The sequence below is a fragment of the Benincasa hispida genome, chromosome 1 (genome assembly GCF_027475165.1).
Source record: "Benincasa hispida cultivar pf3 chromosome 1, pf3_genome.v1.1, whole genome shotgun sequence".
Classification (NCBI taxonomy): Eukaryota; Viridiplantae; Streptophyta; class Magnoliopsida; order Cucurbitales; family Cucurbitaceae; genus Benincasa; species Benincasa hispida.
The window spans coordinates 25,847,696-25,919,784 of record NC_143478.1 but is presented as its reverse complement, the minus strand read 5'-3'; the positions used below and the strand labels follow the sequence as shown (position 1 = coordinate 25,919,784).

Genomic DNA, 72,089 nt, shown 5'->3' with positions numbered 1-72,089 from the left:
CCTATCTTGTGATTTTCGTCGCACGCATACACTTAAGCTCTCTGTATTTGTTCTCTTTCTCTATCTCCATGAACAATGAAAGGCCAATACACACTCATGAATTTCTGTTTGGTTCTCTTTCTCTATCTTGATGATTGGTGAAAAGTTGAATCTTTGAGGCATTGATTTCAGGAATTGGTGCAAGGGTTTGATCAAGAGGCTGCTGCAGTTGTTGTGGCGAGATTAACTTCCTTGAAAATGGAGATGGAGGTATTTTAGAATTTATGTTCCAGTATTTAGTTGAACATCTCATGAAACAAAATTTTTTCCTTTCCGAAAACGTCCCCATCCTGCTTAATTAGTTAAATCTATGGCCGCGTCCCAAAGAAAATGATAGTCAATTTAACTGTGTTGAGGGAGTATGAGAGAGATTGAACTCGAGAAGATTGCATTTGTCATTTCAGAACTTGTGATCCTTGCATGGATTCAGGTGCTAGTTTTGAATGGAACTAAAAATTTGTTGGCCCAGAAATTACTTTTTGTTTGAATTTGCATGCATATAAGGTCTAAGTTAATAGGTTCTTAAGCTGTTCTTTTTCTTCTTTTTGTTTTTGGGTGTGTAAGAATTATTCACTTCAATGAAATAGGTTAGAAGGATAAACCTAGTCCCTTGGGCTTTTACTTGCTAATTCCTTTTTAAGAAAGTTACTACCGCCCATCCTCTCCCTAAAGAGATGGCCAAGGTTTTTTTAAGGTGAAAGTCTTCTTATGGACTACTCTACTCTGATCTTTGAGTGCAAATTTATTTATTATTTTCTTTGGTAAGCATGCAAACTTTCATTGAGAAGAAAATGGAAGTATTACAAGGGCTACAAAAGCTAGATAAAAAGAGGGAGCCCAAGAACAAACTATTGAAAAGGGTTCCAATCCATCAAACCAAGAAGCAATTTTTTTTTTTTAATTGGAATTCTGCACCCGCTCCCAGGGATGTTTGTTCCTTTCAGAGATAGTTGTCCTGATCTTTTTAGGCCTTTTCAGCATTAGTTGGATTGTGCTATGTATAGATGGCTTTGAACACTTTACTTTGTGCCCATTTTAAAAGGACAGCTGGAGTGATCCAACTTAATGGCCGCAGTTTTCTTTGCTATTTTGTGTGGATTATTTTGCTGAGGAGGAAATATAGAATTTTTTGTAAGGTTAAGAAGTCGGGTGAGGAGGTTTGGGAGGCAGTGAGGTTTGTTGCCTCTTTGTTGGCATTAGTAACTATTTTTTTGGTAATTATGGTCTTGGTCTTGTTCTGTTGGATTGCAGTCCATTTTTGTATCTAGGGTTGTACATTTTTCTTTTTCTTTCTCGAATGTGATTGTATTCTTTCATTTTTCTCAATTAGGCTCGGTTTCTTATTAAAAAATAATGAAAGCCACGAGTGGTATTTTGTTAGACTTGGAGGTTTGGTCAGAGAGGAATAGAAAATAATTTCCAAGAAGAATTCAAGGAGCCGTATAATCTTCGCGAAAATACTTCTTCTGTATCCTGGCCTCTCTGGAGCTTGTTCAAAACATATTTTAGTTAATGTTAACTCAAATTGGAATGATATCTTTTGTGAACTTATTTTTCCGTTTAGTAAATGAAATTTCTTTCTTATAGAAAGAGATGAAAGATAAAATATTACAAGAGAAGTGGACCAACCGTAGTCAGGAATTACTATCAATTTCAAAACAACCCTGGAAACTTTGTTACATCTGCCTGGGTTGTATAATTTTCTTTTCTTTTTTTGTTTTTATTTATTTATTATTATAATCTATATAAGCAGGAACTTCATATCAATAAGAAAAGTGTTCAGTCGAGAGGATGAGGCTTGGTCATAAACAAGAAACTGAAAGAAATACAGAGATGAGTCTTACTAGATAAAATATCCGAGCATGGTAGACAAATTTAAATAATTTTATGTATCATAGCCTGAATAACTGCCAATTTGCTAATTTTGAGTTTCTTCTAAATTTCCAAGTGTTTAAGTGCCTCTTCTGATTGCACTCAGTCCATGAGTTCTTAAAGAAGGACGAAATTGCATTCTGCTAACTAGGTTTTGTTGCTTGCTGGCTTAATTGGTCATCTACTCGTATCTCCAAAGTTATAAGTTACCTCATGTTAAATTTTACTCTTATCAGGAGGGGTTCGATGCTATTCGGTGGTTGGATCGATCCTTGATTCGCCTCTGTTCTAAGTTTGGTGATTATCGGAAAGACGATCCATCTTCCTTTACTTTAAATCCTTGCTTTTCTTTGTATCCTCAGTTCATGTTTAATTTGCGGCGTTCACAATTTGTACAGGTATTTGCATCTATTAGGATCTCATGCTTGAAGTTATTCATATCAATATGATCCAATGAAAAGATGATTTACATTCTTTTGGTTGGATCCTTGCGATCCTATGTGCAGGTCTTTAACAACAGTCCAGATGAAACTGCATATTTTAGGATGTTGTTAAACAGGGAGAACATCACGAATGCTGCAGTGATGATTCAGCCATCACTAATATCGTACTCGTTCAATTCACTCCCTGCACCAGCGTTGTTAGATGTTGCTTCCATTGCAGCTGATCGCATTCTCCTGCTAGATTCTTATTTCAGTGTTGTCATATTTCATGGAATGACAATAGCACAGTGGCGTAATATGGGATACCAAAATCAGCCAGAACACCAAGTTTGTGCTTTCTTGAATTCAGTCCCTCTACTACTACTGTTGAAAGTCAGAAATTTTGATTTTTGTTTTTGGAAGTCTGATTTTATATTCACCCATTTTAGGAACTTCCACCGTTTATGGCAATATCCATTTGCATTTTTTCTTTTTGGAGAATAAATTTGAAAATGAGATTGCATTTCCTATACTTGTCATTTGATAGTTCGTAATGGGAATATCAACCATATCTTCCATTAATCAATCTAACAATCTTTCCACAGGCATTTGCACAGTTATTGCAAGCTCCACATGATGATGCCCAAATTATTATTAATGAGCGTTTTCCAGTACCTCGTTTGGTTGTCTGCGATCAACATGGTTCCCAGGTCATTTTTTTCCCCTTCATCTGCAGCTTTCATTCACAGAAAAAATATTGTTTTGCAATAATACTTGAATGCTATAGAATTTATTTTGTGCTTTTGCTGTCATTATTATTTTAGGCTTCTCGCTCAATTTGCTAGTAATATCACATATCTGATTGTATGTTTTGTCTCTTAATAGCCTTTGCGTCCTCAGTCCTCACTCAAAATGATCTTGCGCAACGCATGGCTACTTAATTTTAGATGCTTGGCTCGATTTGTTTCCTACAGTTGTATTATTAAGATGCTTGGGAGTTTCATACTAGGAAAGTTCAAGGCCTGTTTTTTGTTTGTTTGATTGCTCTTTGTTTATTTGTTTGTTTGTTTTAATATTTTTAATATTATCATCGCCTTTTTTATGCTTTTACATTTATTATATGTATATATTTGTTTGAAATCATAACCAAAACTTACAGTGTGAGAGTTCTTATAATTTTTTTAATTATATAAACTGGCTATAGATACTTATGGCGTGTGAAGCATAAGGAAAGAAATTCATCGGTATAAGTACTTATTTCTAGTGTCTGCAATTTGTTTTCCATCTGTTCTTAAATGATTGCTGGTAGATGTTTGGTTTATTTAATTAATGCATGTGATTGTAAAAGTGAATGAACGAAACTATTCTTACCTATCACCCATCTGAAGGTCCATATTAACATTGTCGTTTTATAATCTTGATTTTCTGAGCAGGCTAGATTCTTATTGGCAAAGTTGAATCCATCAGCAACATATAACAATGCTCAAGAAATAGCAGCCGGATCAGATATCATATTTACGGATGATGTTAGCCTTCAAGTGTTCTTTGAGCATCTTCAGAGGTTGGCTGTGCAATCTTGAGAATAGATGGCTTTCTTGAGGCTTATAGGAAAAATCTGATCGTTCTTGCTGTGGGAAAAATTCACTGAGGGTTATGTATATCTGGTGTGTTATTGACTTCTTTTCTGGTCTTTCCATTATTTTCCAAGTTGAGAAGCCAATATTCCCACATTCTCTCATTTGAAGAATATATTGAGGAACACTGATAAAAAAAAAATTCTTTTTTTGGGGGGATATTCTCTTTCGGCATTGCTGCTTAATAAAGGGTCACAAAGGTTATTTGAGCTTCAAGTTAGTTTATATGAGGGAAGGGGCAAAAGAAAGGAGAGGCTTGTTGGGAATGTAATTTAGAGGAATCCTTCAACAGCTTAGACATTTGTGAAAGTCAATTCTGTTAGGAGTTTTGGTTCTTCAATTTGTTATTTTGTATTGAGGTTAGACCACAAGTATTTTTGATGATTCTCCAAGTAAATTATAAGGAAGGGAGCTTAGTCAAATTGTGTTTGTGTTTTCAAAGTCAGGCTTGCAATTGCAATTTTATTTAAAAGACTCATACCTGTTGATTATTCAATTCAATTAATAGGATTATGAACTTTCTATTTCTATTTTATCAGGTCTTGGAAGATTTCTCCACCCTTATTATGGGTGGTTTTAAACCCCCTCTCCCCCTTCCCCCCCTTCCCCCCCTTGACTTTATAATTTTTTTAGTGAAATGTTTCTACCACCAACCCTCCCAACCCCCCAACAATTCGAGGATTCTAAAGATGATTTGTTTTCTTTTTTGGGTATTTTGCAGTTTGGATGAAGTGATGTTTTGGATTCTACTTAGTTTTTCCTTATTGCAGATGTGTAATATATCCTTTAGTTCATGGATCAATTTGATTATGTTCATTGAGTAGGGTTGTTTGGGATCAGATCGAACTTTCAATCGTATGATTCATATTAGTTGAGTTCTCGTGTTAGTATCACCCATTTATTTTAGGTCCTCAACTAGTACACCGTTCTCTTATCTCATGTTAGTGTCACTCATTTATTTTTGGTCTTCAACTAATACACTGTTCTCTTATTTTCCCAGGTAAGGTTCCAAGTTTTCCTCTCATGTCTAAAAGGTTTTCGATGAAATCCTGATTTATACCCCTAAACTAGAGCGGTTATATAATTAAAGCTTGAATTTAAACCATTATTAATAAATAGATTTAGACAAATAGTGATTTAAAACTATTATCGCATGATTTTACTTTAATTTTAAAATATAATTAATTAGAATGAGATTTGTTGAAGTAACCCAATTCCATGAGTTTCGAACAGATAGAGATTTAAAATTATTATCACATGATTTCACCTTAATTTTAAAAACTAAATATGTATATAATTAATTAGAATGAAATTTGTCAAAGTAACCCAACTCCATGAGTTTCGAACTCTAAATCATTATTAATGAATCAATTAGATAGAGATGTTGATTTAAAACTATTATCACATGATTTCACTTTAATTTTAAAAATAAATGTATATAATTAATTAGAATGAGATTTGTCGAAGTAACCCAACTCCATCGAATTCGAACTCTAAACCATTATTAATGAATCAATTTAGACAGTGATTTAAAACTATTATCACATGATTTCACTTTAATTTTAAAAACTAAATATGTATATAATTAATTAGAATGAGATTTGTTGAAGTAACCCAACTCCACGAGTTTCAAACCAAAGAGTCAACTTTTCTGGTTCGAATCAACTTTTCTTTATGAGCTCAGTACATGTATGTATTAGAATGTAGAAGAGTGAACGGGTCACATGATCTTCCAGTTCATTGTCATGCTTCCACACTAAGCTATCCTTCTCAAAGAAGCTTAATTTTAACATCCTCATCAATCATTCACCACCTTATAAAAATATTAAAAATCATTTATAATTACAGGCTTTTCTTTTTAATATATATAAATCTTATTAACAAAAGAAGATGTGATGAAGTTACTCAATGATTAGGACAAATTAATGCTTCTGATATTCCAAAGAGACCCTACCATTTGAACTTCTAAAAAATCAGGCTACTTACAAGAGCCATTTATTATAACATCACTAAGGAATGTCCAGATATAAACCAAACAGATATTAAGATAAAATATGATTCTAGAAAGAAGAGGAAAAGGCCAACATTTGCCACAAAAAGCAAAGCATCCTGAAATTTTAGCAGACAAAAAAGGGCAGGGGCAGTCCAAGTAATGTATGGAGTATTCTATAGAAGTAGATCATACAGCTAGATAACAACAATCTACTCTACTAATGCACTGAAGAACAGCATACAAATTGAGCCCAATATGGCCTCCCTTTTCTCCTTTCTCTTCTGATGTCTGACGGGTATCTTGCAGGAGAGTTCCACTCATTTGCAATCTCCCTGTTTCCCAAGTGTGAGGTAGGCGATTTCGGCCGTGTAATGGAGTCGACTTGTTTCCCAATGGAGTCATTTTTCATCGGTTTTTCATCTTTCTGAATCATAGAAGCCAGATTATTTATTTGGGTTGGCGATTTCTGCTTGTTTTCAAGTGCAGCATCATCCAAAAGGTTCTTGAGAGCAGTGTGTGGCTTTCCTGCACTCCAGTTCGTCACCTTGGCGATAATTGCCTCGTTCTTCTTTCTTCCTGGTGAGTTGTTTGCAACATGAGCATTAGACGGAAACCAGGCAGCTTGTAGAGATGCAGAATTTGGCTGCTCTCGGTTTCGTGCAGTCTGGATTTCAGTAGTGGCTGAATTTTGGATTCCTCCACCATTTGGTTCAACCAATGTCATAAACGATGGTGGCTCAAACAGATCAGATCTGTTGGAATGTTGTCGCTCAGTTGCAGCATCCACCTTTTTCAAATTGGTTTCCTCTGCTCCGGTTCGCGCTTGTAGTGTTACTTCACTGTCGAGAATGGCTGGCAAATCGGACTGAGTTGAGAGCACTGTCCCTCATGATCAAGAAAATACATTAATTATCACGAAAGTTTTTGTTCTAGAAAAGCATTATCAGTTATCATTAAGACAATATGGGACACATTATGCACAAACAGAAATTCTACAGCTAAACACCAATTGGAAAAACATCTATCAATGAAAACCTCAAGTGCAGTTTACACAAAATATAAGAATACCTGAGACAGAACCCCAGTTGCCTTCAAGACTGTCAGTTTGACTAATCGCATCGACTGAAGCATCAAGAAGGGATGACGTAAGCTGTGGTTTTACGTCGGTTTTCACACCATCATCTTTCCAAGTTTCAGAAGCAACTCTAACTCCATCTCCAGCAAGCTGGCTCACACTGCCATCCTGAAAAGCATCTGATCTTCCAGTGACAGTTTCATTACTGACATAAACCAAATTTGCGTCGTTGTTGGCATGAATGTTGGAAGAGTTCCGAACTGAGTTAAAATCTCCAATATGACATGACTGATCATCAGAATTTACTTCACTAACCATATGTACAGAACTACTACTATCATCTTTTTTTACACTTTCCTGAGTATGTGAAGTTAAAGTAATGTCAATTTTTCTTGAGTCTGTGCTTTCAGTCAGATATATTTTCCTCGGAGATTCATTTGCTCTCTCTTCTGAAACCGCAATGCATTCATTCTCCTTGCTGTTAGTGGTAGGTTCAGGTGTGGAACCGATCCCAATTGAAAACTTTTCCTCTGAAAGGTCTTTTTTGTCTTCAACTACAGCTGTATTCAAATTGTCAGATTTATCCTTTTCATTAATATTATCTTTTCTTTCATGAGTATCAACTGGAAGATGAATTTGTACTGTGTCCCTGTTCACATCATCAGGTAGAAGAACCTGTCCTCTCCCAGCTTCACTGAGCAAGACTTCTGTTACATTTTCAGAAAGATTAAGAGAACTATTGGGGGTTGCCACTGATTCAACTCCTGAAGAAAGGGAGGCTGAGGGAATACTATCCATCCCGGAATTTGCAGCATCACTTAAGATTTGACTCTTACCGCCGTGCTTTTCATTTTCACTGAGTACACCTTTAGTCTGAGCTGCATTTACTTCTTGAATGGGAATTTCTTCTGCTTCCTGGCCGCAATTACTAGAACAATCAGCTTTCACATCAACTGACACATTATTGACTCCACTTTCTTGTTTTTGCCTACTTTCCACAGTTTTTGTGTCGAAAGAAGCTACTTCAGAGGTTTGATAAAATGGCTCTGCTCGCAAAGTGAAAGAATTCTCTTTGAGAATGGGTTCCTTAAAATTGTCTTCCAAACCACCGACTCTTTCACGAGGGTCCTGTACATCACTATTGGTTAATTTAACTTCCTTATGGTCCTTTGAATTTTCAATCAGAGCCTCAGGGCGGTCTATGATATTTAAGTCGCTTGACACAGAAGGCAGATGCACATTGTCATTCTCTCCTTTTATTATATCAGTATCTAGTAAGTTGTTAGAACTGCAAGACTCTAGTTCTTTTCGAGCATCGGATATCATTCGAGTCAAGTCAATGGGTTCAACGTCTGAAACAACCACACTTTGGGGTTTACGTTCTACTTCTGAAAGAATAACACTTTGGGGCATTTCAGAATGGATGGACACGTCATTGTCAGCCACTGATTGAAGAGGTTCATTATGTGCAAAAGGCTCTGTAGGTATCTCGATGGTTTTTTCCATCTTCGGTAATGGCTTAGATTTATAATTATCAATTTTTCCAGATGGTGCTGTGAATTCTGTGTTCTTACACAAGTCAAAGTCCTCATCATCACATCTTCTATCAGTAGATGGCAAGAAACAATGAGACACATTTTCAACACCATCAATGTTCAGCTCTTGTTGCAGAGCAGGCATTATAGTTTCGGGTTCATTCAGGTACAAGTCACCTGTAGTAGTAGTAGCAGCATTCATATGATCAATGGATGGAATCACTGAGTTCCCATTTCTAAAGTTGGTCTCAAGATTCCCATATTCTAGATTAATTTTGGTTTCCTGCTCTGTTTCTGCACCAACTGAATTTTCCACTTTCTGGTTTTCAGTTGAAGAGCTTGATGTCTCAAGATCCACAAGTTCTTGATTAATTTTGGTTTCCTGCTCATCTCCCAACTGGTCGATATCAGTTTCTGCAACAGCTAAACTTCCATTTTTTCGATTTTCAGCTGAAGAACTTGATAACAGAGTTCCAGATTCAGTCTCAAGATTCACAAGTTCTTGCTTAATTCTGTTTTCCAGCTCACATCCTGACTGATTGATAGTAGTTTCTGCAATAACTGAATTATCCACTATTTGGATGTCAGTTGAAGAGGTTGAACATAGAACAAAATCTAAGTATTACACAAACATAGATTGTAAAAAATTCAAAGAACATGAAGTACGACTGTATTTCCCAAACAGTAAAATGACATTACATTTTACGTCAAAAAAGCGAAACCCATCTCAATAGCTCTGATAACAGTATAAGAAACTAGCATAGCATATGACATGAAGGATGAGCTTATCTACTTATTAGTGCTTCCCTTCAGCGATTCAAAACTTTCTTTTTTCAATTATTTCTTTCTAATTAATGTTGTAGCCCACTTTGATTATTTCACAATTTTCAATCACATAATGGCAATGGCCGTCCAAGAATACACCATTTGTGGAAGAAAAACCTTGTTAAACTTTTTCCATAATTGAGGTAACACATCTAAAAGATTAACAAGAAATCAAAATAATGATTGAAACTAACTGACTATAAATAGCTAATAATATGTCCCAAACATTAAACGTACCAAGAACTTCTTTGTCTTTCAAAATTTTGGAGCTACTCGTTTCACCCTCCACCACCATCTTTTCCGCACTTACTGAATCCAAAGCATCTACCATGGATTTGTTTGGTCCTACACCCTCTGAAAACTCTGCAACAGCATCTGAAAACACTTCATCTTCAGATTCCTTTGATTTTGTTTTCATGCTATCAACACCCTCGTCTCTGCAACTCCCTCCCAAGACTTTTGGACCTATGCAGCATTTACTGACATAATTAAAAACACCTTAAGGCACAGAAGTTTTCATTATCACAGGCCCCCTCCTTTCCAACAGAAAAAGAAAGAAGAGATAAAAGCAAGAAAAGAAAGAGAGAAAAAGAGAGATAGATGTAACTTTTCAGCTTGGCATCCTAATTTGGTCCATCAACTTTCTTACTTTAATCCCTAAACTTCCAATTTTCATCCATTCTCTTTTGTACCCTCAACTTTTAAATATTCTGTTTTCCCCCTAAATTTTCCAAGATATTTGAGTCTTCTCATTAATACTCATTAATCATTTAAAGAACATAAATTCACTTAGAAATCAAACACCTAACCAATAAGTACTAATCGTCCAAGTTGACGCATAATAATCAAATAAATAAACAAAAGATATACTGATGCCAGGTTTCCATTAAATAATTCATTAGAAAAAAAGTTAATAGCAAGGACTAGAATTGCTTTTCATCCAAAGTTCAAGACTACAAAAGAAGAAAGTTCAGAGAAGAAGATTTAAACCCAACTTTTACAAAACCTACAAAGAACAGAGTGTAAAGAGACTTCTCACTGGAGATTTTGTGATCAACATCATCATCTGAAACGACAGTCAAGAGAGTATTAGCCTCAGACTCAACCAACTTGGAACCTTCAATTGTTCCACAAACCCTCTTGTGTGCACGCCTGTGTTTAGCACTCGGATGAGGATTTGGAAAGAGCCAACCACATTTGTTGCAAACATGAACTCCATGGCTCTCTTGCCCTACAAAACCCAACAAAACCATTTATCACAAACATACTTAACAAACAAACAACTAATTTCCAAAACCCACAAAAACCCAAATCCCAAATCCTCAATAAACCCCAATAAGCCAAGATTCCACCACCAATTTCAACAAACAAGAACCAAGACAAAGAAACAAAAGAAAAAACAGAACAAAACCCAAAAGTCTAAAGGGGGACTTACTCTGATCTCGATGCTCCATTTCTGAAAAAGGGAGAGAAAAGCCAAGAAAAATGAAAATGGAAATGTAAAAACAGGGAGTTAGTTAACTAAACAAGAAGAAGGAAATGAAGAATCATCATTCTTTAGGATAAAAGGGGAAATGGGAATTTCAATTCATTCATTGATTCATTCATTTGATTCAAAAGAGAGGAAAAAAGGAAAGGAAAAAAAAAAAGGGAGAATGGAGAAAAGTCTAATGGTGGGGTTATGAGAAAAAAGGGGTTGCGGTCAGTGTAAAACAGTGAGAGAGACTAGCGCCTGCAACGGCTTACGCTGTAGCTTTTCATGTGCTAAACCTTCTTCATTTCATACAATTACAAAGCTTACCGTACTGACCCTTTGCTGTTGGAGGAGTAATTGTGTGCACCCGATCCTACATAAGGCCTTGTGGGATCGTCTTCTCGAAAGGGCCTAGTTTGTCTGAACAGTTTCAGCCGTACGTGTGCGTGTTTTTTTCTCCGTACGACGACACATACAACCCAACCACCGCCACTGGAAAAAATATATATTTTTCTTTTACTAAAAAAGGTTTAATTACAGGGTATTTTCTTGTTTTGAGAATGTGGAGATTTAAATCATAGACCCTTCTAAAGTCTCAACACATCTCAATTACGAGGAAATTGATTAAAATACACATTCTCGAGGTCCAAAATGATTTTTTTTCTATTTTTAAATTTTAAAAATTTTGACCATTTCCTTATCTTATCATCAAGCAATTTTATAAAACCATCCTTATTTCTTCTTCTTTCAATGCTTCTTCTCCACTGCATCTAATTTCAACGAGATCACGCACTAGCTTTGACGAGTCCGCACGAACAACTCTAACCATTTTCTTCTTCTTCTCCCCCTCTGTCCAGTTTGTCTTGTAGAGTCGAGGTCGAGCGAGAGAGCGAGCATGGGAGTGCAAAAGTGAGAATAAAAGAGTGAGACTGTGAGGGAAAGGGAGAGAGGAGAGTAATTTGTGAGAGGAAATGGAGTAAGACGAGAAAGTCTATTCTGCATATGCGAAGTTCCTTTTTGGTAATTTCACCCAAATTTAATTGTGGCAAAAGGCAAAAGGCAAAAAAAAAAACTCATTTTTAGAAAGTATGTCAAATCTCATTTTCTTCCCAAATTTCGGACATCCATCTAGTAAAACTCTCAATTATACTCACTTTGACCATTGATAGGTTTTTGATCTGTTTGATATTTTTTTATAAATCAAAATGAGTTTAGTTCAGTAGTGGTTGTTTTGTACTCTTTCAAGTTGGAGTTTAATCTCCCTCCTCACGATTGCATACTAAACAATACGTTTTTTTATAATTAAAAATCATGAATTTATTGAACATAAAATTATAATTTTGAAGGTTTCAAAAAAATTAGCTTTGATATTAAGTAAAAATAATGTGTAATAAATTTTAATTTTAAACTTTTAAACTATGCAGAGGTATATGATAAAATTAATATGAAATTGTTGCGATTTAGCTATAATAACTAAATTCGATATATTATTTCGATTATATATTGATATTTTATATCAAACTAACTGTAGGATAATTATTTTAAAATTTTATATGCTGTAAATTTAAAATAAACTTTATTGACTGATGTTTAACTTTGAACTTTTCAATTTTAGACCAGATCAATTAAAATTGACCAATGAAACTAAGAATTTCCATTGAATTTTGATACACTTGGTAAGTTTATGAGTAAATTTTAGTTTCCTCCCAGTATCTTTTTAATGGGTTTAGGCTTATTTTTAGTTTTCAAATTTTCAAGTTTATTCTGTTCTTGATCTTAAAACTTTCTAAATGTGTATATTTCAACCTTTAAACTTTCTAAATTAATCCTTTTCCAGCTTTGAAATTTTATCAAGATCCATGTTAGTCTAGGAGACTTTTTAAAACATACTCATTTTCATCAGTGTTAATAGTAATGTTGTTATTATTATTTTGCAAAGACGTTATATTGCTAAAAAGAAAGAGAGACCTCACAACCCGAGGTCAAGACACAAACATAACAAAACAAGACAATGATGCTACCAAACAACCAAACACATAAAAAAAGAAAAAACCCACACACAACTCAGGAAAAAGGTCTCAAGGAGAAAATGTTGAGATTTATGTTCTTAAACCTCATAGTTAATTAGTTATTTGATATAATAATTGATTATTCTAAACATGCAATAAGGAGTTATCCATTACGGAAAAAATCCAAGGTCATTTCACGAGACTTGAATAGTATGTAATAGACATGCAGGTGGATCGTGTTCAAGTAATAACCTAAAGTGTCTATAGTATATGGATGAGGATGGGTGCCTTATCCTGGTAACACTATAGATGTGGCCTACTTTGTAAGTGTTACAAACGATGTGATCCAAATCGTTTATGTGGAGACATGTGAGTGTGGTATATACAATAAGATTGTATAATATTGGACCACGAAATACTTCATCTCTCTTTGTAATACCATTGACTGAAGAGATTAATATTTCATATGATGACTATATGTAATTTGATCGTAATCTTGAGTGAGTTATGGGTTCCCATCTATGAGGGTTGTCTTTTGATTTGTGTTATGGGTGATTTTGAACCAAAGGGTATTGCATTTAGAAATAACAAAGTAAAAAAGAAGCATGATACAAACAGAAAGTGACAACTAAAGATCAAAATAAGCCTAGGAAAAGAGGGCTGGCTTGGTCCCAAGCCCTACCTGGGCTTCGACTAAGGTTAAGGCCGACCCCTTGCCAAATGCCCAATGAGGCATGTTTTGCGCGTGCCCCTACCAAATTGACATTCTAGGCCTAAGATATGGCCTAATAGAGATGCTCAACCTCAATCCAGAGTCAAGGCCAACCCTATCCAAATACAAAATCAAGCACATTCCTTGGCTCATTAGGTTTTCTCCTTATCTTAAGGCAACTTGGAAATCCTAGGGAACAATCTAGGCCAACTTTCTTTATAAGTACACCATTATGACTTCATATGAGATATCTAAAAACTTCTGGCTTCTTCTTTATCATTTGGTCATTTTACTGACTTAGGCGTTAGAGCTATTTTTTTTTGTTTTGCAGGTCTTTTTTTTCCCAAATTGTAAATTTTTCGTTGTTGCCACGTGGAGGTTAGGTGCATTTTTCCTTGGCCAAAATTTGGCATTAATAGTTGGAGCCATATGTGGGGAAGAAAGTGTTCTACTAATAATTTGTATACCTTGCAAAACATGAGTAAAAGGGAGGAGAACAAGAACATGGATGGAGGTGACCCGGATCAAGACCGCCATCCGCAAAGGTCAAGAAATCTAACATCGCCTCAACTCGAGGAAAGATTGAAGGCATTGAAAAAACAAGTAATCAAAATTGCTCAAGATCTGACTCGACTACTTGAAATTCTAGATAAGCAGAACCCTTCGACAATGGTTCAGGTGAAACCATTAGTATGTGATCCTGCCAAAGGAAAAGCCACTTTGGTTGAAGATGTGGGAGAAACAGAGTCTCATGTTCGAAAACCAAAAGAGAGACTAATCTTATGTGAAAATAATTCAGGAAGACGGGTTGAGGTTGTCAGACCACCGAAACAACATGAAGCTATGCATAGTCGGACCAGTAGGACTAATAGACTAAAATCCATGGTGCAATTTGTGCCAAGGAGTCTGAGTCGAAGTCAAGCTAACCTTAGCCAAGGAGACCAAGTAGAAACAAAGACCGAGGCGATCAATGCCAAGGCCAGGGAGACCAAGTTGAAGCAAAGAGTAAAGGCCAAGGCTACTAAGGCCGAGGCCAAAGAGACTAAGTTGAAGCATAGACCAAAAGCTAAGATGACTGATATTAGGGCTGAGAAAACCAAGTTAAAGCAAAGAGCAAAGGTGGAGACTACCGAGGCCGAGGGCGAGGTGATCAATGCTGAGGCCAGGGAGACCAAATTAAAGCAAAGTACAAAGGCCGAGGAAAAGAAGACTAAGTTCAAGAAAAGATGAATATCTAGGTGACCAATGCTGGGGCTGAGAAGACCAAGTTAGAGCAAGGAACAAAGCAACTGAGGTAGAGGCTGAGGAGACCAAGTTGTAGCAAAGAGCCAAGGTCGATGCTAAAGCGCAAAATTATTTATAGAACATGAATTTATGATAAGAATTTCACAAGGGCTGGCTATGCTAACTCTAAGCGCATAAAGGTAAAATATTTTTACCACTCATACATGTCCAAGTACACCATGCACACTATGGACAATTGTTGTGGCCGATGCCGACCTTAAGCACATAAGGGCTTGAGCTCTATGTCTAAAGGAATGAAATTCCTTTGCGGAAGCGCGTGAATACCATGCATTCATAATTCAATTTTGAAACACTCGGAGAAACAAACATTCAAAGATGCATTTAGGATAAACATTATAAATTCTATAGGCATGATTTTCTAAAGGGAGAGGGAAGAAGTACACTACTCTTGAAGAAAACCTTTTCTTGTTTTCCTCTCCAAAGTTCACGAACATTGAAATTGCCTGAACATTAAAAAAATCTTCAATACAGGACACCACCACTTGGAGCCTCTGTTATTCTCCAACAAGGGATGACAGTATAGTCTCCTCTAGTATTTTTGGGAGAAGATAGAGTTTGTGAGTGAGCAAGAGATCTTGAGAGAATTTTTCCCATAAGTTTTTCACGTATCTTCTTATGTGTTCTCTGTATTCCCAATACCAAGATGAAGAAGATTGAGGGAGTTACATAACTCCCTCACATGGAAAACAAAATAATTCTGAGCTGGGGAATTATTAATATTATATTTAATTAATATAATATTATATATATAATTAATCAATTAACTTATAATTAATTAACTATATATCTTAATCACATTAAAATGCAATTCTTTCTTATAACCTATAGTTTTAATATGAATCTTATTCATGTTAAATTTTAACCTATAGTATTTATATGAATCTCATCCAAATAAATATTATTTGAATCTTATTCAAATACTTATCTCTCACATATTATATAGTTTTAGTTACAAATATATTTATAATTAACTATATACTGTAATGTATCAATATACATTATACGTTATATTAATCATATTAATATAATTAAAACCTTTAATTTCTTTAAATAATTTGAACAATTCAAATTATACTAAAAACAATTATTCTTTCTTTTCTCCTTAGTGAGCTAGCAATGGGGCCTTATGGACATACAGATTATAAGCTCTAATGATATGAGATTAACTAATTAAACTATTTAATTAAATTAATCAACATTCATTAACTGTCGATCACTTCACTAAAGACCGATAATTGAACTCTTCGCATTGTAGATATATTTCTATGTCTACGGATATAACCAATCAACAGTAAGTCGATCCTTCATGAATTGCTCATAACTACAACTGGGTTAAATTATCGTTTTACCCCTTGTAGTTACATCTAACGCCTTAAGTACCACTGATTTCTTTAATGAATAATTAGTTATAGTCCAACTATAAACTAGATCCCTCTCTGAACAGTGAGAGGGTGAGGATCCTCATTGTTCAAGATTTGGAATTAGCCCTTAAGGGAGATATCATCTACTTACTCTAGAACCGAGGAGCGAATTCCATCTTGTGTAGCTATGTTCTCAGCTTCCTACTCGGTCAAATCCCCAAAAAAGTAGGCATATTAAGTCAAGGAATTTGGCCACTCTCATCCATACAGATCAAAAGATAGCCCTCATAGACAGAATTCACAACTCAATCAAGATTAAGGTCGAGTCACCTATGGTCATCCTATTGAAATATTAATCTCAAGTAACGGTGTTATAAAGTAAGACTAATCATTTCGCGGTCTGATCTTATACAACTCTTTGTATAGGATATATCCACTCACATATCTCCACATGAACGATTAAGATCAAATCGTTTGTAACACTTTGCAACAATTGTAACAATTACGAAGTGAGTCGTATCCGTGGTGTCACCAAGATAAGGCACTTAACCTTATCCATATGCTACAAACCATTTAAGTTATTACTTAAATATGATTTACCTATATGTCAACCATATACATGTTTAAGTTACATAAAATAACCTTGGATCTTAGTTTATTGGATTGAGTTAATGCATCAAAATAACTTTTATTTTATTAGTAACAATTTGTTTATGCAAGTTTACAAACTACGAGAACAAAGAGATTTAGGACACCAATTTCAACACTGTCGACCTCACCCTAACGTCAAGATGGTTATATGAACCCAAAGCGACCTCAACTCAATCCAATCAGTGAAAAGCTAAGTTGTTTATTTAGAGGCAAACACAAGTTTTAACTACATATTCACTTCAAAGTGCTCAAGAAGTTAAAAGTAATGAAGCTCTATCATTTGAAAACAGAGATCGAGGAGCATCACTAAAGACCAAAAATAAATTAAAACCTCAGAAGATGAGGATACAACCGAAGACAAACATGTGAAGGTTGATCGAAGAAAAGCCACAACTCGAGGTTAATGAGTCTGGGCTAAGGTCGAGGCGGACCTTCCTCAAGCTCGACCGAGCCGACCAACCAAGTTTCAAGCCAATCTTATCTTAAGGCTCTTTGCTTATTATGAGGGTTATATAGAAGGTATGCTTTCTGATACAAGAGCAAACGCACGCGCCGAGTAATAATATAATTAAAATGACCTTGGCCGAGTATTGTTCTTAGGGAATCAGATTGATTAATTTTTTAGTTATTCAGAGATCCTTCCAATTTTATTTAGGGGACCGACTTTGATGGAAAATAAATTAAACTAATCTAAGAAAGCGATAAAAGTGATCGAATATGAAGGTTATCAAACTAAAGATGTTTTAGGGAATGGATTTCATCAAAAGCTCCATTAAACACACTTGCTTTTACTCTTGAAGTAATTAACACAATACCTAGATCTAGAAGTCTTTAATCCATATTGAATCTTTTGGAAGTGTTTGGAGCTAAGTAGGTGTCTTCAGTTCTACCTAACTTGAAATAAACAATATTTGTAAAGCTCGAACAACAACCTAAACTAACTCGTAGTTAAAGTGGAAGTAAGAGATCGTTCCACAGGGAAATGTTGTTTAATCTTTTCTTTAACCAAGCTTAACTATAAAAGCTATAAAATGGGTTTTTTTTTTTTTTTTTTGAGATAAGAAACATGCTAAAAATCAAATGATAAAGGATAGTTGTAACCAAATTTAGAACAATCTTGATTCTAATCCAAATTAGACGTTCAATGCAATTCCTATCATTGAATTTTACAAATTTAATTCACAATCGGATTAAGCTCGTAACTACTCACTTAACTAAGTTAAACTAGTCTCTACAAAGGTGGACAACTAACAATAACTAGTCAATAAAGTGTCCTAATCAACAATTAAGGTAGGATAGCACTAACTCAAATCAATCTACATGTTTCTACCTCTATTGGGTTCGATAGTGGCCATATAGAAGAGAAGACACGTGCATTAAGTTCTATGATTCAATTGCGCCGATTAATTGTTAAGATAGCTTACTCAATTAATCGAATTTTCTTCAAATCTAGTAATTATTTCATCCTAGGATAGTCATTTAACACACAATTACCTTTGCCTCTTGGAGATCTTGGCTAGACATTCTATCGAAAACATTAAAAGCAACACATTCAATCATGAGTGAATGTGACAAAACCAAGCATCTAGGTTAAATATGTTCAAGATATAGATCATTCAACATGCTTCAAGAATTAAAAATGGATTTAAGAATGCTCAAATCAGATTGTTAATGATAAAGACAAGTAGAAAACTCAAAAGAATTTGCAAGAACTCTTGAAATAGAAACAAGATTCAATTACTTCACAAATCCATAGACAAATTCATGAAGAATTACAAGTTATTGATTATAATTAAAAAATAAATCAAAATCTAACCTAGGTAGAAAATAAAATTACCATAGAGACTAATTGATACAGAGAGAAATTCCAGTCTCCATTGAAGTCGTGCTTCATCCCCTTGCAAAAATGAAAAAAAAAAAATACTTGCAGGGTAGCGTCGCGACGCGGGTTAGCATTGCAATGCTAAATCGCAAAAAGCCAAGAAGCGTTGCACTTGAGAAGTGATGTTGGAGGTCGACGTTGCGTTGTGTGAGGCGCGTGCGGGATGAATCACGTTAAAATTCGAAGCGTTGCAACGCTGCCTTGTTTTGCAGCAGAAGTGAGCGTTCTGTTTTTAAGCATTCCTCGATGCTTCTCCTAGGGCCGTGACGCTGAAACTCGATGGTGAAACTCGATGGTGAAACTCGATAGTTGATGGCATTTTGGTAATTTTTCTGATTCTCTTCAATTTAGTTGATTTTCTTGGTCATTTTTTATCCTTTTGGCCCAATTTTCTCAGAATGACTCCTTATTGCCTCGGGGACTGTTTTACCTACAAAATTAGCATTAAAAGCAAATTTTGGGGAATTAACATGGAAAATATAAATATTTTGATAACCTAATAGTAAGTAATCTTTTCTCATACAAACATGATTGGTAACTAATTTCTTGAAACCAAATTAAGAAGCATGACATTAAGACTCTTCGTCAATAATCTCTACGTTATTGACTACTTCCTGTGTTTTCAACGATAGTCTAACATACATGATCTAATTTAAAGACTACTCGCCAAAGTAAGATTTAAATCATGGAATCATTAAAACATTAATCAAATATTCAAAAACATTAAGAACAATCATGCTTGAAAGTGTAAATGCAAACTATCATTCAAGAAGCAAGGTGTTCAACAATTTAACTTAAGAATTCATCTACCCCTAAAACTATGAAAAATTTAGCCTAACATGACTTCCATAGACAGAAGCATATCTATGATACAAAAATACAGAAATAAATCCAAGAAAACAAAAGGGAAGAAGAGTTATCCGACTTCTGATCGCATTCCTGTGACGAATTTGGCCTTCGAACGATCTTCGATCTCTTCGGCATAAAAAACACTCCATATTCTGCTATAAACCCTCCCTTTAGGCCTCAAAAATTCCAAAATTGGATGTGGAGGCCAGCTAAAAACCATAGGTTAAATAGGTAGAGTTTTCCTAAAATGCAGATTTTCCCCCCTAAAAGTAACCTAGCATCGTTACGTTGCACTATTTTGTCAAAGCATAGGGTTGCACTCTAAAGAGTACATCGCAGTATTGCTATTTGGTATGGAGCGTATTGGGCATTGTAGTTACGCTACGTGATGTGTTGCCTTGTCTTTTTACACTTAATGGTTTCTTCCTTTTTTCTTCCCTCATTTTAATGTATGGCTTGGGATTGACTTCTTTGGGCATATTTAGGCTCATTTTGACATTGAATTGATATCTCGAACATAACCCTGAAATCATTAATAAACACATCAAATCTAACAAAATTATTTTAAAACCATCATAAATCAAGAGTAATAAACTCACATTTTAGGTGTGTTTCACTTTCCTAACAAACAAAAAGAAAAATTACAAGGGATCTGCTTCCCTATTAAGCAAAAAGCAAAAATCTCCAAAGCTGAATTTCAAATAAAAGGAAAGTTACCTAAAGAACTTCCAACAAAACTTAATTATTCACAAAGAAGAATATTATTATTGAGACCCAATCAATTCTTTTAGTTGAATAATTACTTGGTAGAAACTGAGGGCTGGCCACCCACAGTTGAAACCAAGGATAGCTAAATAGAAGTCACATCACCTATCAGAAATCGATCTTCATCTTTCTCGAGGCGGTGCACAAATCTTAAGGAAATCAATTTTTATCTTTTCGACAAGATTGTCTCTTCACCTCTTAGAAATCGTTTTTCTTCTTTCTCGAGACGGTGCAAAAATCTTAAAGAAATCGATTTTCATCTTTCTGACAAGAATGTCTCTTCACCTCTCAAAAATTGATTTTCATCATTCTGGAGATGGTGTACAAATCTTAAAGAAATCCATTTTCATCTTTCTGACAAGATTACCTTATCACCTCTCAAGAAATCGATTTTCATCTTTCTTGAGACAGTGTATAAATCTTAAGAAAATTGATTTTCATCTTTCTTGAGATAGTGTGTAAATCTTAAGGAAATCGATTTTCATCTTTCTTGGTATGATGCACAAATCTTAAAGAAATCGATTTTCATCTTTCTAACAAGATTGCCTCATCACTTCTCAAGAAATCGATTTGCATCTTTCTCGAGATAGTGCACAAATCTTAAAGAAATCAATTTTCATCTTTCTGACAAGATTGCATCCTCAACTCTTAGGAAATTATTTTCATATTTCTCAAGACGGTGTCCAATTCTTAAGGAAACAACCGATAGGAATAATAAAACATTGCAAGTTAGAAGAAGTTATACTCTCAAGTCGGGTCAAACTTCACGACCCGACATGATAGTGGAGGCTAATGTCATAGGTGATTTTAGACCAAGGTTACTGACATTTAGAAACGACAAAGTGAAGAAGAAGCATGATACAAGCTAAAAGTGGAAATTAAATACTAAAATTGGCATGTTTCACGCATGCCCCAACCCAAAGTGACATTTTTTAGGCCCAAGATATGGCCTAATGAAGACACCCGACCTCGCTCAGGGTCGAGGCTAACCCTATCCAAATACGAAACCAAGCACGCTCCTTAGTCCATTAGGTCATCTCCTCATTTTAAGGCAACTTGGAAACTCTAGGGAACAACCTTAGTCAACTTTCTCTATAAATACACCATTATGACTTCATATGAGGTATCTAAAAACTTCTAAATTCTTCTCTATTATTTAATTCTTTTACTAACTTAGTCATTAAAGTCAGTTTTTTTTTTTTTGTTTTGCAGGTCCTCTTTCCCCAAATTACAAGTTTACTGTTGTTGTCACATGGAGGTCAGATACATTATCCCTTGGCCAAAATTTGGCATCAATAATTTGTATGGGTGAGAGTGGCCCAAGTCATCAACTTAAAAAGCCTACCATTTTGAAGACTTGTTCAAGTAGGAAGCTGGGAACATAACTACACAAGATAAAATTTAATCCTTCTCGCCTTTAGGGTAAGTAGATGAGTAATTCCCTTAAGTGTTGATTCCAAGTCTTGAACAAAGGGTACTTACCCTTTCACTAGCTCGAGGGAGAATTGGTTTGTGGTAGGAATATAAACAAAATGTTCATTAAAGGGATCAATGGTACTTAAGGAGTTAGAGGCAATTATAGAGGTAAAATGGTAATTTATCTTAGTTGTAATTACGAACCATTCATGAAGAACTGACTTACTTGTAATGATTAAATCCATGGATGCAAAATATTGTACGGTGCAAGGAGTACAACTGTGGCTCTTTAATGGAGTGACTCACAGTTAATGAATGTTGATTAACATAATTAAAGAGTTTAAATAGTTAATCTCGGATAATTTATAGGTCTATTAGATCCCCTTACTAGCTCATAACAGATAAACAAGAACCAGTTAGTTTTGAAAGAATTTGAATTGATCAAATTAACTAAGGGAATTTACATTAAATGTATATGGTACAATTAATATAATGTATATTAATATATTATAATATAAAGTTAATTTTAAATAAGATTCAAAATTAAACATTATAATAAAAGGATATTTATTTGAATTTGCATCAAATAATAATTAATATGAATTAGATTCATATTAAAACTATAGGTTATGAGAAAAACATATATTTGAATAAGATCCAAATATTTAAATTAAATATTTAATATTTAATTTATAAATAAATTAATTTAAGTTAGTTATTAATTGTTTGAATTAATAATTAATCAAATTAAATTACTTTAGTTTAGTTTAATTTAAATGGAGAAAATGTGAAGTGTGTGGTTTCTAGGGAGGGGAAGTTTTTTCTTGTAGAGTTGGTTATTATAGAAAAATATCCTCCCATCTCCTCTTCTTCTCCCTAAATGATTTTCACAGAGAAATGAGTTCTATGTGAATGCTCTCCAAAAAATTCAATTCCCTTTGATCTATTTGAAGGTGGTTCCCACATTTCAGTCCTTGCTAAGAGAATAGTAGGGAATTTGGTGGCATCTTCTTACTGCTCGTGGGAGATCGATTGCTGAAGAACTAGAGAAGATTTGAAGAAGTGTTCTTCAAATGTGAGTTTGTCTTCTCTGGACACGCCTATTACGCTTGCGCCAAACATGGGAATTAAAGAATAGAGCATCGAGCAACTCTCCAAACCTTACACCTCAATTGATTCCATTTGCTAAAATGGAAAATCCAAGTAAACTGTAATGCTTGAACCTTCACAGGATTCTTTAGGCAAAAAGAGGAACTCAAAATTCAAGTCTTGGAAGGAGAAGATACCTAAGTACCTAAAACTATGACTTGGAAGAAGTAAAAGTACTTAAGAAAATTTCTAAGAATTGGAGGCACAGTAGTTTGAAGTAGGATTATAGCTAAGTATATAAACTATGCTACAAACTCATAGCATAGTAGGAAATTTAGCTAAGTGTTCAAACTATGTTGTAAACCTAGCTATGTGGTGAACTTGGAGGAACTCCAAGTTGGTCTAGGGAAGTGAAAATTTGACTAAGTACCAAGGATATAAGGAGTAGGGGCTTAACCTTGGATAAGACATTTCAAGTGAAACATATTTTAGGAGAAGAAGGAAGTCTTACACACATACTAGGGTAGGATTGGACATGATGGGCACATACCAAGAGGGTTTTGGACGCATGGAAAGTATTATTAGGAGATGTTTAAGAAGTGGAAACATGAGGAAAGAATTAATTTAGTATTGGAAGACCCTGTGTTGAACTATGCACTTCCAAGGGAGGAAGTTAGGGTTAAACGCATAAGGGAAGATTGGTGGGTGCATAGGGGATCTAAGGGAGAGAAGTCGGTTAAGCATGAGACAACTTAGGACACTACAAGAGGATAAAACCCTAAAATATGTAATGTTGGATGTATAGATGTAATGGGGATACATTGAGGGCAATGTGGGCGCAAGCTTGAAAGAAAGTAAGGCAAAAAGGACACATGGCTATGCCTTTGAGTGTGAAAGGAAGCTATGCTTCGAGAAGAAGATAAAAACCAAGGAAGAAGGAAGAAAAGGAAAGTTAGATTCATGAGGTTAGGGTTAGAGCATAGGGGGCCTTGTGGATTCCATTTTTGGGTCTACGAGGAGCAAGATGAAAGCACAAGATAAACCCTTAGGAAAGAGTTACACCAAGAAAGCTCAAGAATCCTAGTTGAGCACATATCTAGGAGGAGAAATGTAGGTTGAGCGCATACCCTAGTTATGGGCCAAAGGAAAAGGCTATGCTATGAGATGAGAGGCAATTTGGGAGTATAGCTAGGGAACCATGCGTTGATCACATCATGAACGCATAGGAGGAGCTTGTTGGACACATATAGGGTGGTTGGTGAAGTAACCATGCACCTAATATAGCTAGCATGCGTTGATTTGAGTAAACTTGGGGAGCAAGGTTGATTTGACAGTAAAGTGGGGTACATGGCTCAACCAAGTGAAGTCTTGGTCGAGCCAAGTATGACGTGGGTGCATAGTAGGACATGCAAAAGGTCGGAATGACACCTCTGAGGTAGCTATGCAGTATATGCATAATAAAGACACTTAAGCTCTGCATGCAAGGAGAAGATGTCAAGGGGGATGCGTTCGACCTTGCATGGTGTTGACACATAGACTTGTCATGCGATTAAGGTGTCATGCATTGGGAGCATTTGAAGGATGACAACGACCCCCTCCGAATGCCAATATATACTCGAGGAGACTCCAGTTCATTTCACAACTCAAATTTCCTCAAGAAGACTTAAAAAAGGAGAAAGTTGGAGAGAATTGAGGAAGTCCAGGGAGGGACCTATGCATTTATATGGGGCTACTATGCGTTGATCAAGCTTGCCTTGCATTGAAGGAGACTTCCATGCGCCAACCAATCTGCAGAAAAGTGACCCTTGCACCCACAACTGTTTTGGTTTGTTCTAAAGTGTAGATTAATGTCTGTTGGAGTTGGTAAGTAAGGCTAAGGCCAAATGGTATTCTAAAATTATTTTAGCCCTAGAATATAGAATTCTAAGTTGATTCTGGGATTAACATAGGTTCAGAATCAAGGAAGAACTAGGGAAGCAGGAAAAACTCTAAAAAGAGAAACTCCTGTGGGTGAACTGTGAGTGGTTTTATTTTCAAATGTTTTGGTTGTACCTATATACATATATATTATGATATATATACATATATGTTATGTATGTATGTATGTACGTATGTATGTATGTATGTATGTATGTAAGTATGTATGTATGTATGGTTTGGTAAGGTTGACATGCTCAGAAAATGTGTCTTCTCGGATTTAAGTTACTGATTTTCCGTTGTTTTACGTGAATAACTGTGTAACTTTGCTTTTGCTTGATAGCATGTTTATAAAGATTTGTCTAGAAATTGGAATTATACCCTGGGCAACTGTTAACGTGCCTTGAGCACGTCTAATGGGATTTTGTCGACATGTGTACATTCGGCAGGCTATATTGAGTAATGGGATTGTTTCCTCGTATTTTCATCTTTGGTTGGATTGGATTATCTGGAAAACACATGATCATGTCGGTATTATCACAGCTATCAGGTTGGGGTGGCTATGACTTATTTCTTGACATTGTTTATGATTGTGCTTGTGAAATTATTTCAAAATGAAATACTAAAAGAAAAACTTAGTTTCTTTAAAGCCTTACCACTCACGGAGCTTCTAGCTTACGTTTTACAATGTTTTCCCCCCAGGTAGTGGAAAAGGACGTTCTAGAAGTGCCACTCGAGGTTAGGATCTACTACTCTAGTGGAGCGAAACCCTATATCCTTCTACAATAGAAAGTTATTAGGCTTATGAAAGAATCACAAATATATTTGTAAACCTACTTAGTATAGATAGTTGTAATTAATCAAATTAACTTGAAACTAGACACATCTATGTTATAAAAATCTACAAGGGTGAGCGGACAGTAGATATCATAAAAGGGTGGTGTCTACCGTCTTCACGCTTCCTTCGAGCTTAAGGAGTAAGAACGAGAAAGGGTGCCACATAAGCTATATATCCCAATATGATATCTTATGGAAACACATTCCTCACAAAAGCAGGTCGCCTCTAGATAGCCTAAAGGACACTCAAAGAATAAATGATCCTTAGACTCAACTCCACCATACATAGAACACAATCACTAAGGATATTAGAACATTGCCGTCTAACATGATCACTTGTTTGCAACTAATTCTAAATGGTGAGCCAAGAAATGAAAGCATGTTAGGGTATGTTGATGTGTTATTTTATGATGTGGAAATGTGAATGAAATGCGATGGTAACAAATGCATTGAGCACTCAAGTTTTCTCAGCGGAATCCAAGTGTAAACTCCACCGAGTTTTCTAGTAAGTCCAGGGTCGAACTCAGGGACTTTGGAAAATAGGTTGCGGTGGTAATTTTTAGGAAAATTTTGCAGTAACCAAATAAATAAAAAGTTGTTGAGGTTGTTGTTTGCGGTAATGAAAAATAAACAAATGCGGCGGAGTTTGAAAAGAGTTGAATAAACAGAAGATGTGATGAGTATGCGGTGAACGGGTTGAGAAAAGTTTCGGCTAATACTTCCTAGGATGCGTTCATGCTATGCGATCATGCAACATGCATACAACAGTAAACCACCTCTCGGTGCGAATGTCACGGCTTCTAAGGCTAGAATGCATGCGATATATACGATAAGTCTATAGAACCTACACATAAGCTTCTATTCTTATTTATGCAATGAAAAATGACACACACACAAATAAGGTGACCACATAATATCATTCCCATTTCTAGGATGCATGCGATGCAAGTTGACAAACAAAGCTTATTTCTAAGTCCCTATCTCTTGTTTATGCGGTTCTAATCTTGCTCTCTCGAGTCTAGATTCTAACCTAGCTCCCTCGAGTCATTAGGTTCTTTCTTTAGACTCTCTCTCGGGTAGCTTTAAAGGGGTGTTGGGCACAACATAAAACAAGACAATCGCAAACAATGAACTTCCTAGGTCATATTAGCTTAGTTCTTCTCAACCCATTCGACTAGTTTAGCTACTCATGCGTGCTAAGAGATTGAACAGATGTAAAATAAGAACTTCCATTGTATAAATATAAAGATGAAGTACAAAATAAAAATGCAAGGATAGAATAAAGAGCATGGTAGCAATCTCTTGCTGCCGAGGCTTTGACACTGTTTTTCTACTCGTGTTCAAAAGATACTTTCGCTCTCGCGAGAGTCGGCCCACTCTCTGCTTTTATGCCTCAAGGTTATTTCTCGAGTTGCCCTGAGCGATCTCCGACGTCTTTTCTCTTCTCTTGCTCCGCCTTAAAATAAAAAGGAAAAACTATGGACAAAGACGTGCTAAACTAACTGATGAATTTTCTAACTGGTGAGCCCCTTTTTTGAAGGATGCCTTTGGTATTTATAGAGCTTTAGGGTGAAGGCGGCTTCTCTCTTATGATTGCACAGATGGGATGGGTTTAATTCCCTGACTGATGCGCCGAATATTTGTCACCGAAAAGTTGAATGTACTTGTTATCGTTAGTGGCTATCAGTTTAATTCGGATTCGACCTTCATTAGCTTTCTGTCTCATCGTGATTAATTATGCCTTTCACCCAGATGCGCCCACCAAGTTGTGGCAATCCTTCTTGAGCAAATGTTTACGAACACAATCACCGCAAAGTCTTGTGATAATGCTGCGCTCGACCAATGATTTCCTATGATCGCAATTTTCGCCTTGCGTCAACGCATATTCTGCATAAAAAATCAAAAAACAATTGTTCCTATGCGATGAATGCATGCAGCCGCAATATAATAAACTTAATGATTTTTGGACGCAATCTCACACAATTTATCAATGCAAGCAAGCATTGTTTAAGAATTTAGCACTATGATAACGTGCATTTCTGCCCGTTATCATATGGTCCCCTCAAACCAAAGGAGACTAGCCAAAAGCACCACAGGATGTCTAGGACGTAATAACTCCTAAGCACTAGCAACCGAAAACACACTTGAACGATAAGGGAGCTAGGTTATTTTATCCTTGCACCCAGTCTCAAGACTCATCAAATGTACTTGCACATAAAGATCAACCACCCTCACAATAGTTTTCCACTTGATGATATTCACTTACTTAATACTTGTCTCAACTATCTTATATGACTCTATTATACATGCTAACATTTGCATGCTATAACATGTTAAAATATAGGATGAAATTTGTTATTTTTCTTTTGTTAGGAAGCATTGCACAACTGACCAAAAGTTGTTAATGACCAAAAGGTATGTTGTTCAAATCTCTCTACCCCTGTTGTACTAAAAAAAGTTGTTAATTTTTTTTTAATTGTTTGTTAAGGACCTCATATTGAAAAGATGAGAACTCATAACCTTTAAAAATATATATGGCCTACCCTTTTTGTCAATTAGTTTTGAGATAAAACCTCATGTTTCTTTAATATTAGATTTGACCCATGAATTGTAAACCAGGTAATTGACACATTTTTTTAATTCAAAATTTTAAGTAACATGCATATTAGATTTGATAAATTTCTTTTACCAAAAAAATGGTTTCAAATAATGCAATCAATAAATAACAAGTCGGATATATAATTGCTTGAATATATACATGAATATTTAAGAAATTGTAATAAATAGATTTGGACCAACCTTATAGGGTGAGGCTCCAAGAACCAAGATTCCTTGTATGAGGATTAATCAGGAAACACTAAGGTGTCTCGCTTTAGTGCCTTTTCTGTCAATATCTTCGTGCATGGAAACAAAAGAACTAATGAACGATCAAAGAAAACTTAGGCTAACAGATGATAAAGAAGCATCAAATGAAGATTTTGTCCATGACCTACCACAAAAAATCAATAACCAACTGAATTCTTGCCTAGTGGGAAAGGCGTTTTCTGAGAAATTATTAGCAGTAAACATGATAAAGAACGCTATGACAAATGCCTGGAGGACAAAAATGGGTTTTCTATTGAATCACTAAACCAAAACCATTTTCTTTTCAAATTCAATTCAATTAAAAATAAAGATTGGGTGTCCAACTCTGGTCCTTAGATCTTCGATAAACATCTTCTTATTCTTGAAACTTCGAAGGCTGAATTATGTATATTAAATTATGAATTCAAAGACATTGCCTTTTGGATAAGATTGATTGATCTCCCTCTAGGCTATCAGAATAGCTACATGGTTGAAAAATTCGGAAACATGATCGAAAAAATCATTGAAGTAGACACAGACCAAGACAACTTTTGTTAGGGAGAAAACATGAGAATTCAAGTAGCAATAGACATTTCAAAACCCTTCTGGCTTGGAATTAAAATCAAAACAGCTTCTCATCCAGATGGTCATTGGTTTAATATATGCTATGAAAGACTTCTTGACATGTGCTTCATGTGCGGTTGCATTGGCTATACCATCAAGACCTGTCATGCCTACTAAGAACGATCAAGAAGGAATGATGTGGGATTACTCCAATATGGTCACTAGTTGAAATATCAAGGACCCACCCAAATTAAAAAGAAACCTCTATCTCCAACTCAAAAAAGTGAGGGACGACATGCAGAGACCACTCTAAAAAATATTTCTAATCCTAAGCCAAATGAGGTTATTCTCCAGAAGGCATTTAATCTTGGAAAGAGAACAAATACTCATACTTCAACATATTTACATACCAATTCGATATAGAGATGCCTAAAGATAATCCACCTATTTTAATCATTTCTTCAACATCCACAGAAAAGAAGGGGTTGAAAACCAGCATGGAGGATGGATCTTATATTGACTTAAATCTTTCTTCTAACTCAATTTGGGGAGACAACCTTCCATACTCTCTAATTACTGATGTATCTAGCCCGTTATCTGTTAAGAAATTGAAAAGTTGGAAAAGAAGAACAAAAGAAGCAGTTTTGAATAACCCCTAAAATATCATCAAAGCCAAAATAAAAAGGAGAACAAAGCTTGGTGGAGAGACTTCAGATGGAAAAAAAAAACAGAAAATCAATTATGAAAGTCAACAAGATGCTCAAAACCTTCCTTTTATATTGGCAGGGGCTGATTTTTAGCCTTGCTATACAACATGAAGTTGCTATGTTAGAATGCTCAAGGATTGGGCAATCCAAGAGCATTTAGAAGGTTGTGAGAGTTCACTCGCATTAATGACCCATATATTCTTTTTTTGTTTGAAATCAAAGGTGGTATCGATGTTACCAACAGGATCAAAGCTCATAATTAGTTTGAAGGTTGTCTGACAGTTAACTATGAAGGTGCCACTACTACAAAATCTACATTACTTGACACTTGAAGTTTTTAATTACTTGACGTTTCTTTGAAAAAAAAAAGGTCAAGTAATGACCTTTTAAAAAAGAAAATATCAAGTAAAAGGGTTAAAAAAGTGGAGATTGACGGAATGTTTCAGATATGATGTGTCAAGGGAGGACTTTTTTTACTATGGAAAAATGATGTGTCAATCAACATTCGATCATAATCACCCTACCGCATTGATGCTAGCCTAAGTTGGAATGGAAAAAGATGGAGATTTATAAGATTCTACGGATTTTTTGAAACAAACAAGAAGCATCTATCATGAGAATTATGAAGAAGATTACACAATTATAATGATTCTCCTTGGCTAATAGGCGGCGATTTTAATGAGATCCTTTGGGATCATGAGAAACATGGTGGCCCATGAAAAAATTATTCATCATTAGAGAATTTTAGAGATTGTATTGATGACTGTAATTGTGATAACCCAAGTTTTTGTTTAATTTAAATTCAATTATTTTGTAATATTTGATATGAATATTTGAATTAAAATTAGGCGTTTTGAAATATTTGGATTTTAGAGAAGATAATTAGAATTAATTAGTTCAAATTGAAATGTTTGATTTGGATTTAGTTCCCAAAACGATTTGGGACTTTTAAATCCAAAAATATTTTGGATTTTAAGTAGGAAAAGGAAAAGGAAAGGGTTTTAAGGTATTATTTAAGTTATTTGAGAAAAAATTAAAAAAAAGGAAGTTAGAAAAGAAAAAAAAAAGGAAATCAAATCTTTCTCCCTCCCTCTCGAACACGCGTGCATTGTTGGGGTTGATGCCCTATATCTCGTAGGATCCTATAGTTTGTAATTGTAATGTACAAACATTTTATTTATGTAATAAAATATTTAATGTTTTATTTCAAAATTAGTTGCATTAACCACAAACCAATAAACTAACATCCAAGGTTATCTTGTAGCTTAAACATGTATATAGAGACATACAGGTGGATCATGTTTAAGTGATAACCTAAATGGTCTGTAGTAGATGGATAAGGCTAGATACCTTATCCTGGTGATACTACGAGTATGACCCGTTTTGTAGATATTACAATTGTTGTAAAGTGCTACAAACGATCTGATCCTGATCATTCATGTGGATAAATGTGAGCGAGGATATTCTATATCAAAGAGTTTGTATAAGACCGAACCATAGAATGTTTCAGAAACGCTTTTCGAGGGAATCGTATTCAAAATATACACTGCAGTATCAACTGCATGTCCCCAAAAAGAATTTGGTAACTGAGCATAACTCATCATGGAACGAACCATGTCCAACAAGGTTCTATTTCTCCTCTCTGCCACACCGTTTTGCTGAGGTGTGTCAGGGACTGTGAGTTGAGACTGAATTCCATGTTCTATCAAATAGTTCTAGAATTCTATGTCCAAATATTCATCACCTCAATCTGATTGAAGTGTTTTAATCTTTTTACCTAATTGGTTTTCAACCTCAGCCTTATACTCTTTGAACTTTTCAAAAATTTCAGACTTTTGGTGCATTAGGTAAACACGCCCATACCTGGAATAATCATCTATAAAACTGATGAAATATTCATACCCTTCTCTTGCTCTAACATTTAGAGGTCCACAAAGATCTGAATGAATCAGCTCTAGGGTTTCTTTGGCTCTAAGTCCTTTTCCAGAAAAAGATCTTTTTGTCATTGTACCCTCAAGACAAGATTCACATAGTAGTAATGAACTGTCTTCCAACTTGTTTAAAAGACCGTTCTTAAACAATCTCTCAATCCCGTTGAGATTTATGTGACATAATCTCAAGTGCCAAAGATAGGTATTTGGAGAAATCTTCCTTTTCTTATGAGTCTCAGCTGTTTTAAACATCTCTATGTTCAACACATCTTTGACCTCAGTTGGTTTTAACATGTATAAGTTATTTTGGTTTTAACATGTACAAGTTATTTTCTAATTTTGCAGAGCAAATATGTTTATTTCTCATATTGATGAACACTTCACCATTTTCAAAATAAACTTTATAATTTTGTTATAGCAAACAGGAGACAGATATTAGATTCCTTTTCATAGAAGAAATATAATATACATTTTTCAAATAAATGTACTTATTTCCTATAAATAACTTCATATCTCCCACTGCTTTTGCCGAAATAATCTCCCCGGTCCCTACCTTAAAGATTGTTTCACCTTTTATCAACTGTCTCAAGGAACTTGTTTCCTGTGAGATAGTACATACATGATTAGTAGCACCTGAATCAATTATCCAGATTTTTTCGTTTTCCACTAAACATGCTTCGATAACAAGTAAATCATATTTATCTTGTTATTCGAATTCAGCATCCTCATCTACATAATTCATAATTTTATATGAGTTGGGAGATAAAGGACAATCCTCTATTGATACTCTGTTGGTATAATCAACCGCTAGAAATTTGTTTGTTGATTTGATTTTACTGTTATGTATATCGAAAGTGAGTATTACAGAAGAATTCGACATGCTCATAAAATTCAAACAAATTCTAATTAGCAAATTGTAACTATATCCAAAGTCAAGTATTAACAAAAAGTAATAATGTACCCATAACCATTATTTATTTGAAACAATATTTTAGTGAGTCAGAATATGTGCTACCGAGGGGCAGTTAGATACTCCTTCACTAAAACAAACAATTTTGACCAAACACTATCCTCGGAATAACTCTTATTCCTATTGTCTCCGGAATAACTCTTATTTTCATAGTCGTTTGGTTATCGTTTTCGGTCAAGATCTTTACTAACAACTTAGTAATTCTTGTAAGTGTGACCCGCCATTTTCAGATCCTATAGGACGGTATGAATTTGCCTCCGAAATAGAAGATAACATCCAAGACAGAACTATATGACCCTATTCATTTTACTGAAGCCTGGGTTGTTCTGAATTCTATGTTACAACCCTCTGAGGGGATAGCCATTGGTAAATGACTAGCAAAAGGCCGCCTAAAGCAAACCAGCAGGCGCAACATAGGAATCTCACGGTTCAGACTAATGGAGGAGACCGTACTATATATTGACACATATCCTTCACCCATTTACTATAAACTACTTCCTCCGTTTACCTTGATATTGACTCATACAAAACACTCTCCGAAGGGAGGTTACTCCCAGGGTGATACGAAGCGTCATATAAATCTCACGTTGTAATATATGTGGAGACGTGGTAGTTGAAATCTATTTATCGTATAATAGGCTTATATTTGAATAACTTCCTCTTATTCACCGAAATCTAGATTTAAGCTAAAAAATACTTTCCAAAGGGAGGTCACTCCCAGGGTGACACGAAGTACCGCTTAAATCTGGATTGTGAACTCTTAGAGACGTGAGATCTAAAAATAATGTATCGTATATGTTATAAATCTCCCACTGAAGTTTTCTAATAACTCTATCATATAGAAGTTATTAAATTGCCAATGAAGTGTTCTATTTGGGTATTTATACTTAGGTTCTTTTTGGCTAATAAAACAACTCTAAGTATATATGGTTTATCCAAGTATAACTCTTGTAATTGGATTTTAACCTACGATGTCTAGGTGATAAACCATTTTATTACCTCACATCACTCACGTATGCTCATAAAACCGGATACCAACACTCAATTATTCTGCCATAATCCCTAGGTAGGAGGTGTTTCGTAAACCGGCAACTTAAATACCCCCAGCCTTAGACAGAATTATATACCGGTTGAGTTTGTAACCTAGATTTTATGAGTTTTAATAATTAAAACAGGTGGTCAACCTATGTGAGCATGCAACTGTTGTTTATGGATTTTAAATGTCTAACCTAATTTTATAACAACTTATAAAACTTTAGATATTCTAATCATCCATAACATACATGAGGCATTCAACATTTAATATAACATTTATATTAAATAAAGAAACCCTAACATGCATACTATATATTATAACAATTATAACATACTTTCAATGCATGTTACATGCTTCCTATAGTGGGATTTTAAATCTAAATGGCATACTATATGTACATACAATATTTATTTAATTATAACATACATCAAATATATAAATAATTAAACACATACTGATATGGTTTTAATTTTGACAAAAAACAAGCAAACAAAACCTAAATATTACAAAACAGCTTCTAAATCGCTCCCGCTCGGACCGCTCCAAAACGAACTCAAGTAGCTTGAATCGGACCCGAACTGTCTGAACTAGACCAGACAAGAACCATTCAAAGCTGAACCGGATCAGACCACAAGAGAACCGGTCAAATCGGCATCCCTTGAACATGTTCAACATTTCGCTAAGTCTTATCGTTTAGCAATGACGACCATCGTCTTGCATTTTGCCTGATTGTTTAGCGTGCGCAAAAGGTAAACAGTCGTTTAATGCCATCACATAGCATTCAACGCATCGCCCAGCTGTCGTAAAAAGGTATGCGATCGCGTAGTGCTATAGCATAGAAACTCGATGCATTGCTTAGCTCCTAATCAAAGATAAACGATCGTAGTAAGCGATCGCTCAGGGCTATCGTATAGCTCTTCATCACATCGCTTAGTTATCATATAGATATCGCTTAGTTTTATCGCATAGAACCAAACGATTGCTTAAGACCATCGTCTACGCTTCATGTCATCGTTTAGTATCTGTTGTAGCTAAATGATCGCTTAGCTCCATCGTATAGAACATCATCGCGTCATTCAGCATTACAGGTAAGCGATTTGTTTAGTTCCATCGCATAGAAACTTCAACGCATCGCTTAGCACTTCGTGTATACGATCGCTTAATTCCACTTCTAAATGGTCGCTCAGCGCTATCGCGTAGCATTCCATCGCATCATTTAGCATGCATCTTTGCTAAACAATCGCATAGTACTATCGTATAGTAAATTCAACGTATTGTTTAGTTCCAATGCCAAAGCTAAACGATCGCTTAATGTTATCGTATAGCAAATTGAACACATCGTTTAACTCCCGCAGGTACACGATCATCTAGCGCAAGATACCTCAACGATCAATGCCTAAAGCTAGCTTTTCTTCACATCGTCTAACGCATGAAGCTAAATGATCATTTAGCTACTGAAGCTCAACGACGATAAGAACAAAGGTTGATTTTTTGGAACTGCAACTCGACCCCATTCGCTTGTTTCTTCGATTTACAGCTTAATTTCAACTCTAATTACTCCAAATAAATTACAGACTCTTGGGAACACATTAAAACTCATCAAGAAAGAGCCAATTACAAATTTAAATGAGAAATTAAAGAGAATTAAATAGCCAAAACTCAGAAAACCATATCAGTGCACCAGTTTCATATTTCTCATATAAAACACCCACCAAACCAAAACTAAACAGAATTGAATGCTTATTTGATGCTCTGATAGCAATTTTAGGATTGTAATAATAGCAGCGGAAGCAAAAGGATCATCTAAGCAATCAAATTCACTAATTTTGGCAAGATATAAAGCATGCTTTTGAATAAAAAAATGAGTTTCAAGACATACCTCTTGTACAACTTCTTCAAAGCTTCTTCACCAGCTGTAATATTCTCCAAATATTGTTGTAGACCACCTCAAGATCTTCTCCACTATTCTCTTGGTGCTCTAGATTGAGTTGTGGGACTCAAAACAAGCTTGAATCAAGGGATGAAGGAGAAAAGCTCACTGTTGCAACCTTGTTGAAGAACCTTTCTTCAAACTAGTTTTTCTCTAAAAAAACTCTATAGATTGCATGCCTGATTTTCACTCCCATCTCTTCATTATATTGCAGATCAACATGCCAAGAGAAGAGTTGCATGAGTTGCAGCTCATGCTTGAGAAGACAAAGGCAAGAAGATGCAATATGTGTGAGCTACTTCAAAAGATGGATAATGGAAGATTCCTTTTTTTCATTTTGTGTTTTGTTTGTTTTTCCTTTTTTAATTTTATCTCAAAATCAAATCTATTTTGATTTTAAAAATGAAAATTTAATTAATTTCATAAATTAATTAAAACTTAATTAATTTAATATCAAATATTAAATTAATTTTAATACATATCCATCTTTATATATTTAAATCATATTTAAATATATAAATTCTCCTATTCCATTTAATTCTAAAATTAAACATAATTATATCTTATATAATTATTAATTTTCTTAATTCTAATCTGAACGTTTCAAATTAACTTATCAAGCTATTCTAGAGCTAGTTCGTTACGAGCTAATAGGGGGACCTCGTGGACCTACAGATCATAGGCTCCAACGGTCCGAGATTAATTGGCTAGACTCATTAGACCAAATTAATCCCCATTCGTTAACTAATGGGTCATTACACTAAAGCCCATAGTTGCACTCCCTTCACTGTATATATATTATGTCCACATGATTTAACCATAATCAGCAAGTCGACCCTTCACAGGTTGTTCGTAATAACGGCTGGATCAAATATTTGTTTTACCCCTGAGATTATGTCTTATTCCCCAAGTCCTTACTGATCCTCTAATGAACAACTGGTTTGTATCCAATCACCAAACTAAACTCTCTCAGCCAAGTGAGAGGATGGGGCTCCTTGTTCAAGACCTGGATTCAGTACTTGAGAGAACAACCTTTCTCCTATCCCTTAATCGGATAGGTGTGAACTCCGTCTTGCACCCTATGCCCCTAAGTATCTGTCCGGTCTTACCCCTGAAATGGGAGTCTTATTGAGTCGGCGATGTTGACCCAACCCTCAACTATGCAAATCTAAGGGCAATCTCGAATAAACAGAAGTTCTTAGTTAGCTCAGGATTAAGATCGAGTTACCTAGGTCATCTAGGTGAAATAGTCAGTCTTAAACAGTAAACAACATTATAAAGTAAGAGTGACTTATTTCTTGGTCCTGATCTTATGCAAACTCATTGCATAGGACGCCCCACTCCTCATGTCATAACATGTACGAATTAGGATCACATCGTATGTAGCACTTTACAACTCTTTGTAACAACTACAGAGTAGGCCGCATCCAATGGTGTTACCAGAATAAGGTACCCAACCTCATTCATGTACCATAGATCATTTTGACTATTTACTCAAACCTGATCTACTCTTATGTCTCAACATAAAGTTCAAGTACTCATACAATAGTCATGGGTCTTAGTTTATTGGATTTAGACTTTCATATAATTTATGAGATCAATAACAAGTATATTGATAATAAAAAATATTTATCATTTTACAAACTACGAGTTTTAAGGACATAAAATCCAACACGAACTCCTGCCTATGAAGGCGGTCCTTTGATTTGTATGGGTGAGAGTGGTCAGATCGCCGACTCTACAAGCCTACCATTTTGGGGGTTTGGATGATTGGGGAGTTGGGAACACAGCTACACAAAAAGGAATTCACTCCTTCCCCAACGTCTAGGTAAGTAGATAACTTGCTTCCTTTAGGGCTGATTCCGGGGCTTGAACAATGTGACGCCACACCCTCTCTTGAACCAAGAGGGGTTTGATCATGGTTAGACTATGATTTATTATTCATTAGAGGGATCAGTGGTACATGAGGAGTTAGATGTAACTACAGGGGCAAAATAGTAATGTTGGCCTAGCTATTTGAGCATTTGTGAAGGGTTATCGTACTGTTGATTGGTTATATCCAATGGACAAAGAAATATATCTGTGTGCGAAGAGTGCAACTAACAGTCTTTGGTGCAGTACCCGTCAGTTAATGGATGGTGAATAATTTAAATTAAAGAATTTAATTAATTGTTCATGTATCGTTGGAGCTTCAAGCTACATATCCATGAGGTACCCTCGCTAGCTCAGGTAGCTCAACGGGATTTAATGAGAATCAATTTTTGGATTAATTTGAATTGTTCAAATTAATTGAGAGAATTAATTATATGTGATATAATTAATTTAATTTAATTATATATGATATAATTACTATAATGTATTTGATACATTATAATATTAAATATTTATGAGAGGAAATAAATATTTGAATATGATTCAAATATTAATTATATGAATTGGATTCATATGGTTAAAATTACTACAAATGTGATTTATAATAAAAGTCATTGGTGAGAGAAAGGTACGTTATATTCGATATAATATATAGTTTAATATATATTATATGATAAGGTAGTTATCATATGAATATATATATTAAATAATTTAATTTAATTTAATTTATTTAATTTTGAACTAATGTTATTTGAGAGGGAGTTTTAACTCCCTCTCCCCTCTTTCTCTCCAGTTCGTGTATATGGGTTATGTTGGGATTGATGTCCTAATTCTCCCAAAGTCTCGTAGTTTGTAAACTATACATATTGTTATGAATAAAATAAGAGTTATTTTATTTTGCATTTACTCATATCCAATAAACAAAGCTCCATGGTTATTATATGAAAACTTAAGCATGTATATGAGATATACAAATGTTGTGAACTACTACAGATATGGCCCGTTTTGTAAACCTTTACAAATGTTGTGAACTACTACAGATGGTTGATTCTGACCATTCATGTGAAGACATGCGAGTGGGGGTGTCCTATACAAAGAGTTTGTTAAGACCGGACCACGGGATGATTCGTCTCTTTATATAACGCCGTTGATACTTGAGACTTACATCTTACCTAAACGACCATAGGTGACATGACTTTAATCCTGAGTGTTTTGGGAACTCCTGCCTTTGAGAGTGATCCTTTGATTAGTATGGGTGAGAGTACCCAGATTGCCAACTCAACAAGCCTACCTTTTTGGGGATTTGTCTGATTTGGGAGCTGGGAACTAAGTTACATAAGATGAAATTCACTTCTTCCCTGAAGCAGGGTAAGTAGAAAGATGGCTCTCTTAAGGGCTGATTTCGGGTCTTGAACTAGTGGTCACAACCTCTCTTTGGAAGAGAGGACTCAGTCATAGTAGGATTATGATTTATGTTCATTAGAGGGATCAATGGTACTTAAGGAGTTAGATGTAACTACAGGGGCAAAACAGTTAACTGGCCCAGCTGTACTTACGAGTGATCTATGAAGGGTTATCGCACAGTTGATTGGTTGATATGGACATAAAATATATCTGAAGTGAGGAGAGTGCAACTGTCGATCTTTCGTGGAGTGCCCGATAGTTAACGAATGGTGGATCCCGTGACTAAAGAGTTTAGTCAGTTATTCGCGTACCGTTGGAGCTTCAAGTTACAGGTCCATAAGGTCCCCTTGGTAGCTCAATGGATTCAAGTTGAAAATCAGTTCTTGGTGTTGATTCGAAATGTTCAAATTGACAAGAGAAAATTCGATTATATATGATATAATCGGTGTGATGTATGAGATACATCAAGTGAAGGATTAATGTAAATATGATTTACATTAAGTACCATAAAATAGAAAAAGAACTATGGTTTGTTTCATGAGATGAAATATTAAAACTATAAGTTATAAATATAATATGGTAAGTTGGTTATCATATATATTTATAATAATATTAATTATTGGATAATTATATCTTTTTCTCTAATAACCAATTGAGTGGGAGGTGATTAATGGTTTTATGGTAACCGTGAGATAAAAGAAAAAAGGTTTTCCTAAATTTAGAAGAATTGTTACTTTCAGAAAGAAACTCACAGAATGCTATCAAGTGAAATCGTTTCACTAAACAATAGCTAGTAGAGACACTAAACGATCGTGGAGTGTCATTATACGATAGTTCACTCAGCTGGTCGTAGCTAAACGATCGCAGGGCATTGTCTATACGATAGGCTGCTATCTTCTACACGATTGAGCATTCGTCTATACGATAGACTGTGTCATCTCCCACTTGCTCAATCGTTTACACGATTGTTATTCCTCTAGTTTTTTTCTCTAATCAAGTCCATACAGAGCACAAGGTAACCATTGTGGTGGTATCCTCACTCAATTCGACTGAGTTTGAGGTTCTGGAGGTCATTTGTTGGGTTCGTGACTTTTGGCTGTTCGTGTTGTTCATGTGGTGTTCGTTGTTGATCGTGTTGTATTGTAGTCATTGTGTTCAAGCATTCGTATATTGCTGTCTTTGTGACTGATCAAGGGAGTTTGAAGAATGAGTCTTCAAAGATATGTATATTCTATCTCTTGATCTTATCTTAAAGTTGTTGGGGTTGATGCCCTAAAGTCTCGTATCCTGTAGTTTGTAAACAGTTTGTACGAATGCTTGTGTTGTTAATATATGATATTTACTTCACATCTTGTATTTTGCTCACTTACTTGTTTTATTTGCTTTATCACAAACCAATAAACATAAAAATCTCTAGTTATCTGTATGTGACTCAAGCATATATGTGGTGACATACAAGTGGATCATGCCTTGAGTGATAACCAAAATGGTCTGTAGTATATGGATATAGGAAGAAAACTTTATCTTGGTAGCGCTACGGATGCGACCCGCTTTCTGGAATGGTCACAAGTGTTGTGACTTGTCACAGATGGTTTGATCCTGATCATTCGTGTTAGGGACATGCGAGCAGGGGCATCCTATACAAAGAGTTTATATAAGACCTGACTACGAAGTGTTAACATCTCGTTATATAACACCGTTCATGACAGAGACTTCACTTCACTAGGATGACCATAGGTAACATGATCTCAATCCTGAGTGAGTTGGGGACTCTTGCCATTAAGGGCGGTCCTTTGATTTGTATGGGTGCAAGTGGCCAGGTCGTCGATTCAAACCTACCATTTTGGGGATTCGTCTGATTTGGGAGCTGGGAACTCGGCTACACAAGATGGAATTCACTCATTCCCTGAGGCAGGGGTAAGTGGATAAATAACTCCCTTAAGGGCTAATTCTGGGACTTGAATGATGTGGCGCCACATACCTTCTCTTGGCCCGAGAGGTGTTTACACATAGTTGGATTATGTTGTATTGTTCATTAGAGGAATCAATGGTACTTAAGGAGTGAGATGTAACTATAGGGACAAAATGGTAATTTGGCCCAACTATACTTACGAGCATCTGTGAAGAGTCATCGTACTCATGATTGGTTATATCCGATGGACACAGAAATATATCTGTGGTAAGAAGAGTTCGGTTATTGGTCTTTAGTGGAATGCCTAACAGGTAACAGATGATGGATCTCGTGGTTAAAGAGTTTAGTCAGCTATTCACGGAGCTTCGAGCCACGGGTCCATTAGGTCTCCTGGGTAGCTTGGATAAAGTCAAGAACCAGTGTTTGGGTTAATTTGAAATGTTCAAATTGACAAGAGGAAGTTCGATTATATATGATATAATTGAACTGGTTAATTATATATGATATAATTGGCTAAATGTATGAGATGCATTATTTTAGAGGAAATTAGATATAAATATGTTTTATATACCAATGACATATTGTTATATCATTAGATTATATTTTAAAAAGTATAAACTATATAAATAATAATAATATAAACAAAAAAATTATATGAATAAAAAATTATACGAATATGATAACAAAATTTATAAACAAATAAAAAAGAATAAGATAAAATAGAATATGATAATAAAAGATAGACTGAAATAGATATTGTTCGAGAAAAATCAAGAAGAATCTCTAATTTAAATCATGAAACTCTAAAAATGATAGTTAAAATCGTATACTTTCATATTACGATTAAGCTGTATGTGTAAATGTAGATTAGTTAACTCATAGCTCCATGATACATTTACAATGTATGTGTAATGTATATTAGTTAATTTCCAGAGCCCACCTAATGCAAACTTGAAATACGTTTAACTTCATATTACATTTTGAATCCGATAGCAATATGTTTAAACTAATGAAAAAAAAATGTAGATAAAACCAAATCTGATAGCAAAAAGCTAAACTAATTGAAAATGAGTTAGATAAACCAAATTTGATAATAATGTGCTTAGAAGGTTTGAGAGAATGACCTATTTATACGGAATTACTCTACAAAAATAGTGTATTTGCAAGATTCATAAATATATTAGAGAGCAGTCAACTACCACACAAAAACCATGACTCCGATTCTACGGTGTCCATTGCAGCTGTGGAAGTTCTAATTTATTATAGTGTCTAACTTTAATTCTCTCCGATGAAGAAGATTTCATCTTCTTTTGTCAACAAATGAAGAAAGCTTATTATAATAATAAAGTAGAAAAAGATTAAATCTTCATACAAGAACAAAAGAAGAGAAAAAGAGGAAAATCAATGGATCGATTGGTAGAATTTTTCAATAAATCAAAAGATGAGGATGAAAAAAATTGAAATTAAGAAGAAGAAAATACAAATGTGTAAATTCAATATTACTTATGTGTTATTATCAAACGTATGACATTTAGATAACGAAATGTAAAATAACTAAAAATGTATTTCAAAACGTTAAAAATTGTATAATAATATAATAATATAATATGAGATAAAATGAGATAAAAATATACACTAAACACTATAAAAAGAGATGAAAAAATTGAATCTAATAACAATATCAATAAACAAATGAAAAAAATTATAAAACATGATAAGAAGGTAAACGAATGACTAGAAAAAAGATGAAAATAGATAAATATATAAATATATGAAAAAAGATTTAGATAAAATTGAACCTTGTGGCAAATAATTAAATAACTTGAAATGTAGTTAGATAAAATCAAATATGTAGAGAAAAGATAGATACCAAACAGATATTTAAGGAGAAAAATCAAAAGAATTATATATTTGAATGGAAATTTGATAACTCACGGTTTTACAATCTAGAGTTTCATTCATTTAGTTTTTCTTTTAAGCAACACGTTTGAAATCTAATAACTCAATAATTACACTATACTCATAACTACATCCTTACTTCAACTCCAACAATTAGAGTGTAGAACACGAACCACAAAACTAGCGATCTCATTAAGGGTAAAACAAGAATTCAGAAGATATCCCACAAGTGATCTATACATAATTTATCAAAAATCTTATTATTTTCTAGTTTGACATTTTTCTAAACGAAATCTAAATCGTGCCTTCATATTCCAATTATCTTTAGAATTTATGGACTATGGGGTAATGAATTTCCGAATTGGGCTTGTTCCCTAGCTGTAATTGATGCCCATGAGATTTAATAAAGAAATATTTTCTTAAAAAAAAAAATACATGAATATTTATATAAAAATGAGAAGCACGATTTATGGATTTAGTTGGAAACTTTACGGTTCCGTCAAATCACATGCGGCTGTGAGGTGTCAAAGGTCCCCACCAGGGGACAAAAACATTGCTATTAATTAATTTATGTATTTGCATTATCTAAACTTAAAAGTGCTTTTCTATTATTATTATTTTATCATTACTTTATTCATGATTCTTATTAAAACTTTGACAAATCTCACCAAACAAGACACCACCTGACAGCGATGTTTTTGGGTTGTGACCTTAAAGTTTTAAACTAAAAATAACAACTTTTTCTATTTTGTACAAAAAGTCCAATAAATGGATTTTTTAAAGAAAAAAGTATTTTCTTTTTTCCTTTTTAAAAGCAAAGCAATGTCCTTATTAAAGTTTGGAGATGTGTAGGGTTATTGTTTATTATTTATGCATTTTAGTATTAATAAAAGAAAAGTGTTAATCTTTTTTAGATATTTAATAGATGTATAGAGGGTAGTCTTTATGTGAAGTTGTGAACTCAAATGGGTGTTATCAAGATTTTTCTTTTATATATAATTTAATATTCCATAATTATTGATTGATTTTTTTAATAACCATGGCAAAAATTACCATGAATTATAGAAATGGATAAACATTTACAATAATGGTATATTTTAAACTTTCAGTTTGAGTAGGTTACCTAACTTTTATAGAGTACACTATTTATTCGATGAGAGCTCAACCACATATCACACAATGACTACATTTTTCAAAAATCACGATCACTTTTTTATTTGACACTTGAGAATTCTACCGACATGGATAAATCAAGGGTTTGACTTTAATACTACTTGTTATGATATTGTCCACTATGGACACTGTTAATGCAGTATGATTAATCGATTTTATTACAAGTAAAACTCCAATAACATATTCTGCCACATGTCGTGTATGAAGTTAAACAAAACGTTCCGTGACTGGTATTATATTGCAGTATGTTATGTATGATGTCAAGTATACTGTTCCGTGACGAGCACATTTCTAGCAAAATATTTTTTTTCTTATTTGTTGATATGTGTTGTTGGTTTACTTTTTTTTGTAGAGAATATTTTCTCCTTCCTTGAAGATCTTCTCAAGGTTGTGCCATATATATTATGATTTAGTTTAATTTTAGGGTTAACCCCTTTATTAGAAAAATATGTACATTGAGAGTATTAAGCTTAGGGATTATTTAAGCCTTAAGTATTGTGATTAAAAGCTTTGTATTACCCTATTGTGGGTTTGTTTAAGTAGTCAATTAGACTTGGTTGGATTGTTATGAGTGTAGCAAATTACATAGGGAGAAAGTGAGAATTCGAGACAAAATTTTAATGTTGTATTGAGGAGAGCTCAATCAAAGCTTGGAAAGCTTGTTTATGGAAATGAATGAATCTCACACTTAGGGGGAGCCTATGTATGTTATATTGAAGGGATCTCAATCGAAGAACTCAGGATGAATGAAGACTTTTGAGGGGATCTCAATAGAAGCTTATGAGTGGAAGTGAGGGGATCCTAAGGGGAACCTAAGTTGAAATTGAAGAGTAAGTTGTATGTGAGTTAATGAAGAAGGAATCTATCAAATAAGTACTTCATTGTAATTACTAAACTCTTTATATAATGAACTTTATTTCCACTGAACACATAGCCCCCCCCAAACATAAATGATATTGCACCAAACTAGTTTACCATGTTTGTTTCTAAGTTTGCTTTCTTGTCATCCATATTGTTACGATGTTGTGCATAACTTGTGTTGTTATATATTAGATTCATCTGTTTGTCAGACACTAGCCTTCATGACTTTGCTTTTTGTTTCATCTAGAAGATTTCATGACTATGAATATATTGTTTGTCACTTATTTATACTCGTGATATTTTTTTTATTTAACAAATCTAGGGCTTTTGTCGTAGTTCCAATACAAATCCTCTAATCTCTCTTGGTCGAGAATGTGTGTCTTCACTAATTGAACAATGTATAGGTTGAAGTTACTTGTTGAGCTATATATGTACAAGTTTAATTACCATCAAAGTTCATATTTATCGGCGTAAAAGGGTTGAATTATTTAGATCCAAACTTACAACAACAATAATAAGAAAAGACAACCCCTCATTTACCATTCACAAAAAGAAATAATTCCATTTCTTTAAGATAGAAATAATTCCATTTTGTGATACCATGTTTTTGGCTTTCTATTAATGTATCATGAGGAGTGATATTACAATAAGAAAGCCTAATTCAATACTTTATGTTAATAGAACATATAATTCATTTGTAAGACTTAAATAATACCAATTTTTTGAAGTTAACCGTTCACATCATCCATCTATTTTGAAAGAAGAAACAAAAACTTGCTTCTTTTATTTTCACAGATATTAATTATCTTATTTAAAATGGACGAGCTCCTATTTAAAGTAAATGAATGATCGGAAAAAATAGTGGATATTTTTCTCTTTGGCTAATTTCCAATTATAGAAGGTTTGATACATAATTCTTTTTAAGCTTAAATCTTACTTCCCAAAAACACTCTCACTAGACGTTGCTTTTAGATGTGGGACAAGAGAGAATTTATTATAATCTCATAAAAGTAGTTGCAAAGCTTGTTCTTTCAAATGTAGAATAGAACTACTTAGTTTGAGTTGTCAAATGAAGAATCAATTTTTTGACAAGACTAATTGCCTGCCTATGCTACCCTAGGTGGGCTTTGGGTTGGGCCACATTAAGTGGGCTTAAAGCTTGTTGGGGCTAGGCCCAAGTTTTTCTAAGGTATAACCATATAGATAGGCTTAATGAACCATATTTTCAAATTTGTCTAATTTTACCATTATTTTCACAAATGGCCTTCAATAGTGAAAAATATCACAGAAAGCTAACCCATTTACAATAAAGTCCTCCATCTGATTAGATTTTAATTTTAAAAAATAACAAAAACAAATAAGGAAACGGTCTTCATTTAATTATGTTTTTTTAACCAACAAAAGCCAAATGAGAAACCTTTTACCAGAAAACTATTTGGTTGCTTTATTTTTTTCAAAGAAGGTTTTATAGTTGTATCAATCAAATTATTTAGTTGCCAACCCGGGTTCGCTCCTACAAAGGAGTACATGGGAAGGGATACTTCAAATTGAGAGATGTTAGGAATGATTTTGGATCGAAGGGTATAATTAACATTTAGAAACAATAAGGTTAAGAAGAAGCGTGATACAGATCAAAAGTGTCAACTAAAAACTAAAATAGGCCTAGGAAAAGGGAGTTGGCTTGTGTCAGGTTAGCGACCTCTACCTCACTGAAGCTAGCCCTTTCCAAATGCCTAAGGGGGAATGTTTTACGCATGTTAGCATTTTATGTCAAAGATATAGCCTCAGGAAGACGCTCAGCTTCGGGCCGGAGGCCGACCCTAGTCAAATACTGGGGACACTCCTTGACCCAGACGCTTATCTAATTATTCTAAGGCAACTCGAAAATCTTGGAGAACACCATAGGTCAACTTTCTCTATAAATATATCATTATAACTTCATATGAGGTAACTTCAGTCCTACTCTCAAATTCTCTAGCTTTCACACTCTTTCACTCTCTGACTTAAGTATCAGAGTGTGTGTAGCAAGCACTACATTGGTGTGCATGTTTTCTGTTTTGTAGTCCACGTTCTTCTCCCTCTTCAAATTAATTAACTACTGGTGTCACGTGAATGTCAGGTGCATTCATCCCTGTCCAAAATTTGACATTAATAAGAGATAATAATGATATTTGAATTTAAAAAGAAAGAAAATAAGAGAGCAAGTAAAATATTATTCTCCTTCAACATATGAGATTGAACCTCCGATCTATTGGGATGGAGTGCTTGCCAATGCTGCAAAATCAAGTTCACTTTGGCTACTTATAATAAAATTTAATCTCTATGATTTGATAAAATTATATTATTTAGTCCCCTATTTATGAGATTTTATCAAACTATAGAGACCAAATTCTAATTTTTAATACCATAAGACTAAATTCTAACTTTCTTCAAACCATAAAGACCATATTTGCAATTCAATATTGTTTTTAGGAAAATATAAATTTATAGATTTAAAATTTGGATTGTATCAATTAAAAATTGAAGTAATAATTGTATTAATTTAGGCTATGAACTTTCTTAAGCATATCAATTTACCCTTCCCTTCAAATTTAGTTTAAAAATAGCATATTCAATCAAACTTTTAAATGATCAAAAGTGAATAAATTTAGACATTTTATGATAATTAATTTGAAAATGGTCAATATATCAATTCTTACATTGAATTAATAAAATAGAGGATTGGAATCTAAGAAGAAGAAAAAAAAAATAGAGGATTAGAATTGATGGACGACCTATTTAAAAAAATCTATCTGCATCTACACTATATTAAAAAGGAAAATAAGAGAGAATTTTGGCCTTCCCTTTTTGCCCGTGTATTTTTAGTAAATGACTACTTTGTTGTTCCATTTTTAGGGCACAACTCATCATTTGGTGTTTGAGCGATGTTAGAGAATAGAGTTATAATCTTATGTCGATAGGACATAACTCATTGGGTACAAATGGTTACACATATTGAATCATGTATCCATTCATGTATAAATATGATCCATGTATAAAAATATGACTATTCATGAATAGGTGTCCACTGATACTATTCAATCTTCTTTGTCACACGACTCATCGAATTTAAGTATCAATTGATTGTTTTTGTGTCGGTAGTTTCACATCAAATGTATATATGGATGAGATCCATATAAAAGAGGTTTATAAAATTTAGTTGTTCACTTAGAGATGTTGGAACAATAAAGATGTTAGTTCATATTTTTAAACACGTGTGTGATTCATTACTAGTATAAAAGAAAAGAGGTGTAAATTTCCCCATGGTTCTCCTCAGTCACTATTTGTATCTTCTTTCTTGGGGAATTTGTATGGATGATCCCTAACTAGAAATTTGGTCTGAATTTAAAAAACACTTGAAATTTGGCCTTCTGTTGACGTCATCCACATGTGAAAGTACCTATTTGACCTCAAAATGCATGCGAGAGCCTGTTTCTAACTCCTCACTCCTCGCTCCTGCTCCTCGTTCTTGCTCTCGCTTCTTCAGATTCTTCCTCTCATTTTCTCGCTCTCGCTCCCTATTGCCGCTCCTCACTCCCGCTCCCTGCTCCGCTCCTCTCTCCTTCATCTTGTTCTTCATCAGACACATCTGCAACTTTTTTTCTTCGGAAAAAAATTGTAAAACGAAGAATAAAGAGAGAGAGAGAAAAAAGAGGGCGACATAAACAGAAATTGCCGAAGAAGAAAAAAGGGGAAATCGTCTAGAGGGCAACGTAAAATAAAAGAAATCAGGAAAAAAAAAAGAAGAAAGAGGAAGAAGAAAGAAGGGTTAAAGTGGTAAATTTACAGCATGATGACATAAATTTCATTTGTTTGTAAAAGTGGGGTCAAATTTGAGAAATTGGTATCAATGACCCTATTTAGGGGCCATCTTTAAATTTGGTCTCACTTTTTAATTTACTCGATTTTTGTCCTTCTATTGATGTCATCACTCTATGAATTTACACTTTAACCCTTATTCCTTCTTCCTTCTCTCTTTTGCAATTTTTTTTCTTTCCTTCTTCTTTTTCATTTTTTTCTGCCTTTCTTTCTTTTTTCTTTTTCGGTGATTTTTTTTTTATTTATGATGCCCTTTGTTTTTTAGGATTTCCCTTTTTTCTTTTCTGGTGATTTATGTTAATATCATTTTTTTTTCATTTTTTCGATGAGATTTCCTTCCCACCCTATTTTCTTCACTTTTCCTCCTTTTTTGGTGATTTCTTCTATTTATGTCGATGTCTTCTTCTTCTTCTTGAATAAAAAATGTAAGTTAGAGCTTGAATCAAAACGAGAGGAGGAAACGACAGTAAGACCAAGAAACGAGAGGAAGAAGCCAAAGTAAGAATTCAAATGAAGGAAAAAAGTCAAAGAAAGAAACTACAAAATTGACGAGAAAGAAACTAGAGGAAGAAACGAGAGGAAGAAGCAGAAGAAAGAAAGGGGAGGAAGAAGCGAGATGAAGAAGCAAAAGGAAAAAGTGAGAGGAAGAATTCAAAAGAAGGGAAAAATCAAGAAAAAAAATGAAGGAGAGCAACGTGAATTGAAGAACGAGATGAAGGGGTGACAGGAACGAGAGGAAAGAGGGAGAAATTTGGGTTACATCTAGCCTCGCGTGCGTTTTGGAGTTAAAACGGTACTTTCACACGCGATTGACGTAAGTAGAAGACCAAATTTCGAGCGATTTTTAAAGTAAGACCAAATTTCGAGTGAACCCCTAAATAGGGAAAAATTGGGATAAATGCCCAAAATATTAGACCCAATGAAATTTGACCTCACTTTCGAAATTTTTTTTTGAAAAATGACTTTTTGCTTATATCATCCATTCATGAAAATTACCATTTTAACCTCTAATAGACTTCTTCCTTCTTCTTCCTTCTTCGTTTTCCAGTTCTTTTCTTCTTCTTTTTATCTTTTCATGTTCTTCTTCCTCCACCCATGTCTTCTTCTTCTCATTTCTTCTTCTTCTTTCTCCTGCCTTTCCTTTTTCTTCTTTCTTCAACCTTTCTTTTCTTCTTCTTCTTTGTGTTTTTTTTGACTTATTCTATTCTTCTTCTTCTCTTATCTCTAATCAAAGATTGGAACTAAACCAAATAGCAAGGGAAGAGAGAAACGAGATCAAGATGGGGGAGAAAGAAGCGAGGGTGAGAATTCAAATGAAGGAAAAATTCAAAGAAAAAACTATAAAATTGATGAGAAAGAAGCTAGAGGAAGAAACGAGATGAAGAATTCAAATGAAGAAAAAAACTCAAAGGAAAAAAACTAAAAAATTGACGAGGAAGAAGTGGGAGGAAGAAGCTAGAGGAAGAAGTGAGAAGAAGAATTCAAATGAAAGAAAAAAAACTCAAAAAAAAAAAAAATTGATGAGGAATAAGCGAGAGGAAGAAACAAGAGGAAGAATTCAAAAGAAGGGAAAAAATCAAGGAAAAAAATGAAGGAAAACAACGTGAATCGGAGAACGAGATGAAGGAGCGAGAGGAATGAGAGGAGAGAGCGATGTTTGAAGTTAAAACGATACTTTCATTCACAATTAATGTAAGCAAAAGGACAAAGTTCGAACGTTTTTTAAAGTGATATCAAATTTCGAGTGGACAACTAAAAAGTGACCATGCTTACAAAAAACCTAAACATGGCCATACAAATTTTCCACCAAATTTCGAGTGGCACTTGAATAGGAACTATCTGTACAAATTTCCTTTCTTTCTTGACTTTGCTCGCAACAGCTATTGACCTGCAAAGTTGACTGAAATATTCAAACCCTTCCGGGTCGTCTTCCTCCTTTCGCCATGGAGAGACTGCACTTCTCCACAAACGGAGTTTTCCATTTACTCAGAGCCAAAGAACTCCAAAAATGGCTGATTTCATCTGGACATTCGCAGTGCAAGAGATTCTCAAGAAGACATTGCACCTTACAACCGAGCAAATTCATCTGGCCTGGGGTTTCAACCCGGAGCTCTCTAAGCTTCGCACCTCTCTGCTTCTCGTCGAAGCTATTCTTCGCGATGTCGATCGAACAAAATCCGATCGAGAATCGGTCAAGATGTGGGTGGCTAAGCTTCAGGATTTAGCGCTCGATGCTGAAGTTGTACTGGACGAGCTCTCCTACGAGAATCTTAGGCGGGAAATGGACGTCAATGGAGATTCTAAGAAAAGGGTACGCGATTTCTTCTCGTTCTCTAACTCTTTGGTTTTTAGGTTTAAAATGGCACGCAAAATTAGAACTATCACCCAAGTTTTGAATGAGATCAAAGGGGAGGCGAGTGCTGTGGGGGTTATTCCTGATGTGAGGAATGGGTATAGAGAGCCTGATAATGGCCAAATTCCTGAGACTGACTCATTTCTTGATGAGTTTGAAGTTGTAGGAAGAGGGGTTGATATATCAAGAATAGTGAATATAGTTGTTGATAGTGCTACTCATGAAAGGATCACTGTGATTCCTATTGTAGGCATGGGTGGTCTTGGAAAGACTACGGTGGCAAAAGCAGTCTTCAACCATGAGTTTGTGAAAGCACATTTTGATGAAACTATTTGGGTGTGTGTGACTGCGACTTTTGATGACAAGAAGATTTTAAGAGCAATTTTGGAATCTCTAACGAATGTTCCAAGTGGTTTGGATAGTATGGATGCTATACTTAGAAGGCTACAAAAGAAGCTGGAAGGGAAAAGGTATTTTCTTGTGCTGGATGATGTGTGGAATGAAAATGTTAAACTATGGAACAATTTGAAGAGTCTTCTGCTAAAGATTACAAATAGTATTGGGAACCGAGTTCTTGTGACAACTAGAAGTGAGGAAGCTGGAAAAATCATGGAGACATTTCCCATTTATCATTTAGAAAAGTTATCAGATGATGAATGCTGGTCAATATTCAAGGAAAGAGTATCTGCAAGTGGACTAACATTGATTCAAGAATTCGAAACTTTTAAGAATAAACTTGCAAAGCAGTTTGGAGGCATTCCATTGGTTGCAAAAGTCTTGGGAGGGGCTGCACTATTTACGCAAAGAACAGAGACTTGGTTAATGTCGACATTGGAAACCCTTGTAATGAATCCACTTCAAAATGAAAATGATGTTTTGTCTATTTTGAGATTAAGCGTGGATCATCTGCCAAACCCGTCATTGAAACAATGCTTTGCCTATTTTTCAAATTTTCCCAAGGGTTTTAACTTTGAAAAGGAACAACTAATCCAATTTTGGATGGCTGAAGGGTTCATTCAACCTTCTGATAAAGTAAGCCCTGAAACCATGGAAGATATAGGAGAGAAATACTTCAATATCTTGCTGGCTCGTTCCTTATTTCAAGATATTGTTAAAGATGAGAATGGTAAAATTACACACTTTAAGATGCATCATCTTCTACATGATCTTGCTTATTCTGTCTCAAAATGTGAAGCATTGGGATCAGATCTTATTGGTCTAGTTGACGATGTTCCTCGAATTCGGCAATTATCCTTGATTGGCTACGAGCAAAATGTAACTTTGCCCCCTAGAAGGAGCATGGAGAAGTTGCGTTCTCTATTTTTGGATAGAGATGTGTTTGGCCAGCAGATTTTAAATTTCAAGCATTTGCGTGTTCTGAACATGTCCCTATGTGAAATCCATTACTTACCAACTTCAATTGGAAGGTTAAAGCATCTAAGGTATCTTGATGTTTCAAATAATATGATAAAGAAACTTCCAAAATCTATTGTTAAGCTTTACAAATTGCAGACCTTGAGGCTTGGTTGTTTCTGTGGAGAATCCCCCAAGAAATTCAGAAAATTGATCAGCTTGAGACATTTCTATATGAATGTTAAAAGACCAACAACTCGGCACATGCCTTCATATTTAGGTAGGTTGGTTGATCTTCAGTCCATGCCTTTTTTTGTTGTTGGAACGAAGAAGGGTTCCCATATAGAAGAGCTTGGATACTTGAGAAATCTCAGAGGTAAATTAAAGCTTTACAATCTTGAATTAGTAAGAAATAAGGAGGAAGCCATGGGGGCAGAGTTGGTGAAAAAAGATAAGGTATACAAATTGAAACTGGTATGGAATGATCAAAGAGAAGTTAATGATAACCATGACATTTCTGTTTTAGAAGGACTTCAACCACACAGAAATCTTCAATACTTGACAATTGAAGCCTTTATGGGAGAACTTTTACCAAATCTTACTTTTGTTGAAAATTTGGTGAAGATTTCTCTAAAAAATTGCAGCCGATGTTGTAGAATTCCAACATTAGGACATTTGCCCAATCTTAAGGTTCTTGAGATTTATGGATTACACAATCTAAAACGTATAGGGATGGAATTCTATGGGAATGAATATGAATCGAGAAGTTTGTTTCCAAAACTGAAAAGATTTCATCTTTTAGACATGGAGAATCTAGGACGTTGGGATGAAGCAGCAGTGCCATCAGAAGTTGCAGTTTTTCCTTGCCTTGAAGAGTTGAAAATTCTCGACTGTCCTAGATTGGAAATTGCTCCCGATTACTTCTCAACTCTCAGGACATTAGAAATTGATGATGTCAACAATCCAATTTCGCAGATTACTCTTCAGACATTTAAGCTACTTGGCATTATACACTCTGGCAACCTGAGTGGTTTGCCCGAGGAGCTACGTGGTAATCTTTCATCTCTTGAGGAGTTTAAGGTTTGGTATTACCTTCACTTGAAATCCTTTCCAACCATTGAGTGGCTCACTGATATTCTGAAATGCAAGATCGGATTTGACACAAGATGGATAAATATACAATCTCATGAGCTAGAATCATACACTTCTGTGAATGAATTATCTATTACTGGCCACCCTGACCTCATATCAACCCCAGATATAAAAGCATTTTATAATCTTTCGTCTTTAACAATTAGTGGCTTAAAGAATTTGCCAAAAGGATTTCACTGCCTCACTTGCCTGAAAAGTTTGTCAGTTGGAGGATTCATGGAGGGGTTTGATTTTAGGCCTCTTTTGCATCTCAAGTCTCTTGAAAATCTTGCAATGATAGACTTTGGTAGTACAGAAAGCACACTTCCTGACGAGCTTCAACACCTAACTGGCTTAAAGCACTTGAAAATTGTTGGATTTCAAGGCATTGAATCTCTGCCAGAGTGGTTAGGAAATCTTACCTCATTGGAAAGTTTGCACCTTGAGGGTTGCAGAAAATTGAGAGAGCTTCCAGAAGCCATGAGATGCCTCGCCAAATTGGAGGAACTGCACAGTTTCAATTGCCAAGAGCTGAGGCTTCGCCAAGAAGAGCCAGAATGGGATAAAATTTCTCACATTCCAAGATTCATATCATTCAATTATTGGGTTGATGAGTAAGTAAAACATAACTGTTTCCAAATTATGCATGCACACATGCATTAAAAGGCATAAACATGGACTAACACATGGATACGGCTCAACACAAACACGACATAGTAATTTCTAAAAAAATAGGATACATGACATGTTTAGGACTCACTAGTTTCTTTTTATACACACGTGCATACATACACATACATACATGTGTGTATTTTAACAAAATTTAAATATTGTATATTAAAAGACCGAACTTTATATTTACGTTTAGATGTCAAAAAGTCAATACAGTTCATTGCAAAGGTGAGAACTAACCAATAATATCCATTATCTGATAATCTTTATCAAACAAACTTGAAAATAGAATCAAACTAGTGCCGTTTCTCTTTTAATCTTTGAATATATCTAGTTTTGGTTTCCGCTTTTAGTGGATTTTTTTTATTAACCTCATTTTATACTTTTAAGTTAGAGTAGAGTCTAATTATTTTATTTTATTTTAATTTAATTCTTTTTAAACAATAGAACTGCGTCCTTAAATGTGTTGCCAATATGTTGGGCAGTTTATTTTTTACTATTCATGATTGTTTGGGCTAGTTTACGTGCTTGATGACTAATCTCACGGGACAACTTGCTTGATGCTACAACATTCAGGTTTCAAGGAAACTCGTAGGATATTAAATCTTAGGTAGGTGACCACTGACCACCATGGAATGAATCTATGACCTCTTAGCCTTTACAAAAGTCAGGCCCTTAAATAAAGTTGAGATGTTAAACATTTTCACGTGTGAGATTGTGTATATGGACACATGCCGGAGAGTGTAAATATCTAATATTGGTACTCTACAAAAAATAATGTCATGCTTCTTAGTGCATGCATCCACATACACATACATGTACTCATACACGTATACGTGTGTGAAATCTGACTTACTGCTATGACAATAGGAACCAACAAAGGATTCAGTTCAAAGTCTGCCACAAACCTAGCTAATGACCAATTGTCATGAATGAAGCATGGGCAACAGTACATTTTGAACTGATTAATTGAAGCAATGAAGCACATACAAAGTCTTTATACTGATTAATTGAACCAACGGACCATTGGACATGGAAACTCAACTATACTGGTTTCAATACAAAGTCTTTATACTCTTCCCTCATGTCCAACCCGCACTCATCTTCGGCCATCTTTTGCAGAAAATTGTGGAGTTGTCCTTGCCCGAAGAGAGTTAAATTCTTCCTTTGGAAAATCACAAATTCATGTCTAAACACTATGGACAGGTTACAGAAACGTTACCCATGGATCAACTTATCTCCCTCCTGGTGCAGCCTTTGTCGAATAAACAATGAAACTGTTTAGCATGTTTTCTTTGGCTGCCCCTTTTCTAGAGGGATATGGATGGAAGTTTTTTCTGCCTTCAACTGGTCTGTGGCTTTTCCAAATGACTTATAAAGTTGGCTTCACCTACTAATTAGTTAGACTCCTTTCAAAGTTGTCAAAGAATGTCTCTGGTTAAGCATCATTTGTGCTGTTTTGTGAAAGATATGAGATGAAAGAAATGCTAGAATCTTCCAAGACAAGGCCAAGACAACAAAGGACATTCTTGATACCATCATTTACAATGCTTTTTTTTTGTGCAAAGATTTACAGGCTATACACAGTCATAGTTTTTCTTGTTGCAAATTGGAAACACCTTTTGCAATCCCTATGAATGGGTTTTTTTGTACACCCTATGATTGGGGTCCTCATGTACCTTTAGATATCTTTGGATATTTCATTTAATCAATGAAATTGTTTCTTATAAAAGAGAAAAAAAAAAGCAACAAAACACTTACATCAGATGAATTTTCGTGCTGCTTAGTTCTTTGGTCGATTCATGCATGCATTTTGTGAAAAACAAATGGCTATGTGAATTCATCTTAAAGGGATGAAGCACTTATATATGATGAAGAGGTATCGTTTCAAATGGAAAAATATCATTACTGTAAATAATTTTTGTGATTTATTTATCATTAGTATGAGGTAAATATTTGTTTATTCTAAAATCACAATTGGGTCTCCGTAGACATATTATGGTTAACAAAGAAAAAAAAAGGAAAATAGGTACTCTATTTTTGTCAATTTGCTTCAGCCATTCCATTATTTCAACTTCATTTGCCACTTTGCTTGCATTTGATCTTTTGTTATCTGCCTTCTCTTCTTCTAAGTGATGTGATAGGATGCTTGTGTGTGACTTATGAGTTATGAGTACATAATTGATGGAAACTTGGAACAATGGCTTCAAATGATTAATGGTCAGAAAATATCTGAACTTTTGATGAACTTGGAATACTGGAAATTCCTGATCCTTCAGGTTCATATGCCCATACGAATTATGCGTACGTTAAGATGGGTCTGTTGTGATTTTCAAGGATAAGAAGCTGAAGAATAGCTCTGTTGGTTTATCTTGTGAGTTATATTGAAGTCATTTATAGAGAGATTTCAAAATTTGCATAATGGTCTGACTACTATATTTAATGGGTAGATAATTTTCTGAGTTAAAAAAAATGGTTTCCACCTCCATTTTGTCATTATGCCATGATAAAATAGGAATAGAGCTGTGGCTTATTCGGCGATACATCACAGTTCATTCATTTCCGGGCATAGCTGTTCACGAAACATGGAATGGGACATCTGTTGGCAGCAGGAGTTTGACATTCGAGCAAGAGGTCAGACCAATCTAATTCATCCAAATCTAATAAAAATGGATCTTGTTGAATGAATTGATCCATTGTTGTATGCCTTATTAGTGAATTTTTTTCCTACTTGGATTTGCTTACTTGGGTAGACATTTGTCTTCTCAATAGTAATACCACCTGAGATACAGGTATTACTATTGTCTTGCTAATATTATTTATAATTATATGCTTTAATCCTAATGTTTGTTACATAGTACCATAAAGAAGCTGATCATTCACCAATCAGTTTGCTTGATCACTAAGTTTATTTACAAAAGCCTTAAGATTCATATAAGAAGAACCATTTGCAGCCTCCATTGCTAAGCTCTGCCACTTCCTAGCATTGATTCTCAGTTGCTTTCCTCTTCCTTTGCCATAATCTTCCATATCCATAACCGTTCTCAAGCACCTTGCAATCTCCTTCCCTTCAACCACTCCTTCACCATCACTACTCTTCTTCACTCTCACACCAATCTCCCATACATCCTCCATCATCTTGGCATTGGTGGCTTGGTCTGCCCACAACGGCCATGCCACCATCGGCACTCCAGCCGCCACGCTCTCGATCGTCGAGTTCCATCCGCAGTGCGTTACAAAGCAACCCACGGAGTGATGGCTCAAGACCTCTACCTGTGAGCACCATAGCACTATCTTCCCTTGAGCTTGTAGTTCATCATCAAAATATGAGCTTAAATTCTCATCTTGGATGTCATCCATGCGAAGGGCCCACAAGAATGGGTAACTGCATTCTAATAATGCACCAACGATCTCTTTTGTTTGTTTATTTGACAACTTTGAAATGCTCCCAAATGCTATGTAGACCACTGATGAATCAGGTTTGGAGTTGAGCCATTTGATATAATCCGCTTGAGCCTGTTGGCCTTGCGAACAAGAATGAAATGATCATGATAAATAAGTAAAGACAGCCGTTCTCTCTGGTGAAATTAGGAAAAGACTTAAATTGAGCAATCTAAGCCTTTGAACTTTTTAGATCATTTCAATTTGATAGGTTAACTGTTACAAAATTTATTTTGTCTCCAAACTTACAAGGATAACAATTTTTTTTTCCTTTTTGAAAAAAGGATAACTGTTTTGATATATGGACTTTCAAAATGTCGATTTTAACCACTGAACGTATATATCAAATAAATTATCATCTTATAGTCATCACTATTATTTGTCCCTCATTTTTCTTCAACATAATCACTTTAGTTGGATGAATTTTTAGTACAACTATTATTTATTACAAAGTTATGTTGCATTATTTTAGAATGATGAAGGGGCCAACAACAACTAAAAATTATATCAATGAAAAATTTTAGTGTGGCGTGTGAATATATATAGGTATGTATCGAGTATTAGAATATTTTGTTTTGTTAGTTGACAATTGACGTGTATTCTAGCTTCAGTAAATGTCCAAATTAATCATTAATTCATTTTTATGGTAAAGACTTAAATGATTTTTGTTTTTTCATTCAAGGATAAAAAATGTTTCAAAGTTCATGAACTTAACTAAAGTAAGATTTAAAGTTAAGTGACTCAAATATGATATTATGAAAGTTCAGGCATCAAAATTAAAAAAAATCTTGAAATTCTAGTAAAAAAGTAAAACAAAAACCTTTAAAAGAAGCTCAAACGAGATTGTATATCATACCATCTTGAAAATATGAAGTGCTTCGTTGTTTGGTTGAAACTTCAAATTCAAGTGGGAGTGAAACCAAAGGTCCAACTGGGATCAAGTTAAATTTCCCGATTGCGCTCAAGGCATCATGTTCCAACGCATCGAACGAGTTAACAAGGATTGAGACATTCTCCTCCTCCTCAAGAACTTGCATCTTCTCTTGAAATGACTTGAGAATAAGCCCATGATAATCATCAGAAACCATAAAGCTTGGGAGGTCCAAAACATTCATCAAAGGCAAACCCGGAAGCCAAATGTTAAATAACAAAGAGTTAGAGCCCTCATCTTTATAACCATTCCAAATCACATCACTATAGCCATTGAAGTAATAGTAATACACATCGAAGGCAGCGGCCGATTGAATCCATAAAACCGCGGTCGGCACATGAAGCTCACGCGCGACTCGAGCGACCCAAGGGATGAGGAGGGTGTGGACAATGCAAGTGAAGGGAAGGAGGCCTTGTTGTAAGGAGGAGGAGAGGAGGTTGACGAGGGCAAGGCGACCAAGGCGCTCGAACTCGAAACACCAGCGTGGGAAGTCAGAGAAGGTAAAACCATCATCAAAGCCATCGGAGAAAGTGGAGAGAGACAAGCCATAAGGGAGTTGGTCTTTTGAGATGTTTTTGAGGGCAGAGTTGGTGAGGAGAAGAGTGACTTTTGAGCCAAAGGAAAGGAGGGTGGAGGCCAAATGGAGAGTAGGGTTGAGATGGCTCTTTGGGCTTTGGGAAACTAGAAGGAAATTCCCATGCTCCATTATTCTTCTCCAATAATGCTCTTCCTTGTTGGTGGGGGCAAGAGGGAATTTCTTATAAAAGAGTTGATTTTTCCTTTCTCCTTTTTAATGGCAAGATAATGTTATTGTTCTTAGTTTTTATCTACTAAAATTATTTGAACTTGTTGGAAAGATATGACTTGATGACGTTCTTAGATATAACAACTTGGAAGTATATGAGAGGATTTTAAAACCTATCTTCAACTTGTATCGAATGGTTAGTAGCTAGAAAGATCGATAGATTTTGAACTTGTATATCCAATAATGATTAGAAGTATTTATGTTGTGATGATCATATTGAATCATTTTTAAAAATTATTTGACGTTATCTTTTGAAGAACTACATAAATGTTGATAACTATTCCTGTTATTTTATTTCTTATTTTTCAAAGAACATTTCCAAATATCATGAATAAACTTTGAGAACAATAAAATCAACAACAACAAAAAAAAAAGAATATGGAGGAGCAAACGGAAAAAAACAACTGTTGGTGGTGCCTGTTGACAAGTAATGTCTAACTTGATTGACAATAGTTGCTATTAATCATCGATGATTCCTGATGAAAGGGGAGAGAAAGGAAAGAAGAATAAATAATTTTTTTAATTAAAAGTTATATATATATATATATATATAATACTTTATAGAGTTTCATCGTGTTTTGTACTATTCATTTTGTAGAAGAAATAGAAAAGAAAAAGAAAAGAGACCAAATGAATAATGAAAGAGCAAAAGAAGATACCCTTCTCACCTTCACCTCTTGAACTTCCACTTTAAACATTCATAATCTTTGCCTTTTGCTATAAGAAAACTCCCATTCCCTTTGCCTTTTTGATCCATAATTGTGTACTTAATTGTAAATTTTCAAAATTTTGAAAAGAATATCACTTTCCTTTCTCATTAATTCATTCATCATCTTTACTCCCTCAAACTCAAACTACTCTCTCCATCCTAATTTCCTCTCTTTTAAAAGCCCACAAAAGGCCACTCATAATTCCACATGTTTTGCTTACAATCTTGAAAAGAATTTCAAGTTAGCTACAGAGAGAGATATAATGGCAACTTTTGTTCTCAGTTATCTCATCCTTTTCTTCTCTCTCCTTTTTATTTCTGGTATGTTAATTTCTTTCACTTTGCACCTCATTCCCCACTTTGATTATTTTTTTTGTGTCTCTATTGACAAATGTTTTTCTTTTTACAAAATTTTGTACAAAACTATAATGATATATATATTTTTTCAATCAAAGTTCTTATATAAAACTTTAAAGTTAATTGAGAAAATGGTGATGTAATGTTTATAAAAAAAACATTTATTTTATTTTGGAAATTTTACCTTACACTTTTAATATGATGAAAACCATTGTATAAGTATAGTGATGGTATGGACCTAGTTTTTTTTTTTTTTGAAAAATATTAAAAAATTATTTATAAAAATCTATTAAGCTACCTATAATAGCAATATTAAAATCTAGGGTCCAATTATTTTACCTCTTGATTTCTAAAAATTACGTTTGTTTCTTACGATTTCTTGATCACAGTTTTCATCTTTACTCTCTACAATCTTTTAGATTTCAAAATGGGGGATTTTCAAAAATAGAAAAATAAGGGAAACTATTTACACAAAATTTCAAAATTTAATCTTATTTGATAGAAGTTGATAGAAGTTTATCAACGTTTATCAGTGATAGAAACTGATAATATATGATAGACGTTGATAGAAGTCTATCAGTGTTTTTTTTTTGGCTATTTTTGTGAATAGTTTGACATTTTTCTATCTGGAAAAATTTCCCTTCCAAAATTTTGGTTAGATTTTGAAAACACTTCTAAAATGTAGAAAATAAAATAAATAAAATAAAGAAATAAATAGGTTCAAGTTGTGTAAAATAAGTTTACTTTTTCTTTTTTTTTAAAAAAAAATCAAATGATATCCTAAACTGTGCATTGAGATTATGTCATTACATTTTGTTTGGAAACATGCATGTGAATCCTGAACAACACACATTAACTCTCGAACTATGATTAATATGAAGAAGTAAACAACACACACTAAATAAATTTAATTTAAGTCTCATATTCTTACACTAATCTGTATAACATAATTAATAAAGTTTTCTTGGGATCATGATATAGATGCAGAAATTTCAAGCAAGATAGGAATAAACTATGGCCAACTTGGGAACAATCTTCCACCTCCAAATCTTGCCATTGAAATGATGAATTCCATGAAAGTTGGAAGAGTGAAATTATATGATGCCAACCATGAAATCTTAAGCCTTTTATCAAGAACAAAGCTTCAAGTTTCTATTATGATTCCCAACAATGAAATTTCAGACATTGCCAACAACCAAACAAGAGCTGACCAATGGATCTTAAACAACGTTGTTCCATTTTATCCTAATACTATGATTCGGTTCATTCTTGTCGGAAATGAAGTTTTGAGCTATGATTCTGATATGGATCGTCAAGTTCGGAATGATCTTGTGCCAGCCATGAGAAGGATTTGGAGTTCCCTTAAAGCTAATAACTTGCAACAGATCATTCGAGTTGGAACTCCGGTGGCTATGGATGTTTTGGAGACCGCGTTTCCGCCGTCGAGAGGGACATTTAGGTCCGATATTCGACGGACCGTCGTCGCTCCGATGTTGGACTTCTTGAATGAAACCAGGTTAGTTTTATCATTATATATAGGTTGATCAAGGTTTAAAATGTCGAAATCTTAATTTTATAGAAATGTCGATGAAAATATCGCTGCTGTCAAATGTTTCTGGAAGAAATTACAAAGACATGGATTTTCTATTAATGCTATTTTGTTGTTTTATTTAGTTATTTTTGTGTTTCTTAGATTTTTTTAACAATATAATAGAAATGTTGATTCACCTTTTATATCGAAGGTTGAACCCATGAAAATGTTGAAATATTATGAGTATTTAGAAATAGGTTAGAAAATATGTGATAATATATAGGTTTGATATCGTATTTAAGAATTATATATAAAAAATTTCTCTCTCCTCCCCCTTCTCATTTTCCTTTTTTTTATCGAAAGTTTTTCTTACTACAATAATTGTGAGGTGGGGAATTGATTGGATCGGAGTGCATGCCAATACCACTAAACCAAATTCACTTTGGCCTTTTATCAAAAGTTGTTGAAAGACTTCGAAATAATGTGGTTGATAGTTTTACACAGTCTGAGTATATATATATGAGAAGGAAATTAAAAAAAAAAGTTAATTTGATATATATCAAATGGTTATTAGAGGATATACACACTATTATGACCACGTCACATTGTAATAGTATATATATTTTTTGAAAACTATGTGAGACTTAGTTACATCGTGCAAACATCTTTTTACTAGTGACCAAAAACCTAGTTTCTCTTTTTAACTTTTTGTTCGTCAAAATGTTAACATTCCTCTTCACTTAAAGTCATCGAGTGACTATCAACATTAGCCGAAAAAGAAAAATGACAATCATATAATTGATCAAAGCTTAAACTAACACTAAATTAAATCTTATAACTGATATTTGTAACAGATCTTTCTTCTTTGCGGATGTGTATCCATATTTTTCTTGGTCAGCAAACCCCATGAATATCGACTTGGATTTTGCTCTTTTCAATGGAAACTTTGAACAAATCGATGGAGGAAGTGGGCTCGTGTATACTAATCTTTTGGACGAAATGCTGGATTCTCTCATCTTTGCTATGGCCAAACTTGGCTACCCAGATATTCGGCTCGTCATATCAGAGACCGGGTGGCCAACCACTGGAGATATCGAAGAACCAGGTATTTAAGAGTATGTTTGGATTGACTTTCTTATCACTCATTTAGTAAGATATATATTATGCTATAACACAAGATGTTTAATAGTTACTAAAAATTTAAGTCTTTTGTTCATATTTTTTACACTAGGTGCGAATCTCCTCAACGCGGCAACCTACAACCGGAATCTAGTAAAGAGGATAACGGCAAAGCCTACGATAGGGACACCGGCGAGACCAGGGGTGGTGATACCGACGTTCATATTTGCTCTCTTCAACGAGAACCAAAAATCGGGACCAGGGACGGAGCGACATTGGGGGTTGTTGAGCTCAGACGGGAGTCCAAACTATCAAATCGACTTGACTGGAAAGAAGTCTTCAGTCGAATACGATCCGCTACCGGTGGTGGAGAACAATGTGCCATTTAGGGGGAGACTGTGGTGTGTGGCGGCGAGAGGAGTGGATTTGATGGAGCTCGGGGCGGCAGTCGATGACGTGTGCGGCGGAGGAGATGGGACGTGTGAGGCGCTGTCGCCGGGGAGGGAGTGCTATGAGCCAGTATCAGTGTATTGGCATGCAAGCTATGCTTTTAGTTCATATTGGTCAAAGTTTAGGAGCCAAGGAGCAAACTGCTATTTCAATGGACTTGCTGAACAGACAACTATTGATCCTAGTGAGTTAAATTCCCTTTTTTTCTTTTCAAAAACAAGCCCTTCTCTATTTTTTTCACAAAGTATTTTCTAAGTTGATCTAGAGTTTTAGTTCTTGATCAAGAGTACAAATTTGATATCAGTTAAATTATGTTCACATTAATCCTTAATATTATTTATTTATTTAAACTTCTAATGATTTGATATTTACTCTTTTTAATGTTAAAAAGGTATGATCTAACGATATTCTATCATTTACCATTTTCTATGTTTGAGTGAAGTATTGAGGGAAATCAATAAGAAATCAAGCCTATATAATTTATTTCTAAAGAAAAATTTAATGCAAATAACTAAGTGTGGAACTCCTTAAACCTAATTTTGAAGAGATCTCTATACCTCTCATTTTATGTTATTCTATTTTAATTTATTAGGGTAAATAATACATATTTTGTTTTTCATGATTTTGATCTTAAAATGTCTTACCAAATCTTTTTATTAATATTCCTCTATCGCTTTAAGTTGGTGAACTTTCTTTTAGTCTCGTATATTCCTCATAAAATAATTATATATTAAGTTCGAACTTCTGACTTTTATTGAAGTCTTAACATCGTAACTAAATAAAACTATATATAGATTAATGTTAATAATGTTAATGATAGAAATTACGTACAACAGTGTATAACTTTTTAAAGTTGAAGACGTAAATAAAAAATATTGCTCAAATTTGATCTTGTTATTACTTATTATTGTTGTTATACAATTCTTTTTTTTGGTAATGTGATTAAATTGGATTTGTTGTATAATTTTCTTGGCAGGTAATGGTTCATGCAGGTTCCCAAGTGTGACATTCTAAAGAGGATTTCTCATAGGATTTTATTTTATTTTCTTCCCAAAGGGATAAAAAGTTATTTCAAAGTCCAAATTTAAATTTAGGAGATATGTAATGGAAAGTTTTTTCCTACTTTTTCTTAAAGAATTTTGTATCCTTTTATATAACTCTCCAATTAATAAAGCATAGAATAAAAAACATTAAATTTCACATATTTGTTTATAATTTTTTAAAGATTTTTATTTCTAATAAAATCGATAAAGTTCAATCTCTTAAATTATGTCAATCCGAGTACAAGCTTAGCTTAATTAATTATACATATATTTTTGATCAAAAGATAAAAATTTAAATTCTAACTCCTAAAAAATTATTTTCAAATCCTAAGCATAATTAATTATACATATATTTTCGACCAAAACATAAAAATTTGAATTCTAACTCTTAAAAAAATGTTTTCAAATACCTTTAGAATTTAGAATTATAACTATGAATATATATGATATTTAATTATTTTTTCTAAGAACATCAATACATCACAAATATGATTTAGAAATACTTAAATGAAACTATTATTGGAGCTAGTGAAGTTCATGAAAGTTGATTTGCAACCAAAAAAAAAAAAAAAAACCATAATAAAAGTTAAAAGCACCAAAATAATTAAACCAAACCCACCAAATACGAAGATTTGAATCTTCGACTTTAATAAAAAAATCCTTATTAGTTACCACTTATCTACATACTTTTATATGTATACACATTCTTTTTCATAGTATTTTGAAAATAATAATAAATTCAAGAACAAAAGAAAATATTTCTCTATTGTATATGGTTGTAGATTCGTTTACTCATTTTATAGAGAAATGTGTCGATTAATTAAATTTATGGACTATTTTCAAATATAGGAAAAGGAACCAAAATATTTATATATATAATAAAATTTTATTTTCTATTTGTGATAGACATAGATAGTACCACGATAGGCTACTATCTATGTCTATCATGACATGATTGATATAGATAGTCATGATAGACATAGATAGTAGTCTATCGCGGTCTATTACTGATAGACAATGATATTTTGATATTATTTGTAAATATTTTTAATAATTTTGCCATTTAAAATAAAATTTTCTCTAAATTTGTATTGAATTAGAATAAATTTTTTGTGAAAAGTTTCAATTGAAACAACATCATTCTTAAGTAATGTTGATGTAGGAGACCATCATACCATAAATATTAAAAATAGTATTAATCTCTATGTCACACATGTGATTTGTACAAAGTGGTTTATGATCTTTGTTTCTCTCTCTCTCTTTTAACTCATGATTGTGATTTTTGAGTCATGGGCTAGTGTTGGACTTGACTATGGTGATCAATATTTGTCCACTAATTTCCTTTTCATTTGAGCCTTTTTCTTTTCCTCCATTTACTTGAAACAAGCATCACTATATTGTTTGGTTATTTATGCCATGATATCAAGCCTTTGGCAGCCTAAGTATAAAAGTGATTTGCAAGGTCTTGGTGTACTCATATTTACTTATAATTATAAGTCCATTTTCTAATATCTTGAAATGGCCACATGAAAATATGAGAGCTTAAGGAGCATATATACTTTAGATAGAGTCCAATTATTTCAATAAAATGTCGTTGTTTTCATATCATCGTACAAATACAATATAAAGTCACATAATGAGAATCATCTCGAAATAATGAGACAAATCATTTGATGTGCGTCTTGTGCTGATATAAGACATAAACGAATAAATTAAGGCTACATAAATTCTTGATTAAACATATATTTAAGTCCCTAATATTTATGTATATGTTAAATGTTACGTAATCAACAATTAAAAAAAATACAAAAATAGAAAACATAGAGATTGATACACAAATTTACGTGGTTCACTAACAGTATGTTAGTTACGACCACGGGACAAAGGGAGAACAATATTATTAAAGAGAATGTTTTCTGAATACATAAATGGTGCCTCTAGGGTTAGAGAGTTTATATAGCGCACTAATCTAAATCCTAGGGGTCATAATCGTAAATAATTACAAATAAATAAATATGTTAAATACAAATTTTGAATAGGTTTAGGGGTGTTGCCCTGGAACGCACACCAGGGCGCGCTGCCCCTAGACCCCGACTCGCTGACCGGACAACGAAACCCCGTGCTTGGTTGTTCGAAGTGTCAACAAACAAATCCAAGATATTCCAACACTAAATATAAGTGAATGATTTTATTGGAAGATGAAAAAGATTTAGAGAAAGATTCAAATTTAAATGATTAAAATAAATTTGAAATACGAGATATTGTGTAACTAAATCAGATTTATGGTATATTAAAAAATAAAAAATTTTCACATATAGAAAAAAAATGTCGAACTATTTACAAAAATAGTAAAAAAAAAAAAAACACTAATAGACACTGATAGACTTCTATCAGCATCTATATAGAAATTGATAAAAATCTAAAATGATTAAATTTTACTATTTTATATAAATAATTTCCTTAATTTTCTATTTCCCTTAAAAAAAACAATGCAAGTGAATTTAATTAGGCTTGTGATGCTGTTATTCTTTATTTATTTTATTTGTGCTATTATTCAAAATCAAAACTAAAAAAATGCTATCGGATTCCAATTCTCCAAAATTTTAAGCTAAATATATATTTAGGTCCCTATGTTTGTGTGTGTTTTTTTAATTAAGTCCTTATTATTAAAAAGTTTCAATTTTAGCCCCTTATATTTTAATATTTTTCAATTTTAGTAATTTCAATATTGGGGTGAATGTTATAAATAAGTTAATTATAAACTTACTTCCATAATACTACTTTACCGAATTGGTGAAGATTTTATAGAAAAAAAAAAGGTTTAACTAATAAATTTGGAGGATAAATTAGAATATTTTCTCTCTTTCATTGCAATTTTCCCCACCATTTTTTTTTTTTTGACAATGCCACCAAATTTCTATTTGTTCATTAAGTATTATTATACATGCTATTCAAGTCTATCAACAAAATTTCAACACAGGTTAAATTGAAAAATGTTAAAATATAGGAGACTAAATTCAAACTTTTTAAACAAATGATTAAATGGAAAAAACACCAAACTTAAATATATGTTTAGTCTAAATTTTTTATGTGTTTAAAATACCATTTTGATCTTTATACTTTGGATTCTATTTCATTTTAGTCCTCGGCTTTCACTTGTCCAAAATCCTTATACTTTTAATAAATCACAAATTTGTCCCTGCTATGGATTTGCTATTGATTATTTCAAAAATGAATTAGAATGGTTTAGCCTTTCTTTTATAACTTTTAAAAATATATTATTTGATCTCTTTATTTATATGAAAATTATTATTATTAACCATTTCGTTAAAAACTTCAAAGGAAAATATATGAATTAAATTAGAAATTTATTTAAAGTACAAGACTAAATTTAAACAATTGAAAGTATATATTAGACTAAAATAAAATATAATCTAAAGTACGGGGATTAAAACAATATTTTAACCATTTTAATTATGTCAAAATTGCAATCAAATAACTCTCACAGTTTTTTTTTTGACGATATACGTGTGGGTAAAAAAAATCAAATGTTTAACTTTAAAATCGATAGTAAAATTTTATGTTAGTCAAACTATGTTCATTTGAATAGACACGTTAGAGGTTAATAGTTAATATGTCATTCATATATATATATATAAGATGTAATAAAGGGTGATTTCATCTTTAATTAGTGCATAAGAATATAATTTGATCATCATTATTTCAACATGAATATTATTAACTGGGAGAGGATATGGCCGACATGTCGAGATGGGAGATGATGGTTTAGTCACTTAGAATTTCTATACACTCACTCCATGATAGTTCTTCTTCCAAAGTAGCACCATGAGTGACACACACACATATATGCTTTAATTAATTAATTTTGGTTTTGGTTCGACTCCTTTTACTTTCCTTTATTTAAGTTTAAATTTTATGAACTTCATGATTATTTTATTCAAGATCTTGCTCTTAACATTAAATAAAATTTTGGTTAAGTTATCTATTTAATATCCGAACTTTAAAAGATATCTAATATATCAATTCATCCTCCTGAGTTTGTATTTATTATGGATCATTTTCAGATCAAGAATCACAAACTCAGGAGGATGAATTATTAGGAGTAAAACTAAAATAATGATTGTCACATGAGGATAAGAGAAGTGTGAGAAATGGGCCAATGGACCGAGGAAGGAAAGGACTGGAAAAATTAAGAGAAGGGATTGGGCCAAATGACCTAACTTGCCTACCTAGGCTCCAGAGGCCGAGGTCGAGGCAAGCTTCATACCATCCTCGAAGGCCCACTTCTTGTGAGCCATGATCCAAGCCCATTAGCTTGTCCAAATATGTATTTACTAATCCCTTTTAGATTCGGAACCCTAGGTCTACCCCACTATAAATAAGAGGGGACATAGGCATCACCCAATGTAAGTTCTTCTTCCTACTTTTAGCTTGCTTTGAACCTTTGCTAAATACTGATTTAGATATCGGAGGCTCTATGGTAGACAACACAACCATTTTTTTTTCTTTGTCTTGCATGTCGTCTTTCTTTCCCAAATTACAAATTCACCGTTCAAGGCACGTGAAGGTCAAGTGAGTCTTCCTATCTAGGTTTTGCCATCAATAATATCTATAATTTTTTCCAACGCTAAAAAAAAATATCTAATGGATTCTTAAATTTTTAATTTTATATCTAATATGTTCTTAATTTTTAATTTTGTGCTTAATTGGTAATTGGACAATTTGATATGTTTTTTAATTGACATACCTATCATACACAAAATTAAAAGTTTGGTGGTATTCGACATAAAATTCATTTTATATTTAATAGAATAATTAAATTTTAAAACTTTTGGACATGCGTGTTAGGATCTATAGGTATGCATTAGACACAATATTGAAAATTTAGGCTTCATTTGTTAACCATATTTCGTTTTTTGTTTTTGGTTTTTGAAAATTAAGCCTATTTTCTCCCATTTCTTACAATGATTTGTCCATTTCTTAAGTATAATGGTTGAATTCTTAGCCAAATTTCAAAAATAAAAACAAGTTTTTAAAAGCTATATATTTTTTTTAAAATTTCAAAATTTGGTCTGGTTTTTTAAATAAATCATTGGTAAAAACTAGATAATAAAAGAAGAAATTTGGAGGTGAAAGTAGATGCCCATAGGCTTAATCTTCAAAAACAAAAGACTAAGGCCCCGTTTCATAACCATTTGATTTTTTATTCTTGTTTTTGAAAATTAAGCCTATAAATGCTATTTCCATCTCCAACTTTCATACTTTGTTATCTACTTTTTGCCAATAATTTTAAAAACCAAGCCAAAATTTGAAAGCTACTTTTTTTAGTTTTCAAGTTTTGGTTTAATTTTTTAAATCATTGGTAAAAAGTAGATAACAAAGAAAGAAAGTTGGAGATGGAAGTAATGTTTATAGGTTTAATTTTCAAACACAAAAACAAAAAACCAAATGGTTACAAAACGGGACCTAAATGATTATCAGACGTGACTTTAATGATCTATTTATACATTTTCAAAGTTAAAAAATCTTTAAACACAAAATTAAAAGTACAAAAACTTATTACATATTTTCTTTGAAGTTTAATTTTTTTTAAACACTAACTTAACCATTCAAATTAGAAACTTGACATAGGAACATCAAACAATTTTGTGCTTGTTTAGCCCATATATAAATAAAATAGTCAACATAAACAAATATTTTAAATAATATTGTAATAGATTTGAATATTATGTTAATTAGTTAAGGTGTATACTTTAAATTAAAATGTCAGAGGTACAAATCTTCTCATTTCTATTTGTTGTTGATATATATATGTAAAAATATTTACAGATAGAAAAATTGTTAAATTATTTATAAAAATAGCAAAAAAATAAATAAAAAAAAAATGATAGACACTGATAGACTTTTATCAACGTTTATCACATAGTACCAATGATAGATTTCTATAAGTTTCTATCACTGATAGACACTGATGAACTTTTATCAACTTCTTAAAAAGATCAAATTTTGCTATTTTGTGTAAATAATTTCCCTTATTTTTCTATTTTTGAAAATCTTTACACTTCTGTTGTAAGTGCTAATCTTCCCATTGTTCAGAAATATGCTATGATGATGTGAGGTTGAAATATGATAAAGGACATTTTATTCCACTAGAGAATGACATTGGTTATATATATATGATGAGCAAAACCTTTATTTTATTATGATTTTACTCTAAAGTGGGAAAAAAATGGATGGAGTATGTATACTTGTAATCTTTTGGGTGTTAAAACTAAGAGATTCCTTGAATATATCATATATATCAATTTGAAGAACAAAATGATTTGATATCACAATGAGTAGTTACCTTTATATGCACATATATATAAGGCTTTGAAAAAAAAGATAATATTTTCAAATAATAACATGATGAGTGTTGAAAATGTAATAGCTGTCAATGAAGTGATGTTTTATACATACGTTACATACACCTAATGAACACAATTTAATGATAATGAGTGAGCAAATTTTTTAATTTTATTTTGGCAAATGCTTCATAATTTCACCCTAGCTAAATTATTTGTTAGTCACATAAAGTTAAAATTACTTTGAAGCATAAAAGTTAATTTTAGAACTTGTATGATGAAATCATTTTTTTTTTTTTAAATTTGAAAACATAAATTTGATTTAAAAACATGAATTGTATGGTTGCTTTTATGTAATAGCTAGGTTTCAAATAATTTTCGTATACAAGATATCTTTTTTTTTTTTTTTTTTTTTTTTGTTGAAAAAGAAAAGAAATTAGTTCAAGATGGAAGATCAGATATTTGATTCATTTTGATTGAAAGTATATATATATATTAACCCATCAAACTAAGTTAATCAAATTATTAACCATGATTACAATTCCATAGAAACCAAAAGCTTTGCTCAAATTTAATATATGTTCAATTTTATCACGTGCTCTAAGCATGCTTGAATGGTTGACTTGTCCACATCCAAAATTTTCCTCTTTTTAAGAGGGATGTTCCACAACTACATTTATTTATTTTTATTATAGAACATTTTAAATTTCAAATAGCTTTAAAAAATAATTAACCTTACATTCAAACCCCACAATTCTCATCACAATTGCCATTGGTCAACAATGTCATTTCCATGGTCCAATCAATTACTTCCCCACATTCCCTTGAAAGCACCCATTCTTCCCCCCCCCCCCCTCTAAAAGCTTCAAAACAATCAATAATGTTAATTTCCACTACTTAAGTTGGCTTCTTCTTCATTTCCTTCTACAACAATTCATATAAATTTTGTGGATAAAAAGGCAAGAAGTAATAACTAAAGAATACCAAAGACATGAAAGGAAGCTCAAGCCACAAAAGCCTCGGCGTCGTCCTCGGCCTTCTATATCTATTGATTTTTAGCAACGTCGCCACCATCGTAGTGGATAGCTTGACGAGCCCGTGCAATGGTTCGATAGCAGAGTGCTATGAAGAAGAAGAGATGTTAATGGAGTCGGAGATAAGTCGAAGGTTTCTCAAACAAGGGACGAAATATATATCGTATGGTGT

The 72,089-nt window shown here is 33.8% G+C and overlaps 5 protein-coding genes and 1 long non-coding RNA gene across 11 annotated transcripts in view; 3 read left to right on the top strand and 3 right to left on the bottom strand.

Moving 5' to 3' along the window:
• LOC120073137 (protein transport protein SEC23 E) overlaps positions 1–4,500 on the top strand; it is an 11,269-nt gene extending 6,769 nt beyond the window's left edge. The window contains exons 8-12 of the mRNA XM_039025784.2: positions 172–249; positions 2,148–2,309; positions 2,418–2,681; positions 2,939–3,043; positions 3,767–4,500. Of these exons, the coding sequence (XP_038881712.1) occupies positions 172–249; positions 2,148–2,309; positions 2,418–2,681; positions 2,939–3,043; positions 3,767–3,913 (756 nt within the window). The 3' untranslated portion in view covers positions 3,914–4,500. The remainder of the gene's footprint in view (positions 1–171; positions 250–2,147; positions 2,310–2,417; positions 2,682–2,938; positions 3,044–3,766) is intronic.
• Positions 4,501–5,923: 1,423 nt separating this feature from the next.
• On the bottom strand, positions 5,924–11,199 carry LOC120082590 (Pentatricopeptide repeat (PPR) superfamily protein). Of its 5 annotated transcripts, none has more exons than XM_090315072.1 (5): positions 10,831–11,199; positions 10,435–10,626; positions 9,633–9,860; positions 7,029–9,131; positions 5,924–6,839 (listed from the first exon to the last, which is right to left on the bottom strand). In XM_090315072.1, the coding sequence occupies exons 1-5, from the start codon at positions 10,847–10,849 to the stop codon at positions 6,178–6,180; spliced, it is 3,204 nt and encodes a 1,067-aa protein (XP_090171198.1). In that variant the 5' UTR covers positions 10,850–11,199; the 3' UTR covers positions 5,924–6,177. The 5 variants fall into 5 exon arrangements, with proteins under 5 accessions (XP_090171198.1, XP_038893765.1, XP_090171201.1 ...); XM_039037837.2 differs by having other exon boundaries at positions 7,029–9,143; positions 10,831–11,172; XM_090315075.1 differs by having other exon boundaries at positions 7,029–9,143; positions 9,633–9,874; positions 10,406–10,626; positions 10,831–11,144.
• Positions 11,200–26,875: 15,676 nt separating this feature from the next.
• On the bottom strand, positions 26,876–29,929 carry LOC150038349 (uncharacterized). Its single transcript, XR_016525353.1, has 2 exons — positions 28,462–29,929; positions 26,876–27,549 (listed from the first exon to the last, which is right to left on the bottom strand). It is a non-coding gene; the product is annotated as an uncharacterized LOC150038349 (long non-coding RNA).
• Positions 29,930–50,285: 20,356 nt separating this feature from the next.
• LOC120081722 (putative disease resistance protein RGA3) lies at positions 50,286–55,897 on the top strand. Of its 2 annotated transcripts, XM_039036832.2 has the most exons (3): positions 50,497–50,934; positions 51,227–54,074; positions 55,003–55,897. In XM_039036832.2, exons 2-3 carry the CDS (start codon positions 51,229–51,231, stop codon positions 55,046–55,048), a joined length of 2,892 nt encoding a protein of 963 aa, XP_038892760.2. In that variant the 5' UTR covers positions 50,497–50,934; positions 51,227–51,228; the 3' UTR covers positions 55,049–55,897. The 2 variants fall into 2 exon arrangements, with proteins under 2 accessions (XP_038892752.2, XP_038892760.2); XM_039036824.2 differs by having other exon boundaries at positions 50,286–54,074.
• Positions 55,898–56,888: 991 nt separating this feature from the next.
• LOC120081736 (UDP-glycosyltransferase 75C1-like) lies at positions 56,889–59,785 on the bottom strand. Its single transcript, XM_039036842.2, has 2 exons — positions 58,430–59,785; positions 56,889–57,656 (listed from the first exon to the last, which is right to left on the bottom strand). The coding sequence occupies exons 1-2, from the start codon at positions 59,208–59,210 to the stop codon at positions 57,019–57,021; spliced, it is 1,419 nt and encodes a 472-aa protein (XP_038892770.2). The 5' UTR covers positions 59,211–59,785; the 3' UTR covers positions 56,889–57,018.
• Positions 59,786–60,141: 356 nt separating this feature from the next.
• LOC120091612 (putative glucan endo-1,3-beta-glucosidase A6) lies at positions 60,142–64,678 on the top strand. The gene is made up of 5 exons (XM_039049721.2): positions 60,142–60,339; positions 61,357–61,891; positions 62,761–63,011; positions 63,138–63,659; positions 64,452–64,678. Exons 1-5 carry the CDS (start codon positions 60,282–60,284, stop codon positions 64,487–64,489), a joined length of 1,404 nt encoding a protein of 467 aa, XP_038905649.2. The 5' UTR covers positions 60,142–60,281; the 3' UTR covers positions 64,490–64,678.
• Positions 64,679–72,089: the final 7,411 nt, after the last annotated feature.

What these genes read in the sequence shown, in the direction of transcription:
- LOC120081736 (XM_039036842.2), bottom strand. Translation starts at nt 59,210, where the DNA reads ATGGAGCATGGGAATTTCCTTCTAGTTTCCCAAAGCCCAAAGAGCCAT. An exon ending in CACTTCATATTTTCAAGATG is followed by an intron (nt 57,657 to 58,429) that starts GTATGATATACA and finishes CTTGTTCGCAAG; the next exon opens with GCCAACAGGCTCAAGCGGAT.
- LOC120081722 (XM_039036824.2), top strand. Translation starts at nt 50,632, where the DNA reads ATGGCTGATTTCATCTGGACATTCGCAGTGCAAGAGATTCTCAAGAAG. An exon ending in TTCAATTATTGGGTTGATGA is followed by an intron (nt 54,075 to 55,002) that starts GTAAGTAAAACA and finishes CTATGACAATAG; the next exon opens with GAACCAACAAAGGATTCAGT.
- LOC120091612 (XM_039049721.2), top strand. Translation starts at nt 60,282, where the DNA reads ATGGCAACTTTTGTTCTCAGTTATCTCATCCTTTTCTTCTCTCTCCTT. An exon ending in CTCTCTCCTTTTTATTTCTG is followed by an intron (nt 60,340 to 61,356) that starts GTATGTTAATTT and finishes ATCATGATATAG; the next exon opens with ATGCAGAAATTTCAAGCAAG. An exon ending in TGGAGATATCGAAGAACCAG is followed by an intron (nt 63,012 to 63,137) that starts GTATTTAAGAGT and finishes TTTTTACACTAG; the next exon opens with GTGCGAATCTCCTCAACGCG.
- LOC120082590 (XM_039037837.2), bottom strand. An exon ending in TGTTGATCACAAAATCTCCA is followed by an intron (nt 9,861 to 10,434) that starts GTGAGAAGTCTC and finishes AATGCTGCATAG; the next exon opens with GTCCAAAAGTCTTGGGAGGG. An exon ending in CAACTGGGGTTCTGTCTCAG is followed by an intron (nt 6,840 to 7,028) that starts GTATTCTTATAT and finishes CATGAGGGACAG; the next exon opens with TGCTCTCAACTCAGTCCGAT.